The following is a 72,089-nucleotide window of genomic DNA, read 5'->3' on the forward strand; positions in this document are numbered from 1 at the left end:
TCTAAAATGTCTGCCCTCGGTTAACTATAGAGAAGAGACGATCCAACATGTCTGCCCTGGGTTGACAACATAGACAGTATATATAAATGGACATAGCTAAAACTCATCATTTTGGTCTTAAATGTTCATATTAACCTGCTCTACATGATCCAGAAGCTTTTATTTCACTATTTTATCCGTAAACCAAGATATTAATATTAATAACAGACCAATCAGGTGCCTTCTCTCACCCATTAGCAACGGGTTTCATTGACTCTGCGTATCATAGCAACCAAAGAGCCAATCAGGAGCGAGGCTGCTGAAGGTAACGCCCCTTTCTGCTCACACGGCTGGATTAGCACGGAGCAGGCGCTTAGCAACGGCTGTCAATCAAACCTGTTGCTAACACTAGTGGAAGGCGCCGTTATATCTCGATGTAAAAACCCCAGGATCACGTAGAGCGGGTTAATACAAACATTTAAAGACCAAAATGAGGAGACTGACAGCGACAGCTACAGAGAGAGGGGACACGATTTGTTTTGACGTATAATTCAGTTCAGTTATATTTCCATAGAACGTTTAAATTACAAGTTAAGATGCCCAAAGCGCTTCACACAAACAACGACCAACGAAACTGTATATGAATAAAATATGACACATAGGCAAAGAATAATAAAACAACAGAACATGAGCTGGAACCACATGCCGGGGAGAAGAGGTGGCGTTTTAATCTGGTCTAAAGCTGCGTTAAAGACTGAGAGGACCTGATAGAGCTGCAGTTGCTCCCTCAGATGAAGAGGACCCATAGAGCGCACACGTTTAAACACAATCAAGAACATTCTGACAACTGGAACATGGTGGCTAGTGGGTTAGCTAGGTCCATTTAGTTTATTTAGTTTATGCTTAAAGGTACACGTCACAAGCTTGGACACAGACGACACTCCCTCCAGGCACTAAACGGTTTCATAATTGGTGAAATGTTGGGTTTATGTTCAGAGGAGTGACTTCCAATCTGCGCTTACAGCCTGTCTGACCTCCACCAATCACACTCACATGTGTCAAACCCGATAAAGTGTTTGGCTCGAGGACATAGTGCGAGGTGGGATTGAACCACAAACCTGCGAGAGGGTGGGTGACCGCTCTACCACTACCACTTTACCTGGTTTAGTCCTGGTTTAGTCCTGGTTTATGGTTTATTCCTGGTGTAGTCCTGGTTTAGTCCTGGTTTAGTCCTGGTTTAATCCTGGTGTAGTCCTAGTTTAGTCCTGGTTTAGTCCTGGTATAGTCCTGGTGTAGTCCTGGTTTATGGTTTAGTCCTGGTGTAGTTCTGGTTTAGTCCTGGTTTAGTCCTGGTTTAGTCCTGGTTTATGGTTTAGTTCTGGTTTAGTCCTGGTTTATGGTTTAGTTCTGGTTTAGTCCTGGTTTAGTCCTGGTTTATGGTTTAGTTCTGGTTTAGTCCTGGTTTAGTCCTGGTTTATGGTTTAGTCCTGGTTTAGTCCTGGTTTAGTCCTGGTTTATGGTTTAGTTCTGGTTTAGTTCTGGTTTATGGTTTAGTCCTGGTTTAGTCCTGGTTTAGTCGTGCTTGATGCTCCTTGTTTCATCATAAACATACATATTCTTTCTCCTTTTTCTCCTCCTCCTTTTGTCCTTTTCATTCCCTCGCTTGCAGCTGTCAATCATCTGTAATGGTCCTGGAGGCGGGGGTCAATCGGGGCATCTGATTGGTCGAGTGGAGGGGTCAGCATCGTCTGATTGGTCCATTTACAGGCCTAATGTTTCTTAATGCGCCGTGTTTAAGTTTAATGGAGCACTCATCGCATCAGCATCTCAACATCTGGGAAAATGATTCAAAATGTCACAAACAGCTTTAGAAAAAAAACAAAAAAACTAAAATATTATGAAAAATCTTTTATTATAATGTTGAAATTATAATAAAATGTGTGATTTTTGTTTTAGATTCATTTCATAAATAGGTCACATTTAAGGCCAAGACTGAAATCTGAACTTTAAACTAACTGCATGTATTTCATTTTTCCTCTGTGTCAGATGCCCTCCCATCCTCCTGCAGTGTGTCAGATGCCCTCCCCTGGGTGTATTGCTGTGTGTCAGATGCCCTCCCATACTCCTGCAGTGTGTCAGATGCCCTCCCCTGCTCCTGTGCTTGTATAAATACATTGGGATAATGAACGTCTGTAGATGGAGACTCTTCCTGGTTTGTGAGCGGCTGTTGCCGTGGAAACGTTAATCAAGACGAAAATGATCTGTGTCTGAGGCGTCCCCCACTGAGACGACAAAATGACCAGAGTCCTATCATCTGCCCCAAAGAGAGAAGAGAGGGAGCGGGGGGTAGAGAGAAAGTGGGGATTGAAAGAGAGAGAGGGGGAGAGGAATGCATGAAAGATAGAGGGGAGGAGGGAGAGAGCGGGAGAAGGAGGAGAGAGTGGTGAAAGGCTATTGTTTATATAAGTCACTAAAAACGTCACGTAGATCTTCAAAAGCTCAACATGTGTTTGAGCGTTTGACCTGGACACGAGGAAGTGTTTTGCTCAAGGACACAACAGAACAGTTAAAGCCTGGTTTTCCCATGTATTTGACTGCGTCTTGTCAGTACAGATGAGCATAAGTCTGCTGTGTGCTGTCTGCATCTAATTATGGTGTTTTATTGTCCGGGATCTGGAAGTGTGCATTAGCATGCTAGTGCTTGTACTGTCAAAGCAAAACTCCACTCTGGGCTCTGAGACGTGTGACTCGTGCTTATAAACTCATCATAGTGAGTAAATAGGATGATCAGAATACATAAGCTAAGTGAGAAATCAAACTGCACTGCAAACTGCTGCCTTAAAGCCACACTATGTAACTTTTCCTAGTGGTGGGTGTGCTACCTGCTTGTCTCCATGGAGATATTATAATATATTCAGTTACTCTGTCACTATTACTCTATGGCTCTAATATATCTTGGAAAACAGACATTCCTACTGTAGTGGGCTCGCCTCTGCACAGATCTAACATGTAACTTGATCTGGTTTTGGCATTTGCTTGTCTCCATCGAGATCAATACGTTTATATCACACTGTGGAATATTCCAGATGGGAAAAGCTCTATCTCTATTAACTGTAATAATCTCCATGGAGACAAACAGGTAGGAAAAGTTCCACAGTGCAGCTTTAATAAAGACGTGTGGTTCTGTGTGTCTGAGCTGAAGGACATGAGCATATTTCATCTGTTTGTCAGCTAATATGTGAAATCATTTTGTTCTGAGATAACAAAACTATTTTCTGAAGTCATTTGGAGACAAGAGTTAACTCTGTTTCAGGCGACATTAAAATGAAAATATGATCTTATTTGGAAATGGGAGGTAACCGTAGCAACAACCACACATCTGCCTCATCTGAAATAATGGAAAACTGAGGAGGATCCAAAAAAGATTTAAATTATCTCTGGTTTTGAGTCACACAGAGAAGGGTTAATGTGATTATTCAGATCTCTAAATAAATGAAAAAGCCTTTTTAACATCACTGAAGTTCACTTAACAGGTTTAACTGCAGATCTGAGTCCTGGTCCTGTTTGGTCCTGGTTTGGTCCTGGTCTAGCCCTGGTCTAGTCCTGCTTTAGTACCAGTTTAGTCCTGCTTCAGTCCTGATTTAGTCCTGGTCTAGCCCTGGTCTAGTCCTGCTTTAGTACCAGTTTAGTCCTGCTTTAGTCCTGCTTTAGTCGCAGTTTAGTCCTGCTTTAGTCCCGGTTTAGTCCTGCTTTAGTCCTGGTTTAGTCCTGCTTTAGTCCCGGTTTAGTCCTGCTTTAGTCCCGGTTTAGTCCCGGTTTAGTCCTGCTTTAGTCCTGGTCTAGTCCTGCTTTACTACCAGTTTAGTCCTGCTTCAGTCCTGGTTTAGTCCTGGTCTAGCCCTGGTCTAGTCCTGCTTTAGTACCAGTTTAGTCCTGCTTTAGTCCTGGTTTAGTCCTGCTTTAGTCCCGGTTTAGTCCTGCTTTAGTCCCGGTTTAGTCCTGCTTTAGTCCTGCTTTAGTCGCAGTTTAGTCCTGCTTTAGTCCTGCTTTAGTCCTGGTTTAGTCCTGCTTTAGTCCCGGTTTAGTCCTGCTTTAGTCCCGGTTTAGTCCTGCTTTAGTCCCGGTTTAGTCCTGCTTTAGTCCCGGTTTAGTCCTGCTTTAGTCCTGGTTTAGTCCTGCTTTAGTCCCGGTTTAGTCCTGCTTTAGTCGCAATTTAGTCCTGCTTTAGTCCCGGTTTAGTCCTGCTTTAGTCCCGGTTTAGTCCTGCTTTAGTCCCGGTTTAGTCCTGCTTTAGTCCAGGTTTAGTCCTGCTTTAGTCCCAGTTTAGTCCTGCTTTAGTCGCAATTTAGTCCTGCTTTAGTCCCGGTTTAGTCCTGCTTTAGTCCCGGTTTAGTCCTGCTTTAGTCCCGGTTTAGTCCTGCTTTAGTCCCGGTTTAGTCCTGCTTTAGTCCCAGTTTAGTCCTGCTTTAGTCGCAATTTAGTCCTGCTTTAGTCCCGGTTTAGTCCTGCTTTAGTCCCGGTTTAGTCCTGCTTTAGTCCCGGTTTAGTCCTGCTTTAGTCCAGGTTTAGTCCTGCTTTAGTCCCAGTTTAGTCCTGCTTTAGTCGCAATTTAGTCCTGCTTTAGTCCCGGTTTAGTCCTGCTTTAGTCCCGGTTTAGTCCTGCTTTAGTCCCGGTTTAGTCCTGCTTTAGTCCTGGTTTAGTCCTGCTTTAGTCCCAGTTTAGTCCTGCTTTAGTCGCAATTTAGTCCTGCTTTAGTCCCGGTTTAGTCCTGCTTTAGTCCCGGTTTAGTCCTGCTTTAGTCCCGGTTTAGTCCCGGTTTAGTTCTGCTTTAGTTCTGCTTTAGTCCTGCTTTAGTCCCGGTTTAGTCCTGCTTTAGTCCCGGTTTAGTCCCGGTTTAGTTCTGCTTTAGTCCTGCTTTAGTCCTGCTTTAGTCCCGGTTTAGTCCTGCTTTAGACCCCTGTGAGTCCCTGTGGTCTGGACTCTAGACACGCGCCGGTCATCGATCGTCTCAGTGGAGTCAGAAAATAACTCTGCAGGAACCAACAAAACCAAACCTTTAAAAACAGAAAAAGAAAATCAATGTTTAAGAGGAAAATATATTATTCAAGAGGTCCATTATCCCAGGGAGGGCATCTGACACAATCTGACACAGGGAAACAGGAGGATGGGAGGGCATCTGACACACAGGAATACAGGAGGATGGGAGGGCATCTGACACACAGGAATACAGGAGGGAGGGAGGGCATCTGACAGACTGCGGCCGTGGGAAAGTGGTGGTGCTGATGCTGCACTGCCAAACTAGCTGGAGGCGTTACTACGGCAACAAACCCATCAGCGACATCATCCTCTCATCTGCTCCCCGTCAACACGGCCTCCAGTCTGACAGGAGCACAGACCACAAAGAGACCAGGTTTAGACCGGGTTTAGACCTGGTTTAGACCGGGTTTAAACCAGGTTTAAGACCCGGTTGAGATTGTGTTCATACCAGGTTTAGAGAGGGTTTAGACCATGTTTAGACCACGTTAAGACCAGGCTTAGACTGAGTTTAGACCAGGTTTAGACATGGTTTAGACATAGGGCTGTAGGTGTTAATTTGTAGGTGTAATTAGGATGTTTCAGTCTTAAACCATTTTAAATTTGCAAACAAAAGCACAGCCCACAGACACAGACACGAGGAGAATCGAATAAGATCTGAAATCTCTGAGCTCAAAGAAGACAGCAGGATATGGCAGCGAAGAGACTGCACATCACAAGCTAAACAATGTGAGTGCAAATGGAGTCAGCTGTGTTTCAAAGATCAGAGTCATTATCACAGGAAGTAGAGTCACTATCTCAGGAAACAGTCATTATCACAGGAAGTAGAGTCACTATTACAGGAAGTAGAGTCATTATCACAGGAAGTGTAGTCACTATCACAGGAAGTAGAGCCACTACCACAGGAAACAGTCACTATCACAGGAAGTAGAGTCAATATCACAGGAAGTAGAGTCAGTATTACAGGAAGTAGAGTCACTATTACAGGAAGTAGAGTCAATATCACAGGAAGTGGAGTCACAATCACAGGAAGTAGAGCCACTACCACAGGAAACATTCACTATCACAGGAAGTAGAGTCACTATTACAGGAAGTAGAGTCAATATCACAGGAAGTAGAGTCACTATTACAGGAAGTAGAGTCACTATCACAGGAATAAAGTCACTATTACAAGACACAAACACAACAGGACTGATTTAGGCACTTTTAAATCTTAATTATTTGTATTACGACAGAACCAAAAACTTGTCAAGGCCTTTGAAAAGTAAAAAGTAGATTCATCATTTTGTTGGCCTTCTCAAAATATCACAATAAATCCGGTTCTGAAAGTACAGTTTTCATTTCATTTTTTCCACAGAGTTTTCCAAAAATTCAAAGACGTTTTATAAAATCAGTGGTTTATAAAGTTTCAGAAACAGATTTGAAATAAAAGTACAGGCCTTGTGTTATTAGTTTCAAGGAGCTGATTAACCCTGAGTTTTCAAACTGTTGATTTTTTTATTTTTTTATTTATTTCAGAAAGTCTATGTGAAAAAATGAATGGGAAATACACTTCTGGACCCTGTGACATTATATTTGAAACCTGCCCCTCCACATTCTGACTGAGGCAGAGCTCTGGACAGAACAACAGACCAAATGTGTTTGTTTGATTTTTATTTTCTCATGTGTCTGGAGAGCTGCTGTTTTCTATACAATGATGATCTGCTCAAACACAGACTCAGAATCATGTTCTTTAAGGAGAGAAAGGCTCAGTTCTGATACAAACTCTGTATCAGTGACAGAGATCGACCCATTTGGACTTTTTCATGACCAATACCGATTGTTTAGAATCTATAGCTGCCGATGATCAATATTCTCCACTGATATTTTTGGGCCGATTTGGGCTATTTTGTAAATTTTGTCATTTTAATGTACGACAAAAACTCACCTCCAGTCACTTTTACCTCAGACTTTGAGCAGAGCAGTGTAGTCATGTTTCAAGGAGTTATCTCTGCTCTGAAGTGTTGAAATAAAGCTCCATGTACTCTTTAGGCAGCTGGTCAGATAAAACTAAACATCAGCCTGTTTTGAAGATTTAAGGCCGACAGCCGATTAGCTAAAACGTGCAAATATTGGCTGGATGAATCAGCCGAGCGATATATCGATCTACGTCTCCTCAGTGATAAATGTGAGTCTGCAGTGTCCCTGTGCTCTTCACTCTGCACTGGGCTCAGACCCTTTACTCTTTCCTTGTGTAAGAGTCAGGCACAAAGCAAATATTCATTTTTTAAGTCAATTTGGTCTGTTAGCATACAGGCTTTGGTCTGTTAGCATACAGACTTTGGTCTGTTAGCATACAGACTGGTTTGTTAGCATACAGGTTTGCATTTGGATATTGTCACATCCACACAGATAATCATTGTTTGTGTGGTTGTGTTTGTGGAGATTATGATCATATTTTTCTCATACATTACTGGCTATATTCTGTGTCAGATTATGGTTATATATCAGACAGATCACTGGTCATATTCTGTGTCAGATTATGGTTATATATCAGACGGATCACTGGTCATATTCTGTGTCAGATTATGGTTATATATCAGACAGATCACTGGTCATATTCTGTGTCAGATTATGGTTATATATCAAACGGATCACTGGTCATATTCTGTGTCAGATTATGGTTATATATCAAACGGATCACTGGTCATATTCTGTGTCAGATTATGGTTATATATCAAACGGATCACTGGTCATATTCTGTGTCAGATTATGGTTATATATCAGACAGATCACTGGTCATATTCTGTGTCAGATTATGGTTATATATCAAACGGATCACTGGTCATATTCTGTGTCAGATTATGGTTATATATCAGACGGATCACTGGTCATATTCTGTGTCAGATTATGGTTATATATCAAACGGATCACTGGTCATATTCTGTGTCAGATTATGGTTATATATCAAACGGATCACTGGTCATATTCTGTGTCAGATTATGGTTATATATCAAACGGATCACTGGTCATATTCTGTGTCAGATTATGGTTATATATCAGACAGATCACTGGTCATATTCTGTGTCAGATTATGGTTATATATCAAACAGATTACTGGTCATATTCTGTGTCAGATTATGGTTATATATCAAACGGATCACTGGTCACATTCTGTGTCAGATTATGGTTATATATCAAACGGATCACTGGTCATATTCTGTGTCAGATTATGGTTATATATCAAACGGATCACTGGTCATATTCTGTGTCAGATTATGGTTATATATCAAACGGATCACTGGTCATATTCTGTGTCAGATTATGGTTATATATCAAACGGATCACTGGTCATATTCTGTCAGATTATGGTTATATATCAAACGGATCACTGGTCATATTCTGCGTCAGATTATGGTTATATATCAAACGGATCACTGGTCATATTCTGCGTCAGATTATGGTTATATATCAAAGGGATCACTGGTCATATTCTGTGTCAGATTATGGTTATATATCAAAGGGATCACTGGTCATATTCTGTGTCAGATTATGGTTATATATCAGACAGATCACTGGTCATATTCTGTGTCAGATTATGGTTGTATATCAAACGGATCACTGGTCATATTCTGTGTCAGATTATGGTTATATATCAGACGGATCACTGGTCATATTCTGTGTCAGATTATGGTTATATATCAAACGGATCACTGGTCATATTCTGTGTCAGATTATGGTTATATATCAGACGGATCACTGGTCATATTCTGTGTCAGATTATGGTTATATATCAAACGGATCACTGGTCATATTCTGTGTCAGATTATGGTTATACATCAGACGGATCACTGGTCATATTCTGTGTCAGATTATGGTTATACATCAGACGGATCACTGGTCATATTCTGTGTCAGATTATGGTTATACATCAAACGGATCACTGGTCATATTCTGTGTCAGATTATGGTTATATATCAAAGGGATCACTGGTCATATTCTGTGTCAGATTATGGTTATATATCAGACGGATCACTGGTCATATTCTGTGTCAGATTATGGTTATATATCAAACGGATCACTGGTCATATTCTGTGTCAGATTATGGTTATATATCAGACGGATCACTGGTCATATTCTGTGTCAGATTATGGTTATATATCAGACAGATCACTGGTCATATTCTGTGCCAGATTATGGTTATATATCAAACGGATCACTGGTCATATTCTGTCAGATTATGGTTATATATCAAAGGGATCACTGGTCATATTCTGTGTCAGATTATGGTTATATATCAAAGGGATCACTGGTCATATTCTGTGTCAGATTATGGTTATATATCAGACGGATCACTGGTCATATTCTGTGTCAGATTATGGTTATATATCAGACAGATCACTGGTCATATTCTGTGCCAGATTATGGTTATATATCAAACGGATCACTGGTCATATTCTGTCAGATTATGGTTATATATCAAAGGGATCACTGGTCATATTCTGTGTCAGATTATGGTTATATATCAAACGGATCACTGGTCATATTCTGTGTCAGATTATGGTTATATATCAGACGGATCACTGGTCATATTCTGTGTCAGATTATGGTTATATATCACACGGATCACTGGTCATATTCTGTGTCAGATTATGGTTATATATCAAACGGATCACTGGTCATATTCTGTGTCAGATTATGGTTATACATCAGACGGATCACTGGTCATATTCTGTGTCAGATTATGGTTATACATCAAACGGATCACTGGTCATATTCTGTCAGATTATGGTTATATATCAAACGGATCACTGGTCATATTCTGTGTCAGATTATGGTTATATATCAGACAGATCACTGGTCATATTCTGTGTCAGATTATGGTTATACATCAGACGGATCACTGGTCATATTCTGTGTCAGATTATGGTTATACATCAAACGGATCACTGGTCATATTCTGTGTCAGATTATGGTTATATATCAAAGGGATCACTGGTCATATTCTGTGTCAGATTATGGTTATATATCAGACGGATCACTGGTCATATTCTGTGTCAGATTATGGTTATATATCAAACGGATCACTGGTCATATTCTGTGTCAGATTATGGTTATATATCAGACGGATCACTGGTCATATTCTGTGTCAGATTATGGTTATATATCAGACAGATCACTGGTCATATTCTGTGTCAGATTATGGTTATATATCAAACGGATCACTGGTCATATTATGTGTCAGATTATGGTTATATATCAGACGGATCACTGGTCATATTCTGTGTCAGATTATGGTTATATATCAAACGGATCACTGGTCATATTCTGTGTCAGATTATGGTTATATATCAAACGGATCACTGGTCATATTCTGTGTCAGATTATGGTTATATATCAAACGGATCACTGGTCATATTCTGTGTCAGATTATGGTTATATATCAGACAGATCACTGGTCATATTCTGTGTCAGATTATGGTTATATATCAAACAGATTACTGGTCATATTCTGTGTCAGATTATGGTTATATATCAAACGGATCACTGGTCACATTCTGTGTCAGATTATGGTTATATATCAAACGGATCACTGGTCATATTCTGTGTCAGATTATGGTTATATATCAAACGGATCACTGGTCATATTCTGTGTCAGATTATGGTTATATATCAAACGGATCACTGGTCATATTCTGTGTCAGATTATGGTTATATATCAAACGGATCACTGGTCATATTCTGTCAGATTATGGTTATATATCAAACGGATCACTGGTCATATTCTGTGTCAGATTATGGTTATATATCAAACGGATCACTGGTCATATTCTGTGTCAGATTATGGTTATATATCAAACGGATCACTGGTCATATTCTGCGTCAGATTATGGTTATATATCAAACGGATCACTGGTCATATTCTGCGTCAGATTATGGTTATATATCAAACGGATCACTGGTCATATTCTGCGTCAGATTATGGTTATATATCAAAGGGATCACTGGTCATATTCTGTGTCAGATTATGGTTATATATCAAAGGGATCACTGGTCATATTCTGTGTCAGATTATGGTTATATATCAGACAGATCACTGGTCATATTCTGTGTCAGATTATGGTTGTATATCAAACGGATCACTGGTCATATTCTGTGTCAGATTATGGTTATATATCAGACGGATCACTGGTCATATTCTGTGTCAGATTATGGTTATATATCAAGACGGATCACTGGTCATATTCTGTGTCAGATTATGGTTATATATCAGACGGATCACTGGTCATATTCTGTGTCAGATTATGGTTATATATCAAACGGATCACTGGTCATATTCTGTGTCAGATTATGGTTATACATCAGACGGATCACTGGTCATATTCTGTGTCAGATTATGGTTATACATCAGACGGATCACTGGTCATATTCTGTGTCAGATTATGGTTATACATCAAACGGATCACTGGTCATATTCTGTGTCAGATTATGGTTATATATCAAAGGGATCACTGGTCATATTCTGTGTCAGATTATGGTTATATATCAGACGGATCACTGGTCATATTCTGTGTCAGATTATGGTTATATATCAAACGGATCACTGGTCATATTCTGTGTCAGATTATGGTTATATATCAGACGGATCACTGGTCATATTCTGTGTCAGATTATGGTTATATATCAGACAGATCACTGGTCATATTCTGTGCCAGATTATGGTTATATATCAAACGGATCACTGGTCATATTCTGTCAGATTATGGTTATATATCAAAGGGATCACTGGTCATATTCTGTGTCAGATTATGGTTATATATCAAACGGATCACTGGTCATATTCTGTGTCAGATTATGGTTATATATCAAACGGATCACTGGTCATATTCTGTGTCAGATTATGGTTATATATCAAACGGATCACTGGTCATATTCTGTGTCAGATTATGGTTATATATCAAACGGATCACTGGTCATATTCTGTGTCAGATTATGGTTATATATCAAAGGGATCACTGGTCATATTCTGTGTCAGATTATGGTTATATATCAGACGGGATCACTGGTCATATTCTGTGTCAGATTATGGTTATATATCAGACAGGATCACTGGTCATATTCTGTGTCAGATTATGGTTTATATATCAAACGGATCACTGGTCATATTCTGTGTCAGATTATGGTTATATATCAGAACGGATCACTGGTCATATTCTGTGTCAGATTATGGTTATACATCAAGACGGATCACTGGTCATATTCTGTGTCAGATTATGGTTATATATCAAACGGATCACTGGTCATATTCTGTGTCAGATTATGGTTATATATCAAACGGATCACTGGTCATATTCTGTGTCAGATTATGGTTATATATCAGACGGATCACTGGTCATATTCTGTGTCAGATTATGGTTATATATCAAACGATCACTGGTCATATTCTGTGTCAGATTATGGTTATACATCAAACGGATCACTGGTCATATTCTGTGTCAGATTATGGTTATATATCAAACGGATCACTGGTCATATTCTGTGTCAGATTATGGTTATATATCAGACAGGATCACTGGTCATATTCTGTGTCAGATTATGGTTATATATCAAACGGATCACTGGTCATATTCTGTGTCAGATTATGGTTATATATCAGACGGATCACTGGTCATATTCTGTGTCAGATTATGGTTATATATCAAGACGGATCACTGGTCATATTCTGTGTCAGATTATGGTTATATATCAGACGGATCACTGGTCATATTCTGTGTCAGATTATGGTTATATATCAAACGGATCACTGGTCATATTCTGTGTCAGATTATGGTTATATATCAAACGGATCACTGGTCATATTCTGTGTCAGATTATGGTTATATATCAAACGGATCACTGGTCATATTCTGTGTCAGATTATGGTTATATATCAAACGGATCACTGGTCATATTCTGTGTCAGATTATGGTTATATATCAAACGGATCACTGGTCATATTCTGCGTCAGATTATGGTTATATATCAAACGGATCACTGGTCATATTCTGGTCAGATTATGGTTATATATCAAACGGGATCACTGGTCATATTCTGTGTCAGATTATGGTTATATATCAAAGGATCACTGGTCAATTCTGTGTCAGATATGGATTATATATCAAGGGATCACTGGTCATATTCTGTGTCAGATTATGGTTATATATCAGACAGGATCACTGGTCATATTCTGTGTCAGATTATGGTTATATATCACAACGGATCACTGGTCATATTCTGTGTCAGATTATGGTTATATATCAAACGGATCACTGGTCATATTCTGTGTCAGATTATGGTTATATATCAGACGGATCACTGGTCATATTCTGTGTCAGATTATGGTTATATCATCAAACGGATCACTGGTCATATTCTGGTCAGATTATGGTTATATATCAAACGGATCACTGGTCATATTCTGTGTCAGATTATGGTTATATATCAGACAGATCACTGGTCATATTCTGTGTCAGATTATGGTTATACATCAGACGGATCACTGGTCATATTCTGTGTCAGATTATGGTTATACATCAAACGGATCACTGGTCATATTCTGTGTCAGATTATGGTTATATATCAAAGGGATCACTGGTCATATTCTGTGTCAGATTATGGTTATATATCAGACGGATCACTGGTCATATTCTGTGTCAGATTATGGTTATATATCAAACGGATCACTGGTCATATTCTGTGTCAGATTATGGTTATATATCAGACGGATCACTGGTCATATTCTGTGTCAGATTATGGTTATATATCAGACAGATCACTGGTCATATTCTGTGCCAGATTATGGTTATATATCAAACGGATCACTGGTCATATTCTGTCATATTATGGTTATATATCAAAGGGATCACTGGTCATATTCTGTGTCAGATTATGGTTATATATCAAAGGGATCACTGGTCATATTCTGTGTCAGATTATGGTTATATATCAGACGGATCACTGGTCATATTCTGTGTCAGATTATGGTTATATATCAGACAGATCACTGGTCATATTCTGTGCCAGATTATGGTTATATATCAAACGGATCACTGGTCATATTCTGTCAGATTATGGTTATATATCAAAGGGATCACTGGTCATATTCTGTGTCAGATTATGGTTATATATCAAAGGGATCACTGGTCATATTCTGTGTCAGATTATGGTTATATATCAAACGGATCACTGGTCATATTCTGTGTCAGATTATGGTTATATATCAAAGGGATCACTGGTCATATTCTGTGTCAGATTATGGTTATATATCAGACGGATCACTGGTCATATTCTGTGCCAGATTATGGTTATATATCAAACGGATCACTGGTCATATTCTGTCAGATTATGGTTATATATCAGACAGATCACTGGTCATATTCTGTGTCAGATTATGGTTATATATCAGACGGATCACTGGTCATATTCTGTGTCAGATTATGGTTATATATCAGACAGATCACTGGTCATATTCTGTGCCAGATTATGGTTATATATCAAACGGATCACTGGTCATATTCTGTCAGATTATGGTTATATATCAAAGGGATCACTGGTCATATTCTGTGTCAGATTATGGTTATACATCAGACGGATCACTGGTCATATTCTGTGTCAGATTATGGTTATATATCAAACAGATCACTGGTCATATTCTGTGTCAGATTATGGTCATATATGAAACAGATCACTGGTCATATTCTGTGTCAGATTATGGTTATATATCAGACAGATCACTGGTCATATTCTGTGTCAGATTATGGTTATATATCAAACGGATCACTGGTCATATTCTGTGTCAGATTATGGTTATATATCAAAGGGATCACTGGTCATATTCTGTGTCAGATTATGGTTATATATCAAAGGGATCACTGGTCATATTCTGTGTCAGATTATGGTTATATATCAGACGGATCACTGGTCATATTCTGTGTCAGATTAGCGGCTCGTTAGCGGCTCGTTGCGCGCCGCCCGGGGAGAGTTTAATTGCAGATTGTGGTTGTGTTTTTGTTTGTGTGTGCTGCGTGCGTCTCCTCGCTCCCCGCGCGGCGCCGCAAAAATAACCAAATACAACAAAATACAGGGCGAAAATACACCACCAAAATACACGAAAATACACAGAAATACAGAGAAATACACAGAAATACAGAGAGGCAGAGGGACAGAGGGAGGAGGAGAAAAAAACAGAGGGAGGGAGGAAGGGAGAGGACAAGGGTGAGAAAGGGAAGAGAAAGAGGAGAGAGATGGAGAGAAACAAGGAGAGACGGGGGAGAAACACAACTGGGAGAGGGAGGAGAGAAAGGGGGAGAGACAGAGGAATAAAGAGAGAGAGAGAGGGGGGAGGGGGAAGAGGGGAGAACCAGGAGGGGGGGGGAGAGAGAAAAGTGAGGGAAGACAGCGGGGGAGAGGCAGGAGGAACGAGGAGAGAGGGAAAAGAGAGGAGGGGCAGAGAGGAGAGAGTGTGGAGAGGGAGGCGAAGGGCAGCAGTGACACCTACAGGCGGCCCGTGGAACTGACGCGCACAGACACGTCACTGAAGAGGCCCGCGGTGCAAATGTGATGAAAATAAGACAAATATATGAACTCTTCACTGCGGAAAAAACAACGTGCGGGTAAGATTTCGTTTTTAATCTCCATAAACGTGACCTCCGCGCGACCCTAGACACGAGGTAAACATTTTCAAATCAGATACAGCCTTTACTGAGAACAACTGTAATACTGATTTAATTAACTCTTAACTCTCACGTTTTTTTTTAAATGTTATAATTATGTTTTGGTTCAAGATAATTATCCAATCAGAAAGCAGAATGAGCCTCACGTGACACTCTCATTTGGGTTGCCAGTTCCGGTGGTTTAAACCTGATCTGAAAATTAAATCTATTTCTAAAGCACAATTCAAACAGGCACACAACAACAACAACAACAATAATACAACAATAGTGTAGCTATTAAAGATACACAAATCATAATTGTATGTATTTATGTATGAAAAACAACACAAAAATGAGAAAAATCAAGATGTCGCTCTCTCGTATCAGATGCATTGAGACGGGGCAGGAGACTTTTAAAAACAATTATTAAAAATGTAAAATAAATTGTAAACTGTAGGTTCTGCTGTGTGTGTGTGTGTGTGTGTGTGTGTTGTGTGTCGCTGTCGGCCGAGCTCGTCTGGTCTCTGCCTCACACACAGAGAACGACATCACAGAAGCACAGAGGGCCTTTTCTGAACCATAGTGTGGAATATAGTTCTCAGACGATAGAAACACAATAAGACTTCAGAGACCATGATGGAACATTAGACTGACTGGTACAACAGACACAGAGAGAACATGCAAACTCCAACTAAACACATCTTTAATATTGTGTAGCTAAATAAAAGCAGGATTCTGATGCCCGCTCACAGTTCTAAAGCAGAAAAAACAAAAAAAAATATTTGATTTGAAAGTCGTTTATTTTAAGATGATGCTGGAATGTTTCAGGTTTGAGCGGCACAGAGCGCTTCAGCCAAACACGAAACTGATCAACCATTTTTACTATTTCTTTTATTTTCAGAAATACAAAACGTGACAGTTTCACAGTTCTGAATGTTTGAACAGTGGGCCAGGTACAGCAGAAGTTATTCACATTTATTCTAAAATGTTCAATACATTTTAGAATAAATGTGAATATTATTTCACATTCACATAATATTATTAAACATTTGAAATTATTTTAACAAAAGAGAAAGAGAAACACAGTCGCTGCTCGCACTGAAATAAGTTTAAAGATTTTTATTTAATGAGGGGGAGTATTCGACTTCTATAGGATATTAACTGTGACAAAACATATTTAGATAACCATGTTTCCTTTTATTGTTTTGAAAATGCTTAAGAGAGAGTCTCTCCTCCCTTTGCTCTCTGTGCTAAGTCCCTCCCCCTTCAGAGCACTATCACAACACAATCAGCTCCATCCCACTAATGAAACTACTGCACATCACATCAGGTTTGTGAAGTCGTAGTGTACAGTTTTGTGTCATGTTTTTGTATATTTATGGAGAGTTGTCGTGTGGAGCGTGGGTGACGTCGGCCTGTGGGCGGAGCCTCGTACAGGCTCGTACTCCTAACTGTAAGAAAGGTTTGAATAGGGTCTGGGAGAGATCTCTATATTACTCAAACATGTATGGATGACATTTAAACCTCTTTAGGCAGTTTTTGACGTTGCATGTTTTGATTTTGGTATTAGAACATGGGAGAAAGCTTTAAAAAATCTATTTTACATAATACCCCCGCTTTAAGTTTAACACATTGTTGAAACTGTCACAGAATCGTGGTCTCATTTTGATCTGTGACATCAACATGGAGACATTGGACACTTTAGTCCTGAAGTATGAACCCGCAGTACCACACGTCACAAGCAGGTGGAGTCAGGAGACACACGTTTTCTTAAAGCTCGGCTTCTTCGAAAAACATGGAATAATTCTGTATTTTACACATTTTCACAAAACTGGAATATGAAATTCACAAAAATACATTCTGGTACAATTGTTTTCAAAATGCCATTTTCAAATACATTCAGATACTTGGGATTAAAAGTGATTGTAATGCGTTTATAACAAGGACCAAACCAAGACTAAACAAGGACTAAACCGGATCTAAACAGGAACTAAACCAGGACTAAACCAGGACTAAACCAGGACTAAACCAGTACTCACATGTGTGTACTACATAGTGATTAATCAGTGTAAATAAATATCTATTTAGTATATGTCGTAAAATATGAATATTTTGTAAATATTCATGAAAACACTACTATGCAGAGGAACCAGGGCTGAACCAAGACTAAACTGGGACTGAACCAGGACTAAACCAGGATCAAACATGGACTAAAACAGCAATGGACCAGGACTAAACTGGGACTTCAAAACGAGGCACGAGACGTGGACAGCCCTTTGTTAGAATCATGGCAAAATTATTTTCAATAAACCAAAAAATACACAAAATTTTAGCTAAAAATGTGTCTCTATCAAACACACACACAGGTGAAATGTCCCTGTCACACGCACTCACACACACACACACACACACACACACCCCCACACAGGTGGAGTGTCCACGCACACACACACACACAGGTGGAGTGTCCACACACACACACACAGGTGGAGTGTCCACACACACACACACACAGGTGGAGTGTCCACACACACACACACACACGTTCAGACCCGTGTATAGGCACAGACACACACACAGAAATGTTCTTTCTGGTGCTAAAATGTTGTGTATTTTTGTTAAACTTTTCCAGACTAAAGTAATCCTCTTCAGGCAGTGAGCAGCGCCGTACCCCTTATATTCACAAATCACAAACACATGGCTGTTTTTGATCATTTTTGGCATATTTTAAGAATAATTTGAGACATTTGAAGCAAATGTTGACATAGACATATTGTAGCGATGGTTCATAGTCTGGTTAACCTTAAATCTTTCTCATTATATTCTACACAGAGAATCAGTCTGGTGCTGATTGGTCTGATTATAAAATGAAGGCGGGACTAGCACAGTGTGAACCAATCAGAGAAATGTGATGTGACTGTTCATAATTGTAAAAGCAAAAGTAAATCTCTTGTTGAGTGGTTTGATATCGTAGACTGTATATATAAATGGGCAATGCTAACCTGCTAGGCCCTGTGATCCACATCAAGCAGTGGACAGGGAGCTGGGGGTGGACAAATGAGGAGAAAGCTTCACTGGACACTTCTGTCTTTACAAAGGGACGTCTTACGTTAGATTTAACGTAACATACGACCCAGCTCACAACACTCAGCCTTTGTATTTTCTTTGAAATAAACCCAATTGTTACGACAGATTGTTGTGCACATACCCAGAGGAAACCTACTCTCTACAGAGCGCCCCCTGGAGAAGTTCCTGGAATTTCCTGTGTAGAATATGACAAGACAAATGTAAGACTAATCAGGCTAACAAGCTAAAGAGGCTAATGAGGCTAACAAGCTAATGATGCTAACGGCTCAGAGCAGAAAGGACCAAACAGTGGACATAAGAATCTGATTGTCTGATGAAGAAACAGACTCTCAGAGGAACAAAACCAACAGAAACATAAATATACACTCTATTTATCCTGTGCAGAGCGCCAACTACAGGCCAGAGTCAGAACTACTCATGTAAGGTCCCTATACCTGAGTTTTCTTCCCATTTGATTAAAATGTGTCCTGCTCCAGTACAGATATATTGTAGAAGCACCTCTGGAGGTCAAAATAAGATAATCAGGAAGTGCACATTAGCGAGCTAGTTTTTGTTAGCTTTACCATGAAGTCAAAACTCCGCTCTGGTCTCTGAGAGTTGTGAAAAGTGCTTCTAAACTCATTGTGGTGAATAATTAGGATGTTCAGAATGATTAAGGTAAGAGAGGAATAGCTTTGGACCACTGCAAACTGTTAAAAATGAACTAGTTTCACCTTTTTAAGACGGTCAAAATCTGGTGGAGAAACTGTTGCTAAGATTGTCCTCTGCATTTGACCCATCCTTCAGCGTCTCTGGACCTGGTCTGAGTCAGGATCCCGCTCTGGTTTTTGTTGGTTTGTGTCCTTCGAGAGTCCTGAGTCTTGTACCTTGAGTGACTTATACAGTTAAAAACCTAAAACTCTAAATGCTACTTTTAAATAAAATAAAACTAAATCTCTCACAATCGTAAGTGTTAGCATTAGCATTAGCGTCACAGTTCGCTGACTTTTTCGCTCAGCGTCTCCAGCTCCTCGTCCACCTCCGGGTACCGCTCGGTGCCGTCGCCGTAGAGACTGCCTCCACCCCGCCCGTCGCCGTGGAGACCGTTGAGCTGTGCGTGATGCAGCCAGCGCATGTCGTCGCTCTCGTGGGTGATGTAGCGCTCGTTCATACGCATCTCTAGACCCCGCAGGTCCAACCACATCTGGTAATCCTGCAAGGACAAGATGAGACTTTAAACACGTGATAATCATGTGAGAGCGAGGGGCAAGAGAAACATAAAACAAACACACCTAAACATGCTGAAGTATTGCAACAACAACAAGAAACTAAAACAAGCACACCCTAAACATGTGACAGTCAGGGAACAAGAAGAACCTCAAAACAAACACACCCTAATCATTTTTAAAATCCCATAGAATCACACAGCATTTTATAAGAACAAGCGACAAGAGGAACATAAAACAAGCTCACTCTAAATGTGGTAATCCTGTAAGATCTCACAGAAACTAAAACAAGCGCCCCCTGGTAATCCTGCTGGGACAAATAGAGAGACTATATCCAAGTGCACCCTAATCATGTCACAGTCCTGTAGGAACAAAAAGAACTTTAAAACAAACGCACCCTCAAATGGAAAAAGTGCACTTGAAACGTGGTTGTTACAAACCGCCTCGGCTTTGGTCGGGGAAGTAACAAGACACATGGAAAACTGGTTTAAATAAAGTTGTGATTTAATAAACAGGATTGAAGAAGGTAAAGTAACAAAAGCGGACTAAAATATTTGCACAAATGTATAAACAATTCTAAATACATAGGTCTATTAAAAACGAGTGACAAGCTTAGGGACACAACAATACCACAACAAAACATCCCAAAATAAACACAAGTCACATAATCCTACAAACAGAATCAAGTGACAAAACAACAAGAGACACAAAAACAAATAAACTAGTGTCTCACACAAAGTTACACACAGAGACAAACAAGTGACTAACAACTAAATGAGACACAGAGAGAAAATGACCACAGACACACAGCAGGTGAGACACAAGAAAACACAGGAAAACAGTCCAACAATCACCAGCGACGGCCACGAGTCAGAGAGGAAAAGGGACAGTCACACAAACAAAACACAAAACACAAACAAAACACAAACAAAACACAGACAAAACACAGACAAAACACAAACAAAACACAAACAAAACACAAACAAAACACAAACAAAACACAGACAAAACACAAACAAAACACAAACAAAACACAGACAAAACACAAACAAAACACAAAAAAACACAAACAAAACACAAACAAAACACAGACAAAACACAAACAAAACACAAACAAAACACAGACAAAACACTGACAAAACACAAACAAAACACAGACAAAACACAAACAAAACACAGACAAAACACAAACAAAACACAAACAAAACACAGACAAAACACAAACAAAACACAGACAAAACACAAACAAAACACAGACAAAACACAGACAAAACACAGACAAAACACAAACAAAACACAGACAAAACACAGACAAAACAAATAAAACACAGACAAAACACAAACAAAACACAAACAAAACACAGACAAAACACAAACAAAACACAAACAAAACACAGACAAAACACAAACAAAACACAAACAAAACACAGACAAAACACAGACAAAACACAAACAAAACACAAAACACAAACAAAACACAAAAAAAACACAAACAAAACACAAACAAAATACAGACAAAACACAAACAAAACACATGTGGTGGAGGCAAGGACCTGATGGAGAGGAGTGCCTGTTGGAGAGGAGTGCCTGATGGAGGGAGTGCCTGATAGAGGGGAGTGCCTCATGGAGGGAGTGCCTGGTGGAGGGGAGTGCCTGATGGAGAAGAGTGCCTGATGGAGGGAGTGCCTGATAGAGGGGATTGCCTGATGGCGGGAGTGCCTGATAGAGGGGAGTGCCTGATAGAGGGAATGCCTGATGGAGGGGAGTTCCTGATGGAGGGGAGTGTCTAATAGAGGCGAGTACCTGATGGAGGGAGTGCCTGATAGAGGGGAGTGCCTGATGGAGAAGAGTGCCTGATGGAGGGAGTGCCTAATAGAGGACAGTGCCTGATCGAGGGAGTAACTGTTGGAGGTGAGTGGCTGATGGAGGTGAGGATTTGATGGGAGTAATTGATGGAGGGAAGTGGCTGATGGAGGGAGTGCCTGATGGAGGGGAGTTCCTGATGGAGGGGAGCGTCTAATAGAGGCGAGTACCTGATGGAGGGGAGTGGCTGTACACAGGGATGTCTGAGGGTCTCGGGTCAGGTGAGGTGTTTTGAGCGTGCCCTGTAGTGAGTATGCCTCTGTGGTAGTTGAGAGTACCTGACAGAGGGACTACCTCAGCGTAGGGAGTACCTGGAGCCATGGGTGGCTGAGGGTCTTGTCGACGCTGTACCTCTTCCTCATCTTCACCTGCAGGAGGTTTGAGATCAGGTCGATGGCTGAAACACAAAACACAACGAGACAAACTCCAGATCCTGCATATTTAGTCTGAGTTCTTCTCTCAAACAGAAAACACTCTGTTCCACCTTGTGATGTCATCGTGTGGTGATACAGGAAGTGCTCCACAGTGTTTTTAAACTCCACACAACTTCACTAGAATCATTTGGACCATTTCAGCCCAGGAATCATCAATCTGTACTGAACTAAAGGTAAAAAAAAGATGTTAACTTGAAAACTACCACTTCATGACATCACAAGGTGGAACAGAGCGTTTTGAGCTTTGGAGATGTAACGGAATAATAATAAAGTGTTACTCAAACATGTGTGAATGAAACAAACACAACTCCACGTGTGTTTTTGAGGAGGTAACGGCGTCAGAACACGACTTAACGCTCACAAGAGTCAGTTTGTGTGATAAAGGGCCTTGGAGAGAGAGTGTGTTCATGTGAATGTCCTTAGATCTGATTGGTCGAGAGCCAAATTAATCCGGCTATGATTGGACAAATAGGATGAGTTTGTATTTCAGATGAACTCCTCTGACAAATTGTAGTTTTTACCCTTTCTTTCCTCGCTGCTCTCTGATTGGCTGCCCCCCCTCCCTCTCCTGCACAGCGCCCCCTGCAGCGCGAGGCCAGGAGAGGTTAATGAGCAAAGCTAACATGAGTGTAGCGTTAGCGAAGGGTCAGTGCGCTTGTGCTTTAGAGAGAGGCCCTGAGTTATACACATGACTGCACCCAGAGAGGAGGAGAGAGGGAGGACAGAGGGAGGAGAGGGAGGGGAGGGTTACAGAGGGGGTGGGAAGAAAAGGAGGGAGAAGAAAGGAGAGGGGGAGAGAGAGGGAAGGATGGAAGGCGAGGAGCTGGGAGGAGGCGGGGGAGAGATGAGAGAAGAAGAGAGAGAGGGAGGAAAGCTAAAAAAAAATGTAGACGAGAGGAAGGAGAGGTGAGGGGGAGAGGAAAGAGGGAGAGACAGTCAGAGGGAGGAAAGGAGAGGGAGGGAGAAAAGGAAGCAGAAGAAAGAGGGGAAAGCCATCTGGTCAGTGAAAAGGAGGGACAGAGAGATAAGTGTCTGGAAAGAGGGAGGGGAGGAAGAAAGGAGGGGGGGAGAGAGGAGCGGGTAGAGAGGTGAAGGAGGAGGGGGGGGAAGTGTCTGGGGAGAGGAGGGCCATTCCTCCTGCTCACACGGCGTCTCAAAGAACTCGGGTCAAATCAGAGCTGTCAAACTTCACAAGTCTTCAACGAAAATACTATTTAGGAGTACCTCAATCTCCCCTCTTTCTTTTCCCTCCTTCTTTCCCTCCCCCTTGCTCTCGCCCTCGCTCTCTGTATCTCCCGCCCTCTTCTCTTCCCCCTCTCTCTCCAGCTATCTCTACCCTCTTCTCTCCTACCATCCATCCTTCCCTCCTTTTTCTCCTCTCCTCTCCCTCTATCTCTATCCTCTTCTCTCCTTCCCTCCCTCTCCCTCTCTCTCTCCCTCCCTTTTCCTCCTGTCCCTCTACACTCTCCCTCTATCTCTACCCTCTTCTCTCCCATCCTTCCCTCTCTTTTCCTCCTTTCCTCTCTCTTCACTCTCCCCCTATCTCTACCCTCTTCTCTCCTTCCCTCTCTCCCTCTCTCTCTCCCTCCCTTTTCCTCCTCTCCCTCTATACTCTCCCTCTATCTCTACCCTCTTCTCTCCTTGCATCCTCCCCTCTCTCTCTCCCTCTCTTTTCCTCCTCTCCCTCTACACTCTCCCTCTATCTCTACCCTCTTCTCTCCCATCCTTCCCTCTCTTTTCCTCCTCTCCTCTCTCTTCACTCCCCCCCTATCTCTACCCTCTTCTCTCCTTCCTTCCCTCCCTCTCCCTCTCTCTCTCCCTCCCTTTTCCTCCTGTCCCTCTACACTCTCCCTCTATCTCTACCCTCTTCTCTCCTTCCATCCTTCCCTCTCTCTCCCTCTCTTTTCCTCCTCTCTCTCTATCTCTACCCTCTTCTCTCCTTCCACCCTTCCCCTCCCTCCCTGCCTCTGTTCCCCTCTCCCTTCTCCTCATTTCTCTTCCCTTTTCTCCCTCACTTTTCACCCCCTATTCCCTCCTTCTATCCTACTCTTCCCACTCCCCCTCTCTCTGTCTCTCACTCCCCTCCTTTTCCCCCTCTCCTCTCCCTCTTCTCCCTCCCTTCCCCTCCTTAGCTCTATCCTTTTCCCTAATGCCTTCCTTTCTTTTCCACTCCGTCCCTCACGCTTCTTTCTTTTGCTCTCTTCCTCCTTATTTCTATCCCTCTTTCTTTCGCTCTCTCACCCCCCTGCTCTCCTTCCATCCTTCTCTCTCTCTCTCGTTCCTGTTGGGAGTACCTAGCTCGACTCTGTATATATAAATGGACATAATGATGAACTTTCTTTCCCCAAGCTCAGTCCTGTTAGCGTTAGCAACAGCTTTGATTGACAGCGTTGCTAAGCGTCCGCCCCCTGCTAAACCAGCGCTCACTCCTGATTGGCTCTTTGGTTGCTATGATACTCGTGGTTGACGGCACACCGCCTTTGTTCACTTCTTTACACAGTCTATGGGAGCACCTCTCTGGGGGAGTACCTTCTTGGGAGACCTTCTTCCAGGGTTGTGGGGGGTACATGAAGGCGGCGTTCTGGATCTGGTCGTTGATGTCCTCGTCTTCATTAAAGGGAAATGTTCCACTCAGGCTGAACCAACAGGAGAAAAACTATTAAAGTACAAAAAAATGCTCCTGATTGTAGTTGTAGTAGAAGTAATAGAATTCGTAGTAGTAATTGTAGCAGTAGTAGTAGTAGTAACAGTAGTGTTATCTGAAATATACTATGATGCCCACACTCCACGTGTATGTAGCAGAAGTAGTAGCAGTAGTAGTAGTATTAGTAGTAGTTTTAGCAGTAGTAGTACAAGGACCTGACACACAGATGAAACCAGACAGTAGTAGCAGTAGCAGTAGCAGTAGCAGTAGTAGTGGTAGTCTTAGTAGTAGCAGTAGTCATAGCAGTATTATTACCTGACATATACTATGACTCCTACACTCCACATATCGAGGGAGCGGTTGTATCCTTTGTTTCGGAGTAGTAGTAATAGCAGCAGTAGTAGTAGAAGTAGCAGTAGTAGTAGTAGTAGCAGTAGTAGTGGTAGTCTTAGTAGTAGTAGTAGTAGTAGTAGTAGTAGTAGTCATAGCAGTATTATTACCTGACATATACTATGACTCCTACGCTCCACATATCGAGGGAGCGGTTGTATCCTTTGTTGCGGAGTACCTCGGGGGCCAGGTAGGCGGGAGTACCTACGACAGAGCGCCTAAATGACTTCTCTCCAATGATTCGAGCGAAGCCGAAGTCGCAGAGCTTCACCTGGAAAAGATTATATATACGTTTAGATTGAAAGAGCGCCCTCTCTGTGCAGTGCATGTATCACACAGGGGAAAAAAGTTAAATATAAATTATTGTTGGTAATCGAAAAAAAAAAAAGAACATTTGACAAAAAACAGTTAACACAGAGAGAGAGCGAGGTCTCAGACGTGGAGATGATTTTGGATGCACAGTTGGAAAGAGCATGTCGACTATATAAAAGAAACAGGAGTAAAAACATTAGTAAATTATAAAAAGTAAAAGATAAGTTAGATTGTAAATCACTTCATCATTATGTTAAATTGCTCATCTTCAGTAAAAATCCCGGTGGTTAACTGTGGTGTGTTATGTGCTCCTCGGGGATTTGGGAACATGTTTTTCTGAGTTGAAAAATGCACATGAAAGTTCACAGAAAAACATCTCAGCAACAAGGGCCAAAACCTTCTGCCTGACTTCCACACCTGGAGTCACCTGTGCAAAGGAACCAGATCAACTCATTTCTCAGTTTATCTAACACATCTGACCATGACTAAATGTTACATGTAGAGCTTTACTGTCAGTTAAACTGACTGTTTAATTCATTGTTTAATAGTAACATTAACCAGCTAAAGTAAACAAAACCTTTAGTTTTGAGAAGGCGAGCAGCGACATGTTACATCTTAGCTCTGTTAAATGCTGTTAGTGATTTTATTGATGGTGACATCAAAATCAGGACTTTATGACATAAAACCTCATGAGCACAAACAAGTCAAAACCTCGACCTCATCTCAGAATCACAAGTTCCCAAGGACCACACGAATGCAGCAGTAATTTTATTATGCACAAATAGTTCAGTTAAATCACATTCTGTTTCACTGCTGTGCAGCAATCACCACAGCAACGGGTAAAGAAACACTGAAGTGTTTTGCTGACTGAATGATCAGACCTGGGGGAAGGGGTCAGCGGAGGCCAGCAGCACGTTCTCCGGCTTCAGGTCACAGTGGACAATGTTCTTAAAGTGGAGGTGCCTCAAAGCCACAAGGATCTGAACACAACACAAATCTGATATTATACAAGTTAAAGAGCAATGACAGTCCTGGCCTAGTCTGGGTCCAGTCCTAGTTCAGTTATAGTTCAGTCCTGGTTCAGTCCTTGTTTAGTCCTGGTTCAGTCCTTGTTTAGTCCTGCTTTAGTCCTGCTTTAGTCCTTATTTAGTCCTGCTTTAGTCCTGCTTTAGTCCTGCTTTAGTCCTGGTTCAGTCCTGCTTTAGTCCTGCTTTAGTCCTTGTTTAGTCCTGCTTTAGTCCTGCTTTAGTCCTTGTTTAGTCCTGCTTTAGTCCTGCTTTAGTCCTGCTTTAGTCCTTGTTTAGTCCTGCTTTAGTCCTGCTTTAGTCCTGCTTTAGTCCTGCTTTAGTCCTTGTTTAGTCCTGCTTTAGTCCTGCTTTAGTCCTTGTTTAGTCCTGCTTTAGTCCTGTTATATTCATGTTTCTGTCTGCGATGCAGGGTCTTAGCCCTGGTTCAGTCCTGCTTTAGTCCTGGTTCAGTCCCGCTTTAGTCCTGGTTCAGTCCTGCTTTAGTCCTGGTTCAGTCCCGCTTTAGTCCTGGTTCAGTCCCGCTTTAGTCCTGGTTCAGTCCTGCTTTAGTCCTGGTTCAGTCCTGCTTTAGTCCTGCTTTAGTGTATTCATGTGTTAGTCTGTGATGCGTTCATAGTCCCACCTGTGTGACGAGGAATTTGGTGATGCGTTCAGGGAGTCGTCCTTTTTCACTCGACAGAATCATCTCCAACATGTCTCCATGAAGTTTCTCCATCACCACAAAGACGCGCTCTGGGGTCTCAAACATGCAGTCCAGGTTCACCACGCCCGGATGGTGCAGGCTCTGAGGAAGGATGGTGTAAACATATACATAAGAAATGATAGATGTGGTGATATTACACTGGGGATGTTCTACATTTATCTCTATGGTGGAATGTTCAGCAGTCATGGAGACACAATGCACACATTACCAAACACTGTCAAAAAAAGTCTGTGTCATGAAAAAATACAAAATAGATTTAACTTTCAGTGGCCGGTGATCAGTCCGAGTCTTCATGGTCCTGCTCAGGAGTTTGATTTTCAACAAAGAGGTGAGAGTGAATAACTGAAAAAGTGTTGGCCAGTTTTTCAGTTATTTACTTAAAAATCAGCTTTTGATTACAATGTTATTTGAGAGACTTCTTTATGAGCACAAATCAGCTCACTTGTAGTTCTAGCTAAGCCAACTCTTTCTACTCAGACTGTTTTAACCTCCCGAGACCCGAGCTCCTGCAGGACTTTATTTGCAAAAACTATTAAGAGCTTGAACACATACATTTTGTGTAAAAAAAAACAAAATGAGAAACAAATGTGCCTCTAGGAACAATGTGTCTCATTTGTGCTGCTGACAGGTGCAGGAAGACGTATGCCTTTAAAAATAAATAAATAAATAAATAATAAATAATACATTAAAAATAAAATAAAATAAAAAAATACATTAAAATTAAATAAAATTAAATAAAAAAAATACAAATAAATAAAAAAAATAAAAAATAAAAATACATATTCTCTTAGAAATATTCAAAATTGAACTTGTTCTTGTTGCTGTTCTTCTAAAAATTTGCACTGTGGCCTAAAACCCCCCAAATGTGTTGTCCACAGATGAGGACACCAGGTCTCAGGAGGTTAAAATAAAGCTCACATTAAGTCTAATAGAGCTTCTGACAGAGTAGTGCCTTTAGTTAGCATCACACCTCCATGGAATATTGATGACATCAGCTGCAAATCAGTTTTATTGATCCTTTATTGATCCTGTAGTCAAATACAGCTGCAGCATTTCCACTGCGCTGGTCAGTGGCCTTTGAGTCTCAGTCTTATTTCTCAGTGCAGTTTAACAGGAGGCATGTGTGAGGAGCAGCCTTCAGGACAAAAGTGTCCCTTCTCTGTGTCCTTCACAGGAAAATGTGTAAAGCCTCTCTTAAGCCCCCCTCTCTGCTCTGTTGTTTCAGTCGGCAATGAGATGGGACATTTTCTCGAAGTGTTTCCCCTGGAACGTGTTTGGTCATATTGATACTTTGCAGTCGATGACATCAACATTCCCTGAGGTGTGACGCTAACTGGAGGCACTGCTTGGTTGCTTTGTTAGACTTTATTTTAACACAATCTAACTGAGCTGAAGTACAACAGGTGAGCTGATTTGTGTTGTTAAACAAGTCCCTCTCAAATAACATTACAGTCACAAGCTAGCTAGCATTAGCCAATCGTTTTTCAGTTAGTCACTCTCACCTTTTTAGTGAAAATCAAACACCTAAACAATTTAAGTTTGCAGACTATTTTACAACTTTTTTGCAGCCCTGCACTGGTAAAACACATAATCCAACAGCCCTGGTGTCCTTTGAACTGCATATGCTGCAATGTGTCAGCCAGGAGCCACAGGAGCAGCCAGATAATACAATTATACATAAATATGACAAAATGTTGCAGTCCAGATTCAACACAGTTTATAATGTAATGTTTATAATGTAAAAGAACATTTCAGTCTGATCTACCTCTGAAGTGTTGTCCTCCCCTTGATCCCATATCGTATATGCAAGTGTTTAGGTAAGGGCCAAATACACACCGGTACAGGTGTGTGAGGTGTAGGTAGTAGGTGTATTTACCTGTACATGTGTGTGTATTACCTGCACAGGTGTGTGCAGGTGTAGTAGGTGTAGGGACCTGCAGGTGAGCAGTAGTTACCTGTAAAATGGCGACCTCATTCCGCAGCTGTGACTCTTGTTTCGTTGGAAATCTCATTTTGTCGATGATTTTGATGGCCACGTCTCTTCCTGATTTCCTGTGCTTCCCTTTCAAAGTAACGCACAAACTGGTACTTTATTTTGCTTTTAGTTCACGTTGAATGTTGTTTCAGTCCTGGTTCTGTCCTGGTTCAATCCTGGTTCAGTTCTGGTTCAGTCCTGGTTTAGTCCTGGTTCAGTCCTGGTTTAGTCCTGGTTCAGTCCTGGTTCAGTCCTGGTTCAGTTCTGATTCAGTCCTGGTTTAGTCCTGGTTCAGTCCTGGTTCAGTTCTGCTTTATCATCAGAAATGATCCATGTTTAAACCATATTTAACCTCACCTCCGTAGACAATGCCAAACTGTCCAGAGCCCAAAACCTCGTCTGGGAAGATCTGGTACACTGAGTTTATGTCCTAAAAGATCACATAAAACAGATTTTTTTTTTTTTTATTTTTTTATTGGTTATATTCAACAATTTTAAAACTAAAAATTTCTGCAGCCACCGACTGAGACTTACCACATTCTCCTGAATCTGACAATTGGACACAGAGATGCTGATGGACACCTCCGCTGTGGAGCAGAGGAGAAAGTTAGAAGAAAGGAACAGAGGAGCAGGTCAGAGGAGCAGGTCAGAGGAGCAGAGGAACAGAGGAGATGGTCAGAGGAGCAGAGGAGAGGGTCAGAGGAGCAGAGGACAGGGTCAGATGGTACAGAAGATGCAGAGGAGAAGGACAGAGAAGCGAAGGAGAGGAAGAGAGAATGCGGAGGAGAAGGTCAGATGGTGCAGAGGAGAGGAATAGAGAAGCGAAGGAGAGGAAGAGAGGATGCGGAGGAGAAGATCAGAGGATGCTCACTGTGTTGGTGGTTGCTATGGGAGATGCCTGTAGACACCGCTGGCATCAAAGCGTGCTGAATGGCCATCTCCCACATACGAGCCACGTCCTGCCCGACTCCACTCACCTGCAGAGAAAGTATGTTAGAACATCCTTTAAAAAGGGTTTGGCTTCTACGGGTTATTAAAGAGGGGGCGTTTGACTTCTACGGGTTATTAAAGAGGGAGCGTTTGACTTCTACAGGTTATTAAAGAGGGAGCGTTTGACTTCTACAGGTTATTAAAGAGGGAGCGTTTGACTTCTACGGGTTATTAAAGAGGGAGCGTTTGACTTCTACAGGTTATTAAAGAGGGGGCGTTTGACTTCTACAGGTTATTAAAGAGGGAGCGTTTGACTTCTACAGGTTATTAAAGAGGGAGCGTTTGACTTCTACGGGTTATTAAAGAGGGAGCGTTTGACTTCTACAGGTTATTAAAGAGGGGGCGTTTGACTTCTACAGGTTATTAAAGAGGGGGAGTTTGACTTCTACGGGTTGTTAAAGAGGGGGAGTTTGACTTCTACAGGTTATTAAAGAGGGGGCGTTTGACTTCTACAGGTTATTAAAGAGGGGGAGTTTGACTTCTACGGGTTGTTAAAGAGGGGGAGTTTGACTTCTACGGGTTATTAAAGAGGGGGAGTTTGACTTCTACGGGTTATTAAAGAGGGGGAGTTTGATTTCTACGGGTTATTAAAGAGGGGGAGTTTGACTTCTACAGGTTATTAAAGAGGGGGAGTTTGACTTCTACAGGTTATTAAAGAGGGGGAGTTTGACTTCTACAGGTTATTAAAGAGGGGGCGTTTGACTTGTACAGGTTATTAAAGAGGGGGTATTTCACTTCTCTGGGGTATTAAAGAGAGGGTTTTGAAAATGCTATATTCGCCCAACAATATATTAACATTTCACTTTTGCTTTGGCGCTCTGAGTCCCTTCTTCCTTGGCTCATATACTTGATGTTTGTCGTAGAGTTATTCCAGACTGTTATTCCAAACATGATTCCATGTCTTACCAGCAGACTGCTCCCGCTCAGCCCACACTCCGATCGGGACAGGTTTTCTCCCACATAATAAACCAGAGCTGTGGTGGAGATCTCAAAGCAGTGAGGATTCGCACCATCAGGGAGGAGCGAGAAGGTCTGAGCGGGCTCCAGGGTCAAGATCTCAGACAAAGGGATCTCCTACAAACAAATAAACAAACAAACAAACAAATAAATAAACAAATAAGAAGATAAAAAATGAGCGTCATGTTCATCAGGAGGAGCAAAGGTCTGAGCAGGTTCTAAGGCAAACACTTGTAAACAAAGGGTAATGTAAACACACATGTAAACAAAGGGTAATGTAAACACACATGTAAACAAACACACATGTAAACACAGGGCTATGTAAACAACACACATGTAAACAAAGGGTTATGTAAACAACACTTGTAAACAAAGGGTTATGTAAACACACTTGTAAACAAAGGGTTATGTAAACAACACACATGTAAACAAAGGGTTATGTGAACAAAGGGTCCTGTTCTATAATCAACAAACATATAACATATAATCACAAAAGGCTATGTAAACAATACATATGTAAACAACAGACATGTAAACAAAGGGTTATCTAAACAAAACACGTGTAAACAAAGGGTTATGTCACTTTGTTAGTACTTTGTACCCTTGCAGTATTGAAAAGTACCTTATAGTATTTGCTGCTGGTGTCGTTCTGGAACAGAGTGATGCATTTACTGTCCAGGCGCCAGTAGTGTCTCTTCCTCTGAAACACAAAGCAAAACAATGTTATAAATGGTTAGATTCACAGGGTCATGTTGTGGTCCTGGTTTAGTCCAGGTTTAGTTCGAATTTAGTTCGGATTTAGTCCAGGTTTAGTCCGGGTTTGTCTGTCTTAATTCTCTTTAAAATCTCCATAAAAATGTCTAACCCTGTAGGTTAGATCAGTGCAAACATCTGAAATGTGTTGTTTTAGTTTGTCAGTTCAGATTTCAGTGTTTTTGTCAGTTCTTCTGGATGCGTTTCAAATCCTTGTGTGTGAAGTACCTTTCTCTTACCTTATATATCATTCTGATTGGTTGGCTGGAGCTAACTCTACCTCTTAGTTATAGTTACCAGTGTATCCTTGCTTGTGTAGTGCACCATCCAGCCCTCCTTCATCACGTTGCTACTCTTCCTCTTTGTGTGTTTGACTGACTGGACCACTCTCATCAGGGGAATGTTGTTACTCGTTGTGGGGCTGAAAATGAGACAAACAAACGGTGTTCAGTAGTATGAGCTTGGAAAATGCTTCGCTCAAGGACACAACAACAGAAAGCAATGTCAATAGTGAGGATTCAACCAGCAGCCACCCAATGTAGTCACCAGGACTGGAAGATTTTTGTTACTCCAGTGGCTTTGACAACTGAAAAGGTGTTCAGTTCTTTTTTAAGTTATAATTTTAATCCTGGTTTAGTCTTGATTTAGTCCTAGTTAAATCCTGGTTTAGTCCTGGTTTAGTCCTGGTTTAGTCCTGGTTTAGAGCTGGTTTAGTCCTGGTTTAGAGCTGGTTTAGTCCTGCTTTAGTCCTGGTTTAGTCCTGGTTGAGTCCTGGTTGAGTCCTGGTTTAGAGCTGGTTTAGTCCTGCTTTAGTCCTGGTTTAGTACCTGATGGCTCGGTTGGACTCATCCAGATCCAGATCGTCACTGGCCCCAGTCTCCAGCAGAAGGGCACCCTCTGATGACATCACTTCCTCCATGTCGTCCAATAGACTCGCTCTCCTGCCGCCATCGTGGTCGTCTGAGTCCGCCCCCGGACTCAGCAGTTCTGAAACAGTTTAACAATCTCACACTTTATGGACAAGAGTCTTTTTTTATTTAGATCACCATGTTTCACCATGTTGAAAATGCTATATTTGCCCAAAACATTCTATTAAGATGTTTTGTAAGCTTCACTTTCGTTTTTGACGTTCTGAGTCCCCCCTCCTTTTTCTCTCTACATTAAGTCACTCCCCCTTCAGAGCACTATCACAACACAATCAGCTGCATAACACTAATGAAACTACTGCACTTCACATCAGGTTTGTCAAGCTGCTGTGCTCAGTTTTGTATCATGTTTTTGTATATTTATGGAGAGTTGTCGTGTGGGATCATGGGTGATGTGGGCTTGTGGGTGGAGTCTTGCACAGGGCGTACTGCTAACTGTAAGGAGGGTTTGAATAGTGCTCGAGAGACATACATAGGTGACATCTAAAACGTCTTGTCTTTGAGGAGGGAACGGCGTTATAACATGGTAGAAAGCTCATAATCCTCCCTTAAAGTTTGATCTGGTCAGGAGGACCTTGCTGGACTCTCCTCAGATCTGGTTGTGATCCTGGTCAGTACCTTGAGACTCAAACTCACCTCCATTCCTGGACACTTCTCCCAGACAGTTGTTGGGGACTTTGGTGGCGCACCGTTTGTGGCAGTTGTATCTGCAGTCTGAGGAACATCAGAGAATAGAGATGCGTATAAATATCACCATGGTAACACACACAAAAGCAGCTTACACTCACACACATGTTCTTCTAATCCAAGACACATTCACAAATGTTTGGTCTGCACAAACGAGGCACAAACTACACACTAAAAACATGTAAACCCAAACTTTCACTTCACTCTGGAGCCTCTGTCTTAGTTAAACCCGACTTCTGGAAGCGCTGTACCTTTCCCTTGCACTGGAGTTCCTGTTTTAGTTGAGCCAGTCTTAGTTAAACCCTCTGTCTTACCGCCTGGAAATATAACATAACCTGCATAAGACTCCGCCCCCTCTATTGTGATGTCAGTTTGGGCTTCACGGTACTTTCCTAAACGGCAGATTTTTAAGCAATTCTTCTATATTTTCTATTTTTACCTTTTTTTTTTTTATCCTCAATGTGCTTAAAAGTTAGTTACGATTTAGCCTAGTCCTGCTTTGAGACCGCGGTAGATCTGCTTTATCTGCGTCGTGCTGATTGACCATGATCACATGGTGCAGGTTTCTGTTATCACAAACTTTTCTGCGCTCTCACCTTTGCAGACCTTGTTATTTAAATCATCTTTCTTACATTTACATTAGTTAAATCAAAATTAGACTTATCTTAGCTCTCACCTTTACGTTGCAGCCCCTGTCTTTGATAAATCTGAGTTATTGTTAAACCAAATTTGGATGAATCTTAGCCTTTACCTTTATATTGGAACCCCTGCCTTAGTTTAACCTGACCTGTTTTACCGTTGTATTGGAGCCCCTGACTTGCACTTAGGCTTGCAGTCCCTGTCTGAAGATGAGCTTCTTGGAGACCTGGTAGACTTGTTTAAACGTGACTTATTTAAAACCATCTCTTATCCTTTCATTGGAGTCCCTGTCTTATTATAAACCTGTCTCATAACCTGTAGTTTCATCTTTGGATTCAAGTGCCTGTCTGAAGATGCTCTTGAGCAGAATCTTGCAGATTTAGCAGATTATAGGGCTTAGACAAACCTGACTTAGTTCATCAAACCCTCTTTCTTACCCCTGCATTGGAGCCCCTGTCTTAGTTAAACCAGACTTAGACTTTGCGCTCACCTTTGCAGTGAAGTCCCTCTCTGAAGATCCCTTTGAGCAGCTACTCGCTGATCTAGCAGACTGTAAGCCTTAGATACACCTGACGTACCTTACTTACTGATGCCCTGTCTTAGTTAAACCTAACTTAGTTAAGCCTGACTTCTTTAAACCCTCTCTCTTACATTTACAATGGAGTCTCTGTCTGAAGATGTTGGCAGACCATAGGTCTTAGTTAAATCTGACTTAGTTAAACCCTCTGTCTTACCCTTGCAGTGGAGTCCCTGTCTTTGTTAAACCTGACTTAGTCTTTTCTAGGCCTTACCTTTACACTGAAGTCCCTGTCTTTGTTAAACCTGACTTAGTCTTTTCTAGGCCTTACCTTTACACTGGAGTCCCAGTCTTTGTTAAACCTGACTTAGTCTTTTCTAGGCCTTACCTTTACACTGTAGTCCCTGTCTGAAGATGCCCTTGAGCAGCTTCTTGCAGACCTGGCAGACCGTGGGCCTCGTGTAGGAGTGGATGAGGAAGGTGTGAGGGACTTTGATTCTGTGGAGCATTTTGTCCAGTTCGATGGGACGCCCGATGTACGACTGAGAACTAGACCTACGCTCACGGCCAGGGAGGAAGTCCAACTGGGACTTCTGAAGGAGAGAGGGAGGAAGAAGAGTGGGAGAAGAGGGGGAGAAGAGAACTGGAATTAGATTCAGTTTCTGTTTCTTTGTCCTGAAGCCTGGTCTCAATGGGTTTCAAATGATGCAACATTAACATTATCTTTTGAAAGGTGAAAAGTCCTAAAAATGGTGCTCATCACAGGAAAAGGTCATGTGATTGAACCAACACAGAACAGTAAATCAGATGTGCAGATTTAAAACAATGTGCTCATATCACTCACCTCCATGTTGGGGCTGACTGGAGACTGGAGGAGAGAAGTGAATATTTCAATGAAAACCAACACTTTACAATCTCTAAAACATCAAGAATGGGCCTTTTCACCATATTGCTGGGCCACTTCTGAATCCTCACTTACTCCATGCAGTGTCTATGTGGAATCAGCAGAGTCTCGCTAAAACAAATCAGTAGACCTTTAGTACAACGTAAACACCAGAGGAAACATCTAATCTAATGTCAAAACAACACATCTAAAGTGAATCATTCAGATTGTAGTGCTATTTTAAAGTATATTTGGCGCATGTATTTTTGTAATTCTGACTTGGATTGATGGGACAGTACCTGTGCTCATCAACGTTAGCAGTTATAGCGTCGGATTAGCAAAATAAAGGTCCCAGGATCAAGCAGAGCGGGTTAATACAAACATTTTAAGATAAAAATGACGAGGCTCACTGCAGTAGTTACAGAGAGAGGGGCCACAGATTTTCAATAATAAGTGAACTAGAGCCAAAGACCATGGAGCCAAAAGCTTGCCCACTTCCTGTTTGGAACGCAGCAGCTAGATCGTTAGCTATATCCATTTATATATACAATCTATGTCTTTTACCTACAGTTGAAACCAGAATTTTCCATACACTATGTAAAAAGACACATATACTTTTTTCTCACTGTCTGACATGAAATCAGACTAAACTTTTCCTATTTTAGGTCAGTTAGGATTAACAAAATTATTTCTGAATTTGAAAAAAAAAAGTCAGAATAATGAGAGTAAGATTTAATACATTTTCATGACTTTTTTCAAGGTCAGATTTGTACATATAATAAGATTTCTGTGCCTTTAAACTATTTGGAAAACCCAGGTGATGATGTCATGTCTTTAGAAGCTTCTGATTGGTTTATTGACAACATTTGAGTTACTTAGAGACAAACCTGTGGATGTATTTGAAGACACACCTGAAAAACACTGCTTCTTTGTGTAACATCATGGGAAAGTCAAAAGAAATCAGACCAGATATCAGGAAGAGAACTGTGGACCTGCACAAGTCTGGTTCATCCTTGGTCCAATTTCCAGATGCCTGAAGGTTCCACGTTCATCTGTTCAAACTATTATACACAAGTATAAACACCATGGGACTGTCCAGCATCACACCGCTCAGGACGGAGACATGTCCCAGAGATGAACGTGCTTTGATGCTGCTGAAGCTGATAAGAGTGTGTCATTATCCACAGTGAAACGAGGACTGTACTGACATGGACTGAGAGGACAGTCTGCAGGAAGAAGACAGTCCACTCCAAAAGAAACATGGAAAAAACAGATTCCAGTTTGCAAACGCACACAGAGACAAAGATCTTCATTTCTGGAGACGTGTCCTGTGGTCTGATGAAACTAAAATTAAACTATTTGACCATAACGAGCATTGCTACGTTGGAAAAAGGGGGGAAGGAAAGAAAATTATGTGGAAATACTGACGCAACATCTCAAGACTTCAGCCAGAAAGTTAAAGCTTGGGATCAAATGAATCTTCCAAATGGACAATGACCTGAAGCATACTGCCAACTGGTTACAAAGTGGTTTAAGGATAACAAAGTCAATGTTTTGGAGTGGCCATCACAAAGACCTGATCTCAATCTTATTGAAATGTATGAACAGACCTGAAAAGGCATGTGTGAGCAAGACGGCCACAAACTTGGCTCAGTTACACCAGTTCTGTCATGAGGAATGGGCCAGAATTAATGTCAACTATTGTGAGAAGCTTATGGAAGGAAATCCAAAACATTTGACCTAAGTCATAGAGTTTAAAGGCACTGGTACCAAATATTAATGAAGTGTATGTAAACTTCCTCCTTTTCTCATTATTCTGGTATTTAACAAACAGAAATAATTTTGGTAATTGACCTAAAACAGGAAAAGTTTTGCCTCATTTCATGTCAGACAGTGAGAAAAAAGCATATCTTGTATGTAAACGTTTTAGTTTTAGTTTCAATTGTATGTCATCAACTGTTACCATTTACTCACAAGGAAGTATTTTTTTCTTACACTTTAAACCTTCATTTCACTATATAAAGCTGTTGTTTTTTTTATTTTTATTAGTCTAATCAGAACTATTATGTCATTTAGAGACGTTTTGGCCCTTGTTAACATCATGTTTGCCAGATGACATGATAACATACCTCTATGTGTCAAATCTGCTGCCCATGTTCAACCAGGAAGTACAATTATCTACTGCACCAAAATAAAAAAAAGTAGAGAAGACTAAGATTTTTAGTAACATTTTTGTTTTAGTAAAATAAGGAGAGCGACCTGTCATCTCCACTTTAACATCAGTTACCACAGTTAGTATCAGTCTGAGACACAAGCACTGACTCTGGAGTAAAGAGATAAACCTGCTCTGATCAGTCTGATGACTCCACATAGAGAATGAGAAGAAAGAGAGAGAGAGGAGAGAGGAGGGGGAGAAGAGGGGGAGAGGAGGGGGAGAGGAGGGGGAGAAGAGAGGGAGAGAGGAGGGGGAGAGGAGAGGGAGAGAGGAGGAGGAGAAGAGAGGGAGAGAGGAGGAGGAGAAGAGAGGGAGAAGAGAGGGAGAGAGGAGGGGGAGAGGAGAGGGAGAGAGGAGGGGAGAAGAGAGGGAGAGAGGAGGGGGAGAAGAGAGGAAGAAGAGAGGGAGAGAGGAGGGGGAGAAGAGAGAGAGATGAGGGGGAGAAAAGAGGAGGAAGAGGGGGAGAAAAGAGGAGGAAGAGAGGGAGAAGAGAGGGAGAGGAGGGGGAGAAGAGGGGAAGAGGAGATGGAGAAGAGGGGAAAAGAGAGGGAGAAGAGAGAGAGAACAGTAGAAAAAGAGGGGGGAGAAATGGGGGAAAAGAGAGACAGAAGAGGGGAAAAGAGAGGGAGAAGAGAGAGAGAAGAGGGGGTGAAGAGAAGGAAGACAGAGGGAGAAGAGAGAGAGAGGAGAGAGAGAAGAGATGGAGAACAGGGGGAGAAGAGAGAGAAGAAGGAGGAAGAGAGAGAGCAATGGTTGGGGAGAGAGGGAGCAGAAATGGAGAAAAGGGGAAGAAAAGAGGGAAAAAAGAGGGGAAACGGAAGAGAGGAGAAGAAAGGGAGAAGAGGGGCAACAGAGAGGGAGAAGAAGTGGAGAAAAAGGGAGAAGACAGTAAGAAGAGGGGGAATCGGAGGTATGAATGGAGCAGTAAGTGAAGATTTCTGAGAGGACAGGAACTCTCCGAGCGATGTGGTGAAAAGGGCCAGTAGCACATAAGAGGCCGTACCAGCAGAGCGTCGTCAGAGTAGTGCGGAGGAGACGGTTCAGCAGAAAGAGGTCGGTTCCCCAAAGTCCCAAGACCAAGTCCAAGACCTAGTCCACCCAGACCCCCACCCAGACCCCCGCCCAAGGACACGTTTGACCCACGACGTCTACGCACGCCGCTGCAGTTGTTGGGGATCTTAAAGGCACAGCGCTTGTGGTAATTCAACCCGCAACCTGCAAGACAAGAGCCAGGGTCAAAACAAGTCAGAGTAAGGACTAAACCAGGTCTGAAACCAGGTCACTGTCAAGTTTAAACCAGGACTGAACCCAGGATGAACCCAGAACCCAACTAAAATCACTATTAAACCAGGTCAGACCATAAACTGTATAAAGAAACAGACTAAGTGAGTGCGACGTCACCCACAGTGTCCTGCTCCAAATGAAGTGAGGCGAGCAGTGACCAGGGTGAATCTATAATGAAGGATCATATTTGAAAATCCGAGCGCGGGTATCATAGCAACCAAAGAGACAATCATGAGCGAGGCTGCTGAAGGTAATGCCCCCTCCCACCTGCACTGCTGGTTTGGCACGGGGTGGGCACTTTCAATCAAATGTGTTGCTAATGCTAGAAAAAGTGATCTCGGGAAAAGAAGGCACGTGACTGGTCTGTTTTGAATGTTCAGATCTTGATTTAGGGACAAAATAGTGAAATAAAAAAAAAACTAGGATCATGTAGAGCGGATTAATACGAACATTTTAAGGTCAGAATGATGAGTCTGACAGCAGCAGTTACAGCGAGAGAGGCCACAGTTTGTAAATAGAAAGTGAATTGGACTAAACCAGGACTAAACAAACTCTGAACCAGGACCTGCTTCAGAAAAAAAAGACCAGGCCTAAACCTACTGTAAAGAAAGTGTAAATTAGTCTAGTCTACATTAGGACTAAACCCGATCTACACCTTGAATAATCCAGGACTAAACTAGGTGTAAACCCACTCTAAACCAGTTCTAAACCCAATCTAAACCAGGACTAAACCTGGTCTAAACCAGGTCTAAATCCGGTGTAAACCCAAACCAGGTATAATCCTTGTTCAAACCTTGTCTAAACCAGGTCTAAACCCAATCTAAACCTAGTCTAAACCTGGTCTAAACCCTGTCTAAATTAGGTCTAAATCCGGTCTAAACCCCATCTACACCAGGTCTAAACCTCGTCTAAACCTTGTCTAAACCTGGTCTAAACCAAGTCTAAACCTGGTCTAATCCAGGTCTAAACCAGGTCTAAACCCAGTCTCACCTTCACACTTGAGCCCCTGTCTGACCAGCCCCCACAGCATCTCTCCACAGTGATCACAGAACGCCGGAGCTCTGTACGAGTGAACGAAGAGACAGTGAGGACGGATCTGGAAGTCTTCTACTGTGGCCGAAGCTAAAACAAGAGAAAACAGGTGTAAGACCAAAGGCATGGAATGACAGCCACTCCTCTGCCAGTGTGCCCCGGGGCAGCTGAGACAGGACAAAGAGACAGTGAGGACGGCTCTGGAAGTCCTGTGGTTAACACTAAAGAGACATATGACACCAAAGGTGTAGATGGGAGGGACTTCCGGCTCTTTTATGGGATCCGAATCTTTTGGATCTGTTAATTTCAAAGAGCAGTTGTCTACAAACTCATCACAGAGAGGAATGATCAAGGCTCAGGTTTGGAACAGCTGGGAGAGTGTTTACTCTTTTCATGCAGAATCCAAATAAAATGTTTCACTACAATAATAATTATTATTATTTAAAAACTGTTCATGTTTTTAAATGATTAATAGAGAGAACATATACGTATGTGTGAGAGGGCCACAGAAATACAGCCACTCCTCCGCTAGAGTGCCCCGGGGCAGCTGTGGGACTTTAGTGCAGCTTTATACCCAGGTTTCCAATGTAAAACGTCCCAAGTACATCACAACAAACTAGATACACTCTGCACAGTGGCACAGTGGTCAGCGGTTATATTCCCAACCAGGACTAAACCAGGACTAAACCGGGACTAAACCAGAACTAAACCAGAACTAAACCAGGACTAAACCAGGACTAAACCGGGACTAAACCGGGACTAAACCAGGACTAAACCAGGACTAAACCTGGACTAAACCAGGACTAAACCAGGACTAAACCTGGTTCAGGACTCTTCAGGATCCCTATTTCTCTCCTCATATGCACTCCATCTTTCTCTGTCTCTCTCTCCCACACTCCTGCTCTCTCATTTTTCACTCTCCTTTTCTATCTCTCTGTCTTTTCTGTCACTTTGTTCTATTCCTCCTTCTCCCTTTCTCTTTCGCTCTCCCTCGCTTTCTCCCTCCCCTTCTCCCTCTCTATCTGTATTTCTCTCCTGACATGCACTCTCTCTTTCACTCTCTTGTTCTCTCTCTCCATCCCTCAATCCCTCCCTCTCTCCCTCCCTCCCTCCCTCCCTCTCTCTGATGAATATCTTGTTAGCAGTATTTGTAAATGTTTAGTTGTGCCGGCGTTCCGAGTGCGTTCCGAGTGGCGCGTGCTTCGGCAGTGGCCAGATTTCCTTTGGTCCCAAACTCTCCCCCACGTGGCTCCAAAGCACTCTGATTACACATTCTGCGCCGGGAAATTACCCTATTTATTAAAATTATTGTTTATGTTTTTGTTTGGGGCGCCTGGTGCGTTCTGGCTGAAGGATGCTTAGGAGGAGAGGAGGGAGGAGAGGAGGGAAGAGAGGAGGAGAGGAGGAGGAGAGGAAACATGAAGGCAAAGTATTTAGCACAATCTGACCACCTCCTCTGCCTTTGAAAAACTACAAAAAATCTGGTATTTTTTATAAGAAATCTCCTAAAAACAAACCCATAAATGTGTTTTTTCCTGATCATTTCTATCAGAGACGAGCTCCATTCTCCCGCTGTGTTTATGCAACAGCAACACAACATCTGGAAGGGCATCTGACACAGTACAACATCTGGGAGGGCATCTGACACACCACAGCATCTACAGATTAACTGCAGACATCTGACCTGCCCCCATCTTAGTCTGATACTACAAGGAGGATGGAAGGGCATCTGACATGCAGGGATATAGGAGGAAGGAAAGGCATCTAACACATGGGGAGGGCATCTGACACACGGGGAGGGCATCTAACACACGGGGAGGGCATGTGACACACGGGGAGGGCATCTGACACACGGGGAGGGCATGTGACACACGGGGAGGGCATCTGACACACGGGGAGGGCATCTGACACACAGGGGGAGGGCATCTGACACATGGGGAGGGCATCTAACACATGGGGAGGGCATCTGACACATGGGGAGGGCATCTGACACACGGGGAGGGCATCTGACACTATGTTATATTTGTGTAGTTACCTGAGGGAATGACTTCCATCTTGCATGTCATTATATGGTCCGCCATCTTGGGTCAGTATGTTATAGTACAGTAAACTGAGAGTAGGGCCTCCATTTTGGATCTGTTTCACACACCTGTATGTTATAATGCTGCAGTTACCTGACAGTATCACCTCCACCAGGTCGCCATCTTGGATCTGACTGGCCGAGCGCAGCAGCTGCAGAACGTTCTCCGAAGATGAGTCATGACGGAACAAAAGGATCTTCTCGTACATCCCATAGAACCCACACTCTGGGAGCTGACAGACAGAGAGAGGGATGCAGGGGGCAGAGGGGGTGAAATGGGGAAGGAAAGAAGAGATAGCAAAAGAACAAAGGCATGGAGAGAGAGGGGGATAGATTTAAATACAGACTTCCTTCACTGTTTGAAAAAATGCAGGTATGGCAGGTTTTAGTTCTCCAAAAGCTCTCTCCAAAGCTCAAAATGCTCTGTTCCACCTTGTGATGTCATAAAGAAGTAGTTAACAGCTCCTTTTGCCTTTAGTTCAGTAGAGATTGACAATTCCAGGTGTGAAATGATCTAAATGATTCTAGTGAAGGTGTGTTGAGTTTACCACATGACATCACGAGGTGGAACAGAGTGTTTTCAGTTTTAGAGAAGAACCTAGAGCCTAAATATGGAATAAACATGTGTGAATGGTCTGTTTTTGGTGAGTGTGATACGGGACCTTTGAGTCACATGACACTTGTCTTTGTTCTAAAGCCTCAGCTCTCTCTCCTCCGTCAGGCCTGTTCACAGCACTGCTCGCTCGCCCCCTGTTTATTATCATCAAAGCACCAGACTCTGTATGACGATAAACCAGGATTGAATCAGGTCTAAACCACGTCTGAATCAGTTCTATACCAAGACTACACCACAGTCTATACCAGAACTAACCCAAGACTGAACCAGGACTAAACCAGGACTAAACCAGGACTGAACCAGGACTGAACCAGGACTAGACCCGGTCTAAATCAGGACTGCAGCAGGACATAAGTGGTCTCATTACTCTCTGTGTCATTCTCAGTTCTTTCATCTCTGAACAAAGCCCCCTCCTCGTGTCCTGCATCATCCCGTCGCCATGGCAGCAGGGCATCATTCGTCGCCACAGCAGCGGGAGGCAGCGGTCGCCACGGCAGCAGCAGCCATGGTCGCCATGGCAGCGGAGGACCACAGCTTCATCTCACCTTTCTGTGTGTATGATGTCTTTATGTAAGGTTTTATATAGAGGCTGAAGAGAGACTAAAGCACTGAACAGGACTAAACCAGGACTGAACCAGGACTGAACCAGGACTGAACCAGGACTGAACCGGGACTGAACCAGGACTAAACCAGGACTGAACCAGGACTGAACCAGGACTGAACCGGGACTGAATCAGGACTAAACCGGGACTGAACCAGGACTGAACCAGGACTAAACCAGGACTGAACCAGGACTAAACCAGGACTGAACCAGGACTAAACCGGGACTTAACCGGGACTGAACCAGGACTGAACCGGGACTGAACCAGGACTAAACCGGGACTGAACCAGGACTGAACCAGGACTGAACCGGGACTGAACCAGGACTAAACCGGGACTGAACCGGGACTGAACCAGGACTAAACCAGGACTGAACAGGACTGAACCAGGACTGAACCAGGACTAAACCAGGACTGAACCGGGACTGAACCAGGACTAAACCGGGACTGAACAGGACTGAACCAGGACTGAACCGGGACTGAACCAGGACTTAACCGGGACTGAACCGGGACTGAACCAGGACTGAACCGGGACTGAACCAGGACTAAACCGGGACTTAACCAGGACTGAACCAGGACTTAACCAGGACTTAACCGGGACTGAATCAGGACTAAACCGGGACTGAACCAGGACTAAACCCGGACTGAACCGGGACTGAACCGGGACTGAACCGGGACTAAACCGGGACTGAACCAGGACTGAACCAGGACTAAACCGGGACTGAACCGGGACTAAACCACGACTAAACCGGGACTGAACCAGGACTGAACCGGGACTGAACCGGGACTAAACCGGGACTGAACTGGGACTAAACCCGGACTGAACCGGGACTGAACCGGAACTGAACCAGGACTGAACCAGCACTAAACATGAACTGAACCAGATCTGAACTAGGTTAGAGCTTTAACTCTATTCTACTATGATGAAATGTTCCACAGTGAAACTTTAACTCTGTTCTAACGTAGTGTCCTCCTCAGAAACACCTCTGAAGTTCTGTTTTGTTTCATTCACATGCTTCAGTAAATCTGCTCATTTAGTCTGTCTTTCTCTGCACAGCTCACAACAGTCTGTTACACCTGGTGATGTCATCAGGTAATGTTCCTCTGGGTTTTTAAAGTCCGTTCACAGCTCATTACATCTCAAAGGTTCACAATGTTTAATTGAGAACAGCTACTATTTCTCGCCTTTTTAACCTGCTTTACTTTCTCACATAAAACAACTGAAGTTTGCACAGATTTTAGAGCTGATGATTTTTGTGGACAAAACTAGGTTTAAACCAGGACTAAACCAGGACTAAACCAGAACAAAACCAGGACTAAACCAGGTCTAAACTAGGACCAAACCAGGTCTAAACCACGTCTAACCTCAGCCTGGTCCTTGTATAATGGTTGGGATCACGTTTGCTGAACACTGGAGCTCTAATGGTTTCTGAAGGACACTCGAATCGGAGCTATCATCTGTTTCCACGGCAACGGACAAACGCAAAATACAGGAAAATACTGAAAAATATCCGAGAAGAATGATTTTAAACCATCGAAAATCACGATGGATCTGACAGGATGAGGAGGGTTTAAACAGAGAAACGACGATATGGAGCAGAGGCCAAAACCACGAGAGGAACGGACTTTAAAGAGAGCTTTTATGATAAATATATGTATTTTATCTTTCTCCTGTGTTATAACACTGTTCATCAAAAACATCCCTGGTGATGTAATCTGTGCATGTTTGAGTATGTGATGTGCAGTAGTTCCATTAGTGCGATACAGTCTGATTGTGTTGTGATAGTGCTCTGAAGGGGGAGCGACTAAGCACTCTGAAGATTTTTTTTTTTTAATAGACAGAGCCACATTCCGATAATTTAGTTGATAATTAGCAAAGATTTGTTGAAATATTTTATATATTATTTTGGGCATGAGATTATGATAAACCCAAACATTACAGGTCCTATTTTGCACAAAACTGAGTTTTAATCCATGTTATAATGTTCCCTCCTTAAATACACACCTAGAGTTGAGTTTTGTTTCATTCACACATGTTTGAGTCACACTTTATTATCAGTCTGTTACATTTCCAAAGCTCAAAATGCTCTGTTCCACCTTGTGATGTCATGAAGTGGTAGTTTTCAAATTAACAGCTCCTTTTACCTTTAGCTCAGTAGAGACTGACAAATCCAGGGCTGAAATGAGTGTTTTCGGTTTGAGAGAAGAACTCAGCCTAAATATACAGGGTTTGTGTTAAACATGTGGATGAAACAAACAACTGCAGGTCTGTGTGTGACGAGGGACATTAGTACAGTCATGTGGACCTTTCAATGGGACATCATCAGCTCCTCATCATCTCATGTTCAACTGGTTTCTACATCCTCATAAAATGTCCGTTTTCACCTATCCCCTATCCCCGCCCACTGCTCTGTACCTACTCTGATTATTCAACATAATGTTAAACCAGGACTTAACTACAACTGAACCAGGTCTTAACCATATCTAAATCAGGACTAAACCAGAAATGAACCTATTTTAAACCCAGTCTAATCCAGGACAAGACCAGGTCTAAACCAAAACTAAACCAGGACCAAACCAGGACTAAACAAGGACTAAACCAGGTCTAAACGAGGACTAAACCAGGACTAACCCTCACATATTTGTTGTTAAACCCTGCTGCTCTCACTTGAGTCCTGTTTGTAGTGAGGTTTTGTTTGAGAGTGAGAATGGGATTCGCACCTCGCGTTTTGGTGAATCGCGGCTTCGTTTGGCACAGATCGGCACGGCACGGCTCCCCGCGGAGAGCCCGACAAAAGCGCGGAACATGGGAGAAGGTTCCGAGAGGAGAGGGCGACTCAAGTTTGTAAATAAAGACGCCATGTTTGAACCGGAGCAGGATCCGGATCACACCTCCACAGTCTGTTTAGAACACCCCCCAAACGTCTAACGCACCAATCTGTCACCAACACCACTGCAGCACGCGAACACTAGCACGCTAACACGAGCACGATAAAGCGAAAATATATCAGCTATGTCCCAGTGGAAAATTATGCTCCAAGTAGGGCTGAATGATTTGGGAAAAAATATTAAATTGGAATTTTTCTGGGAATCTTGTGGTTATATTGGTAGATTTCTTATTGTTTTAATTAAAGGATTGTGTTCAAAGTTCACATTTTAAACACGTCCAGAAGAACTGACAAAAATACTCAAGTAAGAATCACATTTCAGGAGGGTTAGCGGCTGTGATGTACTTATTACAGCGTCAAAAAAGTTCAAAGTGCATATCTCTATTTGGCGGCAATCTGTAATAACCACAGCTTAATGAGGTTTAATGAAGCATGATTCATAATGAAGAAATGCTTTATTAACAATGACTCCCGCTCGGTAACGACTTAATTAAGTTACAGCAGATCGATTTTACAAACTATAGACTTTTCAGATCTATAACCCTGTTCTAGTCGTTTCTTCTCATTGAGCCTCTGAAGTTGTATTTGGAGTGATTCATGTTTGAGTTTAATCTTTAATCCACTATTTTTAAGATGCCATTTTGTCGATCTGCCTTGGTTTTTTCGTTTATTTTCTTCGGTGATACTCTTCTAACTAACTAACTAACTTCTTAACAAAGTCTCACCTTCATGTGCCTGATACGAAAGGCCTATATGACTCTATTCTCTGATCTGTTCTAATGTTTCCTCATCACAAACAGACCTGGAGTTGTGTTTTGTTTCATTCACACATGTTTAACACACAAACTCTGTATATTTAGGCTGATTCTTCTCTCTGTGCTAATACAGGAAGTGCTCCACTGTGTTTTTATACTAGAATCATTTGGATGATTTTCAGCCCTGGAATTACCAATCTCTACTAACAGAGCATTTTGAGCTTTGGAGATGTTCACAGACTAATAATAAGGAGTTACTCAAACATGTGTGAATGAAACAAAACACAACTCCAGGTCTGTTTTTGAGGAGGTAACAGCGTTATATCATGGATTAAAGCTCACAAGAATTAATTTCACATAATATAGGAGCTTTAATTGTCTCTCACTCTCTCTCCCTCTCCCCCTTCCTCAGGTGTGAAGTATCTCCTTCTACAGGTGAGAACAGGTGAGAGCAGGTGAGACGTTCAGGTGCTGTCGCCGCAGTGGGATTTGACACCGTCTTGTGTTAAACGTTCATTAGTGACAACGCTGCTCACTTTGGCTCTCATCACTGGCGAAGTGTCACAAATTACTTTGTTTAGCACTTTTCATAAATCTGCACTTTTGGCAAATTTAAAAGAAAATCCAGCCAATCATTTGTATGAATGAAATGTGAGCACAGTTAAAGGTGACCCCGAGGGTTTAAGAGAGAAGATAAAAGAAATATAAACATAGTCTATAGTTTATTCTATAGTTTAACATGGGGACTAGCTTCATTCGTTTCTGAGGAGAGCAGATAAAAAACATACATACAAAAAACAAAAAACATACATATAAACATTATCATATACCTCTCCTTGAACCACCACCTTAACGTGGTGGAGGGGTTTGAGGGGAATGATCCTGGGAGCTATGCTGTCGGGGGCTTCATGCCCCTGGTAGGGTCACCCATGACAAACAGGTCCTGGGGGACGTGTCAGACCAAGAGCGGTTCAGAAGCTCATTATGATGAGAACCAGTCCATGTGCTTTGTGGATCTGGAGAAGGAATTCAACTATGTTCCTCGTGGTGCCCTTTGGAGGGGTGCTCTGGGAGTATGGGGTCTGAGGCTCTTTGCTAAGGGCTGTCCGGTCCATGTATGACAGGAGCAGAAGTTGTTTCGCATTGCCGGCAGGAAGTCAGACATGTTTCTGTTGAATGTTGGACTGTGCCAGAGCTGCCCATTGTCACCAGTTCTGGACAGAATTCCTAGGCGCGGCCAGGGGTCAAAGGGAGTCCGGCTCGGGGACCACAGGTTCTCATCTCTGCTGTTTGCAGATGATATTGTCCTGATGGCTTCATACACACATGGACAAAACTGTTGGTACCCTTTGGTTAATGAAAGAAAAACTCACAATGGTCACAGAAATAACTTGAATCTGACAAAAGTAACAATAAATCAAAATTCTATGAAATTTAACCAATGAAAGACAGACATTGGCAACCATGCTTCAAAAGAATTACTTAAAAAAATAAACTCGTGAAACAGGTCTGGACAAAAATGATGGTACCCCTAGAAAAGACTGAAAATAATGTGACCAAAGGGACATGTTAATCCAAGGTGTGTCCACTAATTAGCATCACAGGTGTCTACAATCTTGTAATCAGTCAGTGGGCCTATATATAGGGCTACAGGTCGTCACTGTTCTGTTTGGTGACCTGGTGTGTACCACACTCAACATGAACCAGAGGAAGCAAAGGAAACAGTTGTCTCAGGAGATTAGAAAGAAAATTATAAACAAGCATGTTAAAGGTAAAGGCTATAAAACCATCTCCAAGCAGCTTGATGTTCCTGTGACTACAGTTGCACATATTATTGAGAAATGTAAGATCCATGGGACTGTAGCCAACTTCCCTGGATGTGGCCTCAGGAGGAAAATTGATACCAAATAAAAGAGACGGCACTCTATGGATTTTGTGGGGCTGTCTTGGCTAACATGTCACTGCAAATCGCGTGGCGGTCGGGGAGAGTACCACTGAATTGACAGACCGGGGCGGTGGTCCCTCTGTATAAGAAGGGGGAGCGGAGGGAGTGTTCCAATTACAGGGGACTCACACTCCTCAGCCCTCAGCCTTCCCAGTAAGATCTATTCCAGGGTACTGGAGAGGAGAATTCAACCGATAGTCGAACCTCGGATTCAGGAGGAGCAGTGTGGTCGAGTATTGAGCTGGACCAGCTCTATGCTCTCCATCGGGTCCTCGAGGGCTCATGGGAGTTTGGCCAACCAGTCCACATCTGTTTTGTTGATCTGGAGAAGGCATTCGACCTCGTCCCTCGTGGTGTCCTTTGGGGGCTGCTCCGGGAGTATGGGGCCCTTTGCTAAGGGTTGTCAGGTCCCTGTTTGACTGGAGCAAGAGCTGTGTTCGCATTGTCGAGAGTAAGTCAGACCTGTTCCTGGTGCATGTTGGACTCTGCCAGGGCTGCCCTTTGTCACCGGTTCTGTTCATTATATTTATGGACAGAATTTCTAGGCGCAGCCAGGGGCCAGAGGGGGTCTGGTTTGGGAACCACAGGATTTCATCTCTGCTGTTTGCAGATGATGTTGTCCTGATGGCTTCTTCGAGCCAGGACCTGCAGCACTGGAGCGTGAAGCAGCTGGGATGAGAATCAGCTCCTCCAAATCCGAGGCCATGGATCTCGGCCGGAAAGAGGTGGTTTGCCCTCTCTGGGTGGGTGGAGAGTCTCTGCCTCAAGTGGAGGAGTTCAAGTATCTTAGGATCTTGTTCACGAGTGAGGGAAAATGGAGCATGAGATTGACAGGCGGATCGGTGCAGCGTCTGCAGTGATGCAGTTGCTGTATTGGTCCATTGTGGTAAAGAAGGAGCTAGACAAAGCTCTCGATTTACCGGTCAATCTACGTTTCTACCCTCACCTATGGTCATGAGCTTTGGGTAATGACCGAAAGGACCAGATCATGGATACACGCGGCCAAAATGGGTTTCCTCCGTAGGGTGGTTGTGCGCACCTTTAGGGATAGAGTGAGGAGCTCTGTCACACGAGAGGAGCTTGGAGTACAGCTGCTGCTCCTACACATTGAGAGGAACCTAGGGAGATGTTCTGGGCATGTCCCACCAGGAGGAGGCCCGGGCAAGACCCAGAAAACGCTGGAGGGACTATGTCTCTCGGCTGGCCTGGCAACGCCTTGGGGTTCTACCGGAGGAGCTGAGGGATGCATCTGGGGTGAGTAGAAGTCTGGGAGTCCCTGCTGAAACTGCTGCCCCCGAAACCTGGCCCCGGATATGTGTAAGAAAATGGATAGAATGTTGAGTTTATTCTATAGTTTAACTGGACTGGCTTACATATATTATATAGTTTATTCTATAGTTTAGTATTGGGACTGTTCAGTATGGAGACTGTTTAGCATGAGGACAGTTTAGCATGAGGACTGTTTAGCATGACGATTGTTTAGCATGAGGACTGTTTAGCATGAGGACTGTTTAGCATGAGGACTGTTTAGCATGACGATTGTTTAGCATGAGGACTGTTTAGCATGACGATTGTTTAGCATGAGGACTGTTTAGCATGACGATTGTTTAGCATGAGGACTGTTTAGCATGACGATTATTTAGCATGAGGACTGTTTAGCATGAGGACAGTTTAGCATGACGATTATTTAGCATGAGGACTGTTTAGCATGAGGACAGTTTAGCATGAGGACTGTTTAGCATGACGATTATTTAGCATGAGGACTGTTTAGCATGACGATTGTTTAGCATGAGGACTGTTTAGCATGAGGACGGTTTAGCATGAGGACTGTTTAGCATGAGGACTGTTTAGCATGACGATTATTTAGCATGAGGACTGTTTAGCATGAGGACTGTTTAGCATGACGATTGTTTAGCATGAGGACTGTTTAGCATGAGGACGGTTTAGCATGACGATTGTTTAGCATGAGGACTGTTTAGCATGATGATTATTTAGCATGAGGACTGTTTAGCATGAGGACTGTTTAGCATGAGGACTGTTTGACATGTGGACTGCATCAATGAAAGTCTGTGGAGGCAAGCTAGCGGTCTGTCTCCATGGCAATGTTATGCTGAGACTGGAATGTTCCACAATGTGCCATTAAACACATCTTAAAGGTTTTTTCTGTTGCTCAAATTCCATTGAAAATGATGCGTTCTTACTGTGTCTCCTCACCCATGATCTGAACTGTATATTGTCCTGGTGATGTCACCTTCTTGTCTAAACCCGGACTAAACCAGGCCTAAATTAGAACTAAACTGGGACTAAACTAGGTCTAAACCAGGTCTAAACCAGAACTAAATCAGGACTAAAACAGGTCTAAACCAGGTCTAAACCAGGTCTAAACCAGGTCTAAACCAGGTCTAAACCAGAACTAAATCAGGACTAAAACAGGTCTAAACCAGGTCTAAACCAGGTTTTATGGCTTTCTTTACCTTAAATCTTTATTTGTATTGTTATGGATCTTTTTTAAACTTGGCGATACCATCTGTTGTTTTGGGTGTATCTCTTGTTTGTGTCTAGGGGCCTCCAGCCACGTTGATTAGACTAAACCGGCGTGATTGTTTTGATGGTATAAATACACTGTATGTGTTTTCATTTGTCACCTGAGGGGGAGAACAGCAGACTTTTTGATTCAAGACAACTTCTCTGTTGATTTTATATATATATATATATATATATATATATATATATATATATATATATATATATATATTATTTTTTTTAAAAGGTTATTTACTATAAGAAATTTCACAACAATTCTGGCGTCGTCGGCATACCCTTTCATCTGGTTCTTTTTCTGCGACAGTGATCCGGGCGCTGGCCGGTGCATGTTAGCATGCTAGGCTAATTCCACAGCACAGGTCAGGGGGAGGTCTCATGTTCTATAGACAGTAGAGCCTGAGGCGCAGGTCAATATTTATCTATTTCACACTGACACCACACGAGTCTTGTTCCGGTTTATCACGGCAGGAAAGGAACGAAGTACTAAAGTAGAAGTACTGCATCTCAGTACACATATTCTGAAGTACTTTTTACTTTTAATATTTTTCAGAGCAGGTGCATTTTTGACTTAAACGTATACAGCACTTTTCACTGTGATTTGAGGAGTTATTTTTTGCACGGTAACATCCTGACTGAAGGTTTTGGGAAAGTCTTGGCTTTGAACAAACAAAAATATAAAATACATAATAATAAAATATGATGGATTTAAAGAACACAGAGAAGCTTTATGCATTACACTTACTGACGTACAGCAGCAGGGGGCACTCAGCGAAAAGTCACATTAGCAGAAAATAGGTTTTTGAAAGCAGTGACTCAGAAGAGAGAGAGAAATGTGAAGAGAGAAGGAAAGAGGGGGGGAGAGAGGCAGAGGGAGAGAGGCAGAGGGAGTGAGGGAGAGAGAGGAGAGAGGGGGAGACAAAGAGAAAGGGGGCAGGTAGAACTAGATAGATAGATAGATAGATAGATAGATAGATAGATAGATAGATAGATAGATAGATAGATAGATAAAGACAGAGAGAAGGCAGGGAGAGAGGTAGAGGGCTATAAGGGGAGAGAGTGGCAAAGACTAGGAAAGAGAGCAGTGACTCAGAGGAGGGAGAGGGAGGGAGGAAAGAGAAAGCTTTAGAGAGTTTAAAATAACCTGGACACAAACACAGATGATGGATGTTTAAAAACAGAAACAGAACCACAGCAGCACGCCAAACTGGATTATAACAAGAGCAGAGGGATTAGCATGAGGCTAATGCCAAAGCTAACACCAGAGCTAACCCCAGAGCTAAACCCAGAGCTAACAATACAGCTAACCACGGACCTAACACAAGAGCTAATACCAGAGCTAACCCCAGAGCTAACAATACAGCTAACCGCGGACCTAACTCAAGAGCTAATACCAGAGCTAATACCAGAGCTAACCCCAGAGCTAATAATACAGCTAACCGTGGACCTAACACAAGAGCTAATAGCAGAGCTAACTGCAGAGCTAACACCAGAGCTAATACCAGAGCTAACACCAGAACTAACCCTAGAGCTAACACCAGAGCTAACACCAGAGCTAACTGCAGAGGTAATACCAGAGCTAATACCAGAGCTAACCGCTGAGCTAACACAAGAGCTACTACCAGAGCTAACACCAAAGCTAACCCCAGAGCTAACCCCAGAGCTAACCCCAGAGCTAACACAAGAGCTAATACCAGAACTAATACCAGAGCTAAGCCCCAGAGCTAACACCAGTGCTAACACCAGAGCTAACCCCAGAGCTAACCCCAGAGCTAACACCAGAGCTAACCCCAGAGCTAACACCAGAGCTAATACAAGAGCTAATACCAGAACTAATACCTGAGCTAATACCAGAGCTAATATCAGAGCTAACCGCCGAGCTAACACCAGAACTAACTCCAGGGCTAACACTAAAGCTAATGCCAGAAATAACCCCAGAGCTAACACCAGAGCTAACCCCAGAGCTAACACAAGAGCTAACACCAGAGCTAACCCCAGAGCCAACACCTGAGCTAACACCAGAGCTAACCGCAGAGCTAACCCCTGAGCTAACTCCAGAGCTAACTGCAGAGCTAACCCCAGAGCCAACACCTGAGCTAGCCGCAGAGCTAACCCCAGAGCTTTTGTGAACTTTAAATTGATAAACATTGTCCATTCTAAACTCACTAGGATCATGTAGAGTGGGTTAGGACAAACATTTTAAGATTAAAATGATGAGCCTGACAGCAGCAGAGGGGACACGATTTTCAATGTAAAGCTCACTTCCTATTTGGACGTCACGCCAGTATGTTAGCTATGTCCATGTAAATATACAGTCAGTGATTTTAGCTAAACAAATGATAATATATTCCCCTCTTCACTGTTGGCATCAGATTGGTCAGAAATAGGGACCCCTGGACATTTCTTATATAAAATTGGGACAAATCATTGGTTTTGTATAAATCTGCTGGGACAGGGGACACTGCTCAAAACTGGGACTGTCCCGGGTCAATAGAGACACTGAAGGATGGGCCAGACCTTTCTGTTGTCTTACCTTCTGGTCGATGATGGAGCAGGCCACCTCTCGGACTTGACTCAGACTCAGGTCTCCAGAATCCAGTAGAACCGGTTCTCGGCTCAGTCCAATCTGGATCTGGAAGGAGACCACGCCTACTGGTGGTGCCGTCCCGCCCTCTTCCTCCATCGCTCCGGGAAACGGGAGTGGGCTGGGTGCTCGGATGAGAGGAGGAGCCGCCATCTTTAAGAGGAACAAAAATATGAAGGAAAAACAGAGTGTGATGTTTGGCCCTTCACAGATGTATTGTCCTTAGCTTTTTAGGATGTTTGGAATTCGTAAGGTGAGAAATAACTTTGGACTTCCTCTTTTTTACACAGAGACATATCAGTCTGGTCCCTGCTCTCTCTGTCGCGTCTTCGCTCGTGGATCCTGCAGAAGTCCTCCATGTTTTCAGTCCTGCGATATTTTATCTTTTCTTTTTTCTTATAAGCAGCCATATTTGTTTTGATATTTTTCACATGTAATTCTGTTGTGCTGTGGATTCTTCTGTACACTCCTCTGTTTATTCCAGATCTTGACACTGTCTGAAATCTCATGAACTGGGACAACGCTGAGGTCATAGGTCACAGAGAACTACACGTCCCATCAGGATCAGGGAGTCCACTGAGATGCAGAAACGCGGCTACCACACTGTAAACTGGGACGAGGGGGCGTGCCTACTCTCACTCACCTGAGACACAGGACAGTAGATAAAGTCGGACTGCAGATGGCGCTGTCGTCCTACTGCTCCAAGTAGAAGGACAGCACCAAAATGTGTTTAAATCATCTGAGGAGACACATCACTGCAACATCACTGACACTGAGGAGGAACGAGCAGAGAGCAGCCCAGTCTGTCAAGATCTGAAAACACACGTCTGTGAATCTAAACAGACCAAGACCTGATGGAGCCAACCACAGACTGTGAGGTTGTGGTTCAGGAGGTGGGACAGTAATTCTTGAGTGTTTTTTTAAATTCCCAGTGTTTTGTTTTGGGTTTTTTTTAAACAAAAGCCATGTGTAAAGTTTGTTTATCCTTCATCAAGTGTCCATCCTTTGTGCCAGTCCCAAGCCTGGATAATTCACTTCCTTCTATTTCCTGTTTGTTTTCAGAAAAAATAAAAAAAATAAAAAAAAAATTAGCTTTTTTTTTGTTTTGTTTTTTTTGTTTTGTTTTTTTTATCAAGAATATTTCATAAAACAAACAAAATAAGTCCAGAATTGAATGAATTGAAGTCTTTGTATTGGTCCAAAGCCTGGATAAATACAAAAGGGAACTCTCCGGGAGGGCACCTGACGTAAAACTGATGTCACGTTGTGCTCATCGTCTCTCAACAATGAAACTACAAAAAAAAAAAAACAGTCAGATCCTGTTTTATCTTTTAGTTCCTCCTCCTTTTTTCAAAATAAGTCTGATTTTTAGGTCCATTAACTTCGGTTTTGTAATTTGAACTTTGAGATAAAAAATATAAATTCTATTTTAGATTTTTGAGCCCTGAATTTGACCTGGACTAACCCAGTGTATCCTTCTGTTCTTCCTTCCTTCAATGCATCCTTAGTTAAGATTCCTCGCTCCTTGCCTCCTTTTTGTACATTTACTTTTTGTGTCAGTCCCAAACCTGCATCGGGGAGGGCATCTGGCTTAATTCTTTTGCATGCAACCTTTCCTAACTCCTCGTTCACTTGTGTGCGACAGTTTAGATAAAGAAGTGTCCTTACCATGTGTCCTTGATGCTGTGGCTTTTTAATCCCGCCGTCCGTATCCAAATAGTCCTCGCGTGCTTCCTAGCTCCTTAAATCCATCCTTGCGTCCTTGATTCCTTGTTATGACAAAAGTGTGAAATTTCCAAAGCAACAAGCGACAGAAAGAATGAAAAATTAGAAGGAGAAATGGAGGGATAAAAGCAGATAGGAGAGAGGAGACAGGAAATGTGGTATGAGAGAGGAAAGGAGGGATGAGTTAGGGAACAGAAGAGAGGAAAGAGGAGAGGAGAGAGGAAACGAGAGAGGAGTTAGGTCAGAGGAGAGAGGAAAGGAGAGATGTGAGAGGGGACAGAAGAGAGGAAAGAGGAGAGGAGACATGAGCTAGGAAAGAGGAGAGAGGACAGGATAGAGGAGTTAGGAAAGAGGAGAGAGGAAAGGAGAGAGGAGTTAGGAAAGAGGAGAGAGGAAAGGAGAGAGGAGGCACGCTGCAGCCATAGAGAGCGATCTGACTCAACACAACAGCAGCACAGAAAGACAGGAACAGAGAGAGAGAGAGAGAGAGAAGAGAGAGAGAGAGTGTGTGTGCGTGTGTGTGAAAAGAGAGAGAGGGGGAGGAGAGAGATAGAGAGAGCGTGTGAAGGAAAGAAAGTGGGAAATGGAGGAAGAGAGACCAGGGAAGAGGGAAGAGAGGGGGAAGGATGAGTGATAGATAGAATGGGAGGAGGAGAAAAGAAAGAGAGTGAAGACAGATAAAAGGGGAGGAGAGATAGAGAGAGCAACTCCAGTAAGGGGTGAAAGAGAGGGAGGGAGAAAGTGAGGAAGGGATGAAGACAGGAGGATAAAAGTGAGGGAGGAGAAAAAATAATAAAAGAGAGAAAAGAGAAGAGAGGATGAAGGGGGGAGGTAGAGGAGGAGTCGGCTGTTGAACAAAAAGTCATTTTAAACTGAATACAGTTACAGGGTTAGTCCTGGTTTAGTCCTGGTTTAGTCCTGGTTCAGTCCTGGTTTAGTCCTGGTTCAGTCCTGGTTCAGTCCTGGTTCAGTCCTGGTTTAGTCCTGGTTTAGTCCTGGTTCAGTCCTGGTTTAGTCCTGGTTCAGTCCTGGTTTAGTCCTGGTTTAGTCCTGGTTCAGTCCTGGTTTAGTCCTGGTTTAGTCCTGGTTCAGTCCTGGTTCAGTCCTGGTTTAGTCCTGGTTTAGTCCTGGTTCAGTCCTGGTTCAGTCCTGGTTCAGTCCTGGTTCAGTCCTGGTTTAGTCCTGGTTCAGTCCTGGTTCAGTCCTGGTTTAGTCCTGGTTCAGTCCTGGTTTAGTCCTGGTTTAGTCCTGGTTCAGTCCTGGTTTAGTCCTGGTTTAGTCCTGGTTCAGTCCTGGTTTAGTCCTGGTTTAGTCCTGGTTCAGTCCTGGTTTAGTCCTGGTTTAGTCCTGGTTCAGTCCTGGTTTAGTCCTGGTTTAGTCCCGGTTCAGTCCTGGTTCAGTCCTGGTTTAGTCCCGGTTCAGTCCTGGTTCAGTCCTGGTTTAGTCCTGGTTCAGTCCTGGTTTAGTCCTGGTTTAGTCCTGGTTCAGTCCTGGTTTAGTCCTGGTTTAGTCCTGGTTCAGTCCTGGTTTAGTCCTGGTTTAGTCCTGGTTCAGTCCTGGTTTAGTCCTGGTTTAGTCCCGGTTCAGTCCTGGTTCAGTCCTGGTTTAGTCCTGGTTTAGTCCTGGTTCAGTCCTGGTTTAGTCCTGGTTCAGTCCTGGTTTAGTCCTGGTTTAGTCCTGGTTCAGTCCTGGTTTAGTCCTGGTTTAGTCCTGGTTCAGTCCTGATGTAGGAGACAGGACTGGTGACTGGAGCACTGTGTGTCCGTGTGTGTGTGTGTGTGTGTGTGTGTTTGTGCAAAAAGGGCGGGGCTTACATGGGCAGGTGAGAGTGCACATGTGGAAGGGTGTAAATGCACTCACCTGTGACCCGGTGGTAACCAAGTTGTTGAAGATCAGCTCTGGGTATCCAGATTTTTTAACCTCCTCTACTTACCCATCTGTTGTTTGCAAAAACATCACCAAAACAACAGGCTCAGCACGTCACAAAACTACGACCCCAGGACCCACAGGACCCACAGAATCCAGAGGACCCCCAGGACTCACAGGACCCACAGGTCCCCCATGGCCCAGAGGAGCCCTAGGACCCCCTCTGCTCTTCCCAAGAAGCTTTAAGATTAGTTTAGGAAGCCACTACACCTGGTTTAGACCTGATTTAGCCCCAATTTAGTCTTGGTTCACTTTGGTTTAGTCCTGGTTCAGTCACAACTTAGTCCTAATTTAATCCCTGGTTGAGTCCTGTTTAGTCCTGGTTTAATTTATACAAAATAAATGACACAAAAGACATTTCCAAAATCTTTAAATACAGACAAACAATGTGAATGTGATTCCATTTGTGATTTGTGCTTTAATAAAAGGATTGTGTTCAAAGTTCACATTTTAAACACATCCAGAACTGACAAACTAATACAAGGAGGAAGGGCATCTGACACACAGGGAGGGCATCTGACACACAGGGACATTACAGAACATGTTTGTACACATCTAAACTACAGGACATTAGAAAAGGGGAGACTGAATAATGTAAAGTCCTGGTCCTGATGCTGCTCCCTCGCTGTCGCCGCGGAGACGGAGGGAGGGAGACAGTTTCCACGGAGACGCCTGCCTCCCACTCGTCTCCGCGGCAATGTTCAGAACCTCCTGTCCTTCTTTTAATGTTACTGCTTTAGAACTCGTTTAGACCTGGTTTAGTTCTGCTTCGGACCTTTTGTAGACCTAGTTTGGACCTGGTTTAGTTCTGCTTTCGACCTGGTTTAGACCTTGTTCAAACCTTATTGGAATAGACTTAGTTTAGTCCTCATTTAGACCTGGTTTAGACCTGGTTTAATGCTAGTTAAATCCTGATTTAGACCTGGTTAAGACCTGGTTTAGACCTGGTTAAGACCTGGTTTAGACCTGGTTTAGTCCTGGTATATACCTGATTTAGTCCTGTTTTCCTGGTTTCCTGGATTAGACCTGGGTTAGACTGGGATTTCTTTTAGATTACACTTGAATTAGTCCTGTTTAAATCTTGGTTAAAATCTATAGATACAGACGTCTCCTTGATCTCAAGAGCGTTCAGTACTTTCACATAAACAGCAAACTCTGCCTGCACTAAACATCTAAATCCAAATAATCTTTGCCCCAAAACCTGCCAGACTGGTTCCAGTCTACAGCACTTGTGTGTTCTCTTTCTACAGACCTGCAACTCACCTGCGCCCCTCCCACAGCATGGGGTGTTTGGCTGCTGTTGTGGCTGCTGGTCTCACACCGTGAGCAGTTTTTAAGCATTTTATTTTTGGAGCAGTTTTTGATAATATATAATAATATAATTAGTCAGTCAGTACCCCAGTCCTCTACTGGGGGACAGGTGGGGACTCTGTCAGTCAGTACCCGAGGCCCAGTCCCTGGGGGACTCTGTCAGTACCCGAGGCCCCCAGTGGGAGACCAGTGGGGACTCTGTCTTTCATTACCCGAGGCTTGGCCCCTCAGTGGGGTCCCCTTGGGACTTCTGTCTGTACCCTGGCCATCTGTGTATGGGGCTAAATATGGGGTAGTGCCAGGCCTTTGAAATTTGCTTGATATGGAACCAAATATAGTTTGGAGTACAGAGGTTGATGCTGAGAATAAAACAAGCGATGGGAAGTTTATGAAGTTCTGGCTGGGCTCGGTAGAAGTAAACGGTAGCTGTACCAAAAAGATTCCGAAATGCAACTATTGAAAACAATTCTTTTGATACCAGGTTTTTATGCCTGGCAGGTCTTAAGACATCACTAAATTGTGCTATGAAAATTGTATTTTTTTTCTGCATGGGTATAAAAAATCACTATAATTCTAAGTCATTCAGAGTAGTAGTAGTAGTAGTAGTAGTAGTAGTAGTAGTAGTAGTAGTAGTAGTAGTAGTAGTAGTACATGGACCTGGCTTTATTATATTTTGAGATCGTAGCATTATGTTTGCATCAACTCCCTTTTCTTGTAACTGTAGTTTTGGGCAACGCAGAAAACACAGAGCATGCACAAGTTTGATTATTGTTTAGGGAGAACTCAGTTTAAAATATTGTGAGACTTAAATGCATAATGGGTTATTTGAGAAGTACATGTTCACCTTGTACTTTAACTTGAATTGGAACAGATTTTGACTCTAAACATTTATCATTGCTATATGGACAGTGTTCTATTTGTCTTTATTAAAAAATATATAACCAAATGGTTCCTTAGCAACTGACCTGTTGCCATGATGCAGTTTTATGACAGTGACATAAGCAGTGTCCATGTCACGTTCAAAGCTAGTATTTCTGTAACTGTAACAGACCAGTACTCCTCATTTCAGAGATGGACTTGACAGAGACGCCACAAACTTTAAGATCAGATTCAACTTAACCAGACAAAGCTACAGAATGGAGCATATAAACAAGATGCCTTCTGTGCACCAGTGGGGGTGCCAGAGAGCCAGTCAAAAGCCCTACTCCAAACCTATTTTAAATAACGGGTAGGGTCCCAACTTGTGTCCCACCTGACATCTCTCTGAAACAAGATGGCAGGGGCAATGGATGAACTGTCACTATTGGCAGGTGCTAAACTGTCCATAGATGAAACAGACAACACACAGGCCACAGGGGCACAAACACAAGCATCAAGACCAGTCCACCAGCTGAGGGCCAAGAGGAGACCTGTCCAGACTAACCACAGACCAGCTCAGTGATCCAAGTCCTGATTCAGGACCACGTGGGGACCCTTTCAGTACCCTAACCTCCCAGTGGGGGACCAGTTGGAACTCTGTCCATCAATACCCTAGCCCTCCAGTGAGGGACCGGTGGGGACTTATATTTGTCAGTACCCTATACCCCCAGTGGGGGTCCGGTGGGGGATCTGTTTGTCAGTACCCGAGGCCTGGCCCCCCAGTGGGGGACCAGTAGGGACTCTGTCTTTCAGTATTCAAGGCTTGGCCTCCCAATGTGGGACCAGTGGGGATTCTGTCAGTACCCTCTACCCCCAGTGGGGGACCGGTGGGGATTCTGTGACTAATTACCCAAGGCCAGAATCGCCAGTGGGGGCCCTATGGGATTTCTGTCAGTACCCTAGGCAAGGCAAGGCAAGTTTATTTGTATAGCACAATTCATACACAAGGTAATTCAAAGTGTTTTACAGAATAAGAAAGACATTAAAATCACAGAAATCAAAACATAAATAATCAGAAATAATCATCATAAAATTACCATTAAAAGAGAAGAGTGCAGAATAAAAACCTTTCAGTCGTATGCACAGCTGAACAGAACCGTTTTGAGCCTGGATTTAAACATTGTCAAAGTCGAGGCTTGTCTCACATCTTCAGGAAGGTTTTAGCTGCATAAAACTTAAACGCTGATTCCCCATGTTTAGTCCTGATTCTGGGCACCAGCAAGAGGCCGATCTCTGAAGTCCCCAGAGTGTGAGATGGTTCATATGGCACTAACATGTCAGACATGTACTTTGGACCTAGGCCATGGAGAGACTTATACACAAGCAGAGCTGCTTTAAAGTCTATTCTTTGGGCTACAGGAAGCCAGTGCAGAGACCTGAGCACAGGACTTATGTGCTCGTACTTCCTGGTTCTAGTCAGGACCCGAGCAGCAGCATTCTGGATGTATTGTAGCTGTGTTAAGGCTTGTTTGGAGAGGCCAGTGAGCAGGACGTTACAGTCGTCTAACCTACTGGAGACAAATGCATGGATAAGTCTCTCTAAGTCTGGCTTTGACAGTTTACCTTTGATTTTTGCAATGTTCTTTAGGTGGTAAAAAGCTGCAGATGTTATTGATTTGATGTGGCTGTTAAAGTTCAAGTCTGAGTCCATTATTACCCCGAGATTTCTAGCCTGAGTTGAGAGTTTTAGAGAGAGAGACTGGAGGTGACTGCTGACACTTTCTCTATGTTTCTGTGGACCAAAGATGATGACTTCAGTCTTGTCTGAGTTTAGCAGAAGAAAGTTGTTTCACATCCACACACTGATCTGTTGATGCAGTGAGTGAATCCATTGGTCCATATTCACCTGCTGCAGTGAGACATAGATCTGAGTGTCATCTGCAGAGTTGTGGTAAGACACATTATTGCTGCGTATTAACTGGCCTAACGGCAGCATGTAGAGATTGAACAGCAGGGGTCCCAGGATTGAAACCTGGAGCACCCCACAGGTCAGAGACATTTTATCTGATATACATTTTCCAGTTTCTACAAAGTACTCCCTGTTTTCTAAGTCGGACTTGAACCAGTTTAGTGCAGTACCAGAGATGCCCTCCCAGGCCTCTAGTCGCTCTAAGAGAATCCCATGATCCACAGTGTCAAAGGCAGCACTCAGATCTAACAGGATCAAGACTGAGACTTTGCCTGCATCAGTGTTCAGGTGGATGTCATTTGTCACCTTGATAAGAGCAGTCTCAGTGCTGTGGTGGGGTCTAAAACCTGATCAGAAGACATCAAAGGAGTTGTTCATTTCGAGGAAGTTAATAAGTTGTTGGTAAACAACTTTTTCGAGGACTTTGCCTAAAAACGACAGATTTGAGATTGGTCGATAATTGTTCAATATTGTGGCATCAAGACTGCTCTTCTTTAGGAGAGGCTTGATAACTGCAGTTTTCAAAGCGCTTGGGAATGTTCCAGATTGAAGTGACATATTAACTATGTGAGTGAGTGGTGACAGCAAACTGTTGAGCACAGACTTTAGAAATTTAGTGGGTAACACATCGAGGCAGCATGTAGATGAACTCAGACTGGTGACAATCTCTTTGACAGTTTTGTCAGTTACAGGTGCAAAGTGAGTCAGCTCTAAGTGTCTAGGTGGGTGCAGGGTTGTTATTTGCGTTGTGGAATTTATGGCATTTTTAATGCCCTGAACCTTGTCATTAAAGAATAATGCAAACTCATTGTACTTAGATGTGGAAATTAGTTCTAACGGCAGTGGAGCTGGGGGGTTTGTTAATAGACACGAGAGTTGTTACTACAACTTTCAATAATGTCAGAAAAATACCTTTGCCTTGTTCTACATAAACTGTGGTTGTACATGTGCATCTTTTCTCTGTAAATGTCATAATGAACCTGGAGCTTTGACTTGCGCCATTCCTGCTCGGCCCTCTGACACTCCCTTTTCTGTGCCCTGACCGAGGCATCATTCCTCCATGGTGCTTTCTGCTTATCTTTAACCATTTTAACCTCCATCAGGGCAATGGTGCCCAGAACATTCAGAACTCACACTGAAGTTACAGAGTTCAACAAATCATCAACATTAGAACATGAGGCATTTTCAAAGTGTATAATTTCCATGAACAGTGCACCTGTTTTATCATTTCTGTGTCTCCTTTGAACAACTGCAGGACCAGCCGCTGGTTTGGGAATAACAGACAGGTCAAAGAAGACACAGAAATGATCAGACAGAGCAACATCCACCACATTGACATTTGAAATATTTACTCCTTTTGTGATGAGCAGGTTCAGAGTGTGTCCTCTGTTGTGGGTGGGCTCGCTGACATGCTGAGTCAAACCAAAGGTTTCAAGGACAGAACTGAGCTCTTTAGTCTTTCTGTCAAACACATTATCCACATGTACATTAAAGTCTGTGCATATGACTGAAAGCATTTCAGTAAAATCATCAATAAAACTCAGACAGTGCTTGGGAGGTTTGTATATGACTAAGTAGAGTATGGAGGGGGATTGTTTTAGCTCCATTTTGAATTAAACATACTCAAAAGATGAAAACACCCCAAATGACAATCTGTGAGTAACTAAATTATCTCTAAAAAATGCACACACACCTCCACCCTTTTTGTTTAGTCGTGTTTCAGATTCAAATTTGAAGTTGGGTGGAGTTGATTCCACTAGAATTGCATTACCTGTGTTTTTGTCGAGCCAAGTCAAGACTAAAAGAAGAAATAAAATCATTAATTAAAAATGATTTGTTACATAAAGATCTGACATTGAGCACAGCAAGCTTCAGATTAGTTTCAGTCGGGTTGGATGTTATCGTCTTACAGGGAATGTGAACTAAATGTCTCTGATTGGACAGTCTAACTGTCCTTCTGTTAATCAGTCTACGCGGTGTCCATCACAGGGTCTCAGCATGATATTATCTTTATCATGACTGTATGTCCTGAGACAGCAGAGGCCCTGTGTGTCCTAGCTCTTGTTGATAATAGCTCTGGGGGAGGGCAGGGAAGGGCAAGCTGGGGGGAGTTTGGGTGAGGGACCAGGTGAGAGAGCAGGGGGGAGTTTGGGTGAGGGACCAGGTGAAGGCCGAGGAGGCGGAGCAGAAGGAAGTTTGGGTGAAAGACGAGGGGGGATAGGTGGGTACGGGGAAGAGTCCAGCATAGTTGATGCCAGAACTCTCGATTGCACTATGTTAGGTGTGAGGGGAGCCATCTTAATTCCTGATCTGATGAGACTTTCTAGATGGTCGGGAAGGGCCATAGGTGAAGGTGGGGAGGAAAAGGAGAGTGAGGAGTTCCTGGAGGGAGTAGATGTAGCAAAGGTGATGGGGGTGCTGCTGGGACTGAAACCTCTGCTGAGGCTGTCACAGACAGGTTCAAGGCCTGTGATGTGGGCCCTGGGGGAAGTGACGCTGGAGATGCATCCTTCACTTTTGAAGGTGGTGGTGATGCTGATTTGTTGTCTTGAGGAGGTGATGGTGCTGCTGAATCCTTCGCTGGGGGAGATGTTTGTGGTGCTGCTGAATCCTTCGCTGGGGGAGATGGTTGTGCTGCTGGTGGTGACTCCTTCGCTGGGGGAGGTGGTGGTTGTAGTTGTGGTGCTGCTGGTGGTGCTGACACATTGGCTCGGTCTCTGGTTGGTGCAGCAGGAATGCTTCTCTCATTCCTCTTTTCTCTCACTGGCCCAGGACCCTGTCCAGGCCGGTGCCTCAGAGCGTGGAGGAGGTTCTCCGTCAACACTCTTACTCCACCTCTGCTCAGGTGCGGGCCATTTCCCTTGAACAGGTCCTCTCGTTTCCAGAATAGATCAAAGTTCTCAGTGTAGTGCAGTCCTCTGGGTGCACACGCGTTGAACAGCCGTGTGTTCAGCTGAAACAGCCGGGTAAATTTGTTCATCTTCCTTCTGTCTATGCTAGGAAGAGGTCCACTGATGAAAGTCTTAACCTCCACTTTATCAAGCTCATCAAATAATTCAGTGAAATCCTTTTTCAAGATTTCAGTCTGATTCATTCCGGTGTCAACTGCACCCACGTGCACAATCAGCTGTTTAGCTCCTTGGTGTGTTGACAAAACTTTTGGGAGGAGTTTTGTAATCTCAGAGACAGTGTGACTGTGGTACAAGCAAGTTTGGATTCCTCTGTGAGTCACATCTCTGATAGCACCGTCTCCTAGCAGCAGCGTATCTCTGATCTTGACGTTTGGCACAGACCGCCTGTCTGACGCCGCTCTTTTGCCAACTTCATTCCGCTTGTTTTGCGACAAAAATCAATTTTCCGTTTGTATATTAACCTCAACATCAGTCTGTGACAGTGGTAAAAATCTGTTTGTAAGCTGTATTTTGGGTGATGTAACTATATTAGCATTGCCTCTTATCAATTGTCGCGTTTGCTTGAAATTCTTGTCTTTACAAAGTTTTGGAAAAGACACCGTATCACTCAGGTTTAAGTTGAAAGTAGCAATTTTTTCACTCTCTTCTCTGAAAGTAACTGTAGGCTGCTTACCACTGGAAGTCACAGGGAGCGTTCGGTGAAGTCCTTTTTCAGATTCTAAAACAAATATCCGTGCTTGTAGCTCATTAATTTGTTGTTGATAGTTCCAACAGCGTTCGCAGAAAGAATTCCTTTTGTTTCTTCCCCCAGACATGTTGGTGGCTCGTCAAAAAATTTAGTAAAAAAATGTAAAAGTGGTTTAAAAGTCTTGGTTTACTTATGAGAAAATCATAACTAAACAAATCTCCCAGCAATGGAAGTAAAATGAGGTAAAATAATTAAAAAAGCAAAGTAAGGAGGAAGCAGCAGGAGCAAGCAAGGTTTGCGTCTACACTCTTCAGAAGCAGAAGCAGGATTCCCCCCGTGGGGGACCGGTGGGGATTCTTTCAGTACCTGAGGCCTGGCCCCCCAGTGGGTGACCAATAGGGACTGTCTTTCAGTACCCTAGCCCCGCAGTGGGGGACTTATGGGGATTCTGTTACTTATTACCCGAGGCTTGGCCCCCCGGGGAAGCTGGTGGGGATTCTTTCAGTACCCTATCCCCCCAGTGGGGAACCAATGGGGAATCTGTCAGCACCCGAGCCTGGCGCCCCAATCAGGGACCGGAAGGGACTCTGCCTTTCGGTATTTGAGGCTTGGCCTCTCAGTGTGAGACCCATGGGGATTCTGTCACTTATTACCCAAGGCTCGGACCCCCAGTGGGGGACTGATGGGGATTTTTTCAGTACCGGAGGCCTGGCTCCCCATTAGGGGACCGGTAGGGACTGTCTTTTGGTATCCGAGGCTTGGCCTTTCAATGTGGGACCGGTGGGGATTCTGTCTTTACCCTAGCCCTCCAGTGGGAGCCTGGTGGGAAATCTGTCAGTACCCTAGCCTCCCAGTGGGGGACCAGTGGGGAATCTGTCTGTCAGTACCCAAGGCCTGGCCCCCCAATGGGAGACCAGTAGGGACTCGGTCTTTCGGTATTTGAGGCTTGGCCTCTCAATGTGGGACCAGTGGGGATTCTGTTAGTACCCTAGGCCCCGAGTGGGTGATCGTTGGGGACTCTCTTTGTCAGTACATTCTGTAACTCATTACCCGAGACCCGGCCCCCCAATGGGTGACCAATAGGGACTCTGTCTTTCAGAAGAAGGGGATTCTGTCAGTAACCTAGCCCTAGCTCCCATTGGGGGACTGGTGGGGACTATGTTTGTCAGTACCCTGTATCACCAGTGGGTGACCGGTGGGGATTATATCAGTGCCCTAGCCCCCCCCCCCCCCCCCCCCCCCCCCCCCCCGTGGGGGACCGGTGGGGACTCAGTAACTAGCCCCCCAGTGGGGGACCGGTGGGGATTCTGTCAGTACCCGATGCCTGGCTCCCCAGTGGGGGACCAGTTACCACTGGGGACCAGTTACCAGTGGTTTGGGGACCAGTTACCTGTGGTTTGTTACTAGTGTTGGTCCCCCAACCTGAAGGTCGGAGGATTGAGTCCCGCTCGGACCAAGTTCTGTCCTTAGGCAAGACACTTCACCCACATTGCCTAGTATGAAAGTGGTGTGTGCACGAATGATAGGTGGTGGTGGTTGGAGGGGCCGATGGCGCAGATTGGCAGCCTCGTTTCCGTCAGTCTGCCCCAGGGCAGCTGTGGCTACAATAGTAGCTTACCATCACCAAGTGTGGAAATGAATGAATAATGACTATAGTGTAGCGCTTTGAGAGGCTTTGAAAAAGTGCATTACAAGTGTAAGCCATTATTATTCTTATTATTCCCCCATTCCCCCAGTGGGGGACTGGTGGGGACTCTATCAGTACCCTAGCCCCCCCCCCCAATGGGGTCCGGTGGGGACACTGACTCTCTTAGACTCTATCTGTCAATACCTGAGGTCCCAGATACCCGAGACCCGGCCCCTAAGTTGGGGACCGGTGGGGACTCTGTCTGTCATTACCCTAGCCCAGTGGTCCCCAACCACCGGGCTGGGGACCGGTACCGGGCCGTTATGCATTTGCTACCGGGCCGCACAAGAACAGTAAATAATTTATCAGCGACCGCATCTTCTCCGACGTAACTTTCGCCCGTCCCTCGTGACGCGCTAATAAGCTTGTCTGTAGATATATAATGAAAATCCTGATAGGAAATAACCACAGAAATCTATTTGATGTCGTGGCAAGTTTATTATCTGCTCTTGTCTCCGTGATGACGTATCAAGTTTAACACATCAGACACGTCGCCCAAAAGTAGAGCCATGAGTGACTGAAAATGAGCCAAAACTAAAGTCTTTGGAGAGCTTTTTAACAAAGGGGAAAAGGTCAACTGAAGAGCCAGAAGAGGAGACTACAACCACCAAGAAAAAGAAAGATCAATTTAACAGACAACACCAGGAGTCCTACTTAAAACATGGGTTTGTCTCTACAGGTGACTCTCACACAGAGTCTGCTCTGCATAAAATGCGGGAAAAGCAAATGAGGTAATGAAACCTTCAAAACTGCTTTGGCACATGGAGACTAAGCACCTGGGATTAAAAGATAAGATTTTGAGTTTTTTTAAAGAAACAGACGTGAGCAAGAAGGAAAGAAGAAACAAGTGCAGACCTCCCACTGATGCAGCGGTTTGGTGAGTTGTATTTTTTATGCACTTAACTTATTTTTGCCATATTTATTTGCCACGCGTAGAAGGCCGGTCCGTCAAAATAAAACCTACATTATTCCGGTCGGTGGTGCAAAAAAGGTTGGGGACCACTGCCCTAGCCCCCAGTGGGGGACTGGTGGGGACTGTGACTGTCAATACCCTATACCACTAGAGGGGTACCGGTGGGGATTCTGTCAGTACCCGAGGCCCAGCTCTCCAGTGTTGAACTGGTAGGGACTCTGTCTTCCAGTATACGAGGCCTATCGATGTGACTGGTGGAGACTCTGGCTCACTCTGTCTGGTACAATCCTCCTCTCCTCTCTCTTCCCCTGCTCTTCTTCCTCTCATCCTCTCTTCCTCGTCTTCTCCTCCCTCATTCCCATTTTTCTTTTTCCTCCTCCTGCTCTCTTTCTCTCTTCCGTTCCTCCTTCTCTTCTCTCCCTCCTTCTACTCCTCTCCTCCTCCTCTTTTCTGTTAATCTTGTTCATAAACTCATTTCCATATTTTCTCACTCGGATCATAGACGGGATTCAGTCTGACTCAGGCTCCACTGCACCCACGGACTCTAAATATATACAGGATTGAATCAGGTCTAAACTAGGTCTAAACCAGGTCTAAACCAGGTCTAAATCAGGTCTAAACCAGGACTGAACCAGGTCCAAACCAGGACTAAACAGGGACTGAACCAGGTCTAAGCCAGAGCTGAACCAGGACTGCATCAGGTCTAAACAAGGTCTAATCCAAATCTAAATCAGTTCTAAATTAGGTCTATACCAGGTCTGAACCAGGTCTAAACTAGGTCTAAACCAGGTCTAAACCAGGTCTAAACCAGGTCTAAACTAGGACTAAACCGGGTCTAAACTAGGTCTAGACCAGGTCTGAACTAGGCCTAAACTAGATATAAACCAAGTCTAAAGCAGGTTTAAACTACATCTTCAGTCCTAGTTTAGTTCTTGTTCAGCCCTGGTTTATTCCTGGTCTAGCCCTGTTTTAGTCCGGGTTCAGTTCTGCTTTAGTCCCAGTTTAGTCCTGGTTTAGTCCTGGTTTAGTTCTAATTCGGCCCTGGTTTAGTCCTGGTTTAGTCTTGGTTTAGTCCTGGTTTAGTCCTGGTTTAGTCCCGGTTTAGTCCTGGTTTAGTCTTGGTTTAGTCCTGGTTTAGTCCTGGTTTAGTCCCGGTTTAGTCCCGGTTTAGTCTTGGGTTAGTCCCGGTTTAGTCCTGGTTTAGTCTTGGTTTAGTCCTGGTTTAGTCCTGGTTTAGTCCTGGTTCAGTCCTGGTTTAGTCCCGGTTTAGTCCCGGTTTAGTCTTGGTTTAGTCCTGGTTTAGTCCTGGTTCAGTCCTGGTTTAGTCCTGGTTTAGTCCTGGTTTAGTTCTGGTTCAGTCCTGGTTTAGTCCTGGTTTAGTCCTGGTTCAGTCCTGGTTTAGTCCTGGTTTAGTCCTGGTTTAGTCCTGGTTTAGTTCTAATTCGGTCCTGGTTTAGTCCTGGTTTAGTCTTGGTTTAGTCCTGGTTTAGTCCTGGTTTAGTCCCGGTTTAGTCCTGGTTTAGTCTTGGTTTAGTCCTGGTTTAGTCCTGGTTTAGTCCCGGTTTAGTCCCGGTTTAGTCTTGGGTTAGTCCCGGTTTAGTCCTGGTTTAGTCTTGGTTTAGTCCTGGTTTAGTCCTGGTTCAGTCCTGGTTTAGTCCCGGTTTAGTCCCGGTTTAGTCTTGGTTTAGTCTTGGTTTAGTCCCGGTTTAGTCCCGGTTTAGTCCTGGTTCAGTCCTGGTTTAGTCCTGGTTTAGTCCTGGTTTAGTTCTGGTTCAGTCCTGGTTTAGTCCTGGTTTAGTCCTGGTTTAGTCTTGGTTTAGTCCTGGTTTAGTCCTAGTTCAGTCCTGGTTTAGTCCTGGTTTAGTCCTGGTTTAGTCCTGGTTCAGTCCTGGTTTAGTCCTGGTTTAGTCCTGATGTAGTTCTGGTTTAGTCCTGATGTAGTCCTGGTTTAGTCCTGGTGTAGTCCTGGTTTAGTCTTGGTTTAGTCCTGGTTTAGTCCTAGTTCAGTCCTGGTTTAGTCTTGGTTTAGTCCCGGTTCAGTCCCGGTTCAGTCCCGGTTCAGTCCTGGTTTAGTCCCGGTTCAGTCCTGGTTTAGTCCCGGTTCAGTCCTGGTTCAGTCCTGGTTTAGTCCTGGTTTAGTCCTGGTTTAGTCCTGGTTTAGTCCTGGTTTAGTCCTGGTTTAGTCCTGGTTCAGTTCTGTCTTGTTGCAGTACAATGTTCCCAGATGGACACAGAGAACGTGTTAATGTGAGAATTTGACAGTTTCAGAGTCATGCAAGGACAAAACCAGATGCCCTCCCATTTGGCTATATCCCTGTATGTCAGATGCCCTCGCACCCTTTGGTTTGTGTGTCAGATGCCCTACCATCCTCTTATATCTCTGTGTGTCAGATGCCCTACCAGATGTTGTGTTGTTGCATAAACACAGCAGGAGAATGGAGCTTGTGTCTGATAGAAATGATCAGGGAAAAACACATTTGTGGGTTTGACTTGTTTCTTTCTTTGGATGAGACTTTCTGGCTCTGCTCTTCATGTTGTCGATATTTCAGAGATCACATAAACACATCACCACAGAACAAACTCTGAGCTAAACTGGGACTGTGCTTGGACTCAACTCAGACCTGGGTTAGTCCTGGTTTAGTCCTAGTTTAGTCCTGGTTCAGTCCTGGTTTAGTCCTAGTTTAGTCCTGGTTTAGACCTGGTTTAGTTCTGGTTTAGTCCTGGTATAGCTCTGGTTTAGTCCTGGTGTATGTAGTCCTGGTTTAGTCTTTGTATTGTTCTGGTATGGCCCTGGTTTAGTCCTTGTTTAGTCCTGTTTTAGTCCTGGTTTAGTCCTAGTTTAGCTCTGGGTTAGTCCTGGTTTAGTCCTGGTTTAGTCCTGGTTTAGTCCTGGTATTGTCCTGGTTTAGTCCTTGTTTAGTCCTGGTTTAGTCCTGGTTTAGCTCTGGGTTAGTCCTGGTTTAGTCCTGGTTTAGTCCTGGTTTAGTCCTGGTTTAGTCCTGGTTTAATCCTGGTTTAGTCCTGGTTTAGACCTGGTTTAGTCCTGGTTTAGACCTGGTTTAGCTCTGGATTAGTCCTGGTTTAGTCCATGTTTAGTCCTGGTTTAGCTCTGGGTTAGTCCTGGTTTAGTCCATGTTTAGTCCTGGTTTAGCTCTGGATTAGTCCTGGTATAGTCTTGGTTTAGTCCTGGTTTAGACCTGGTTTAGCTCTGGATTAGTCCTGGTTTAGTCCATGTTTAGTCCTGGTTCAGTCCTGGTATAATCCTGGTTGAGTTCTGATTTAGTCTCGCCTTAGTCCTGACATAGTCCCAGTTTTAATGTGAGACATACAGGTCCAAACTGCCTCGCTCAAAGACACAACTCTCCAGTTCATAAAAGACAAACTGCAGTGATACTTTTATTTTTGATGATTACACCAGATGCCCTACCTGTCATTCGTTGCGGCTGCTGTGCTGTGTGACTAAAACATCGAGTAAGGTCTGATGGCAAACAGGAGTCTACACCCACAGAGGGGAGGACGCATTATAGTTTATGGCTGGAGCTTACCTCGGTGTTGACTCAGAGCTGTACAAATATCATTTAAATAAAGTGTTCATAAATGAGCCGTTTATGAGGTGTACACAGTGAGTCATGTGTCAGCGGCGCTTTGGCAGGAAATGTACAAGCCGCCATAGCAACACAGGCTCACGGAGGAGACGGGGGGAGGGGACAGGGGGAGGGGACAGGGGAGGGGACAGGTAAGAGGGGCTATCAGATCCACGCAAACGGCAAAACTGATGTAAACATAGTCTGTGTTTATAAACGGACATAGCTAACCCACTAGCTGAAACATTCGAAACAGGAAGTGAGCACGGACGCTTCCTGCTCCATCGACTCTGGCTCCGT

General features: G+C 43.3%; 1 protein-coding gene across 2 annotated transcripts; it reads right to left on the bottom strand.

Moving 5' to 3' along the window:
- Nucleotides 1–19,634: 19,634 nt before the first annotated feature.
- prkd1 (protein kinase D1) lies at nt 19,635–54,322 on the bottom strand. 2 transcript variants are annotated; one of them, XM_055231369.1, is made up of 21 exons: nt 54,166–54,322; nt 42,383–42,521; nt 40,167–40,298; nt 38,896–39,107; nt 35,639–35,662; nt 35,183–35,384; nt 33,588–33,665; nt 32,853–33,012; nt 32,323–32,446; nt 31,895–31,972; nt 31,222–31,389; nt 30,197–30,302; nt 29,860–29,912; nt 29,683–29,755; nt 29,306–29,412; nt 27,270–27,431; nt 26,501–26,599; nt 25,418–25,578; nt 24,803–24,909; nt 22,151–22,236; nt 19,635–19,963 (listed from the first exon to the last, which is right to left on the bottom strand). In XM_055231369.1, exons 1-21 carry the CDS (start codon nt 54,313–54,315, stop codon nt 19,742–19,744), a joined length of 2,643 nt encoding a protein of 880 aa, XP_055087344.1. In that variant the 5' UTR covers nt 54,316–54,322; the 3' UTR covers nt 19,635–19,741. The 2 variants fall into 2 exon arrangements, with proteins under 2 accessions (XP_055087344.1, XP_033844009.2); XM_033988118.2 differs by having other exon boundaries at nt 35,183–35,387.
- Nucleotides 54,323–72,089: the final 17,767 nt, after the last annotated feature.

This window comes from Periophthalmus magnuspinnatus, chromosome 22, assembly GCF_009829125.3.
Source record: "Periophthalmus magnuspinnatus isolate fPerMag1 chromosome 22, fPerMag1.2.pri, whole genome shotgun sequence".
Classification (NCBI taxonomy): domain Eukaryota; kingdom Metazoa; phylum Chordata; class Actinopteri; order Gobiiformes; family Gobiidae; genus Periophthalmus; species Periophthalmus magnuspinnatus.

Excerpts from the sequence above, each read along its gene's own strand:
- prkd1 (XM_033988118.2), bottom strand. The coding sequence starts at position 54,315 with ATGGAGGAAGAGGGCGGGACGGCACCACCAGTAGGCGTGGTCTCCTTC. Across the intron at positions 33,666-35,182 it reads ACAGGGACTACAGTGTAAAG|ACTGCAGATACAACTGCCAC; the intron begins GTAAGGCCTAGA and ends GATGTTCCTCAG. Across the intron at positions 29,413-29,682 it reads GTTTGGCATTGTCTACGGAG|GGAAGCACAGGAAATCAGGA; the intron begins GTGAGGTTAAAT and ends TTACTTTGAAAG.